This window comes from Zeus faber (assembly GCF_960531495.2).
Source record: "Zeus faber genome assembly, chromosome: 19".
NCBI classification, from domain to species: domain Eukaryota; kingdom Metazoa; phylum Chordata; class Actinopteri; order Zeiformes; family Zeidae; genus Zeus; species Zeus faber.
The window spans coordinates 15,742,915-15,813,260 of record NC_137206.1 but is presented as its reverse complement, the minus strand read 5'-3'; the positions used below and the strand labels follow the sequence as shown (position 1 = coordinate 15,813,260).

The 70,346-nt window shown below is 43.8% G+C and overlaps 4 protein-coding genes across 5 annotated transcripts in view; 2 read left to right on the top strand and 2 right to left on the bottom strand.

Moving 5' to 3' along the window:
- Positions 1–11,456: 11,456 nt before the first annotated feature.
- On the bottom strand, positions 11,457–38,021 carry mtrr (5-methyltetrahydrofolate-homocysteine methyltransferase reductase). Of its 2 annotated transcripts, XM_080020189.1 has the most exons (15): positions 37,959–38,021; positions 36,431–36,575; positions 35,486–35,639; positions 35,119–35,236; positions 34,484–34,967; positions 34,067–34,180; positions 33,398–33,554; positions 33,080–33,168; positions 32,387–32,567; positions 28,994–29,036; positions 27,878–28,061; positions 26,186–26,304; positions 21,731–21,823; positions 16,778–16,966; positions 11,457–15,180 (listed from the first exon to the last, which is right to left on the bottom strand). In XM_080020189.1, the coding sequence occupies exons 2-15, from the start codon at positions 36,572–36,574 to the stop codon at positions 15,036–15,038; spliced, it is 2,214 nt and encodes a 737-aa protein (XP_079876315.1). In that variant the 5' UTR covers position 36,575; positions 37,959–38,021; the 3' UTR covers positions 11,457–15,035. The 2 variants fall into 2 exon arrangements, with proteins under 2 accessions (XP_079876315.1, XP_079876316.1); XM_080020190.1 differs by lacking the exons at positions 11,457–15,180; positions 16,778–16,966; positions 21,731–21,823 and having other exon boundaries at positions 26,243–26,465.
- Positions 38,022–38,267: 246 nt separating this feature from the next.
- Positions 38,268–44,160, top strand: cct5 (chaperonin containing TCP1, subunit 5 (epsilon)). The gene is made up of 11 exons (XM_080020191.1): positions 38,268–38,507; positions 39,187–39,247; positions 39,535–39,699; positions 39,906–40,104; positions 40,663–40,855; positions 41,548–41,697; positions 41,905–42,024; positions 42,142–42,327; positions 43,325–43,462; positions 43,555–43,735; positions 43,832–44,160. The coding sequence occupies exons 1-11, from the start codon at positions 38,403–38,405 to the stop codon at positions 43,957–43,959; spliced, it is 1,626 nt and encodes a 541-aa protein (XP_079876317.1). The 5' UTR covers positions 38,268–38,402; the 3' UTR covers positions 43,960–44,160.
- A 51-nt stretch (positions 44,161–44,211) lies between these two features.
- cmbl (carboxymethylenebutenolidase homolog (Pseudomonas)) lies at positions 44,212–46,442 on the bottom strand. The gene is made up of 6 exons (XM_080020322.1): positions 46,335–46,442; positions 45,585–45,799; positions 45,355–45,462; positions 45,051–45,193; positions 44,874–44,965; positions 44,212–44,788 (listed from the first exon to the last, which is right to left on the bottom strand). Exons 2-6 carry the CDS (start codon positions 45,797–45,799, stop codon positions 44,609–44,611), a joined length of 738 nt encoding a protein of 245 aa, XP_079876448.1. The 5' UTR covers positions 46,335–46,442; the 3' UTR covers positions 44,212–44,608.
- A 2,286-nt stretch (positions 46,443–48,728) lies between these two features.
- LOC307245166 (E3 ubiquitin-protein ligase MARCHF6-like) overlaps positions 48,729–70,346 on the top strand; it is a 24,892-nt gene continuing 3,274 nt past the window's right edge. The window contains exons 1-23 of the mRNA XM_080020601.1: positions 48,729–48,998; positions 49,599–49,698; positions 52,063–52,136; positions 52,421–52,564; positions 53,168–53,240; positions 53,917–54,076; positions 56,909–57,095; positions 61,022–61,083; positions 61,202–61,234; positions 61,422–61,473; positions 61,645–61,703; positions 61,812–61,892; positions 62,154–62,222; positions 65,086–65,160; positions 65,589–65,723; positions 66,114–66,334; positions 66,979–67,116; positions 67,336–67,558; positions 68,365–68,434; positions 68,666–68,847; positions 69,627–69,761; positions 70,104–70,193; positions 70,317–70,346. The exon at positions 70,317–70,346 is cut by the window's right edge and continues 103 nt beyond it. Of these exons, the coding sequence (XP_079876727.1) occupies positions 48,980–48,998; positions 49,599–49,698; positions 52,063–52,136; positions 52,421–52,564; positions 53,168–53,240; positions 53,917–54,076; positions 56,909–57,095; positions 61,022–61,083; positions 61,202–61,234; positions 61,422–61,473; positions 61,645–61,703; positions 61,812–61,892; positions 62,154–62,222; positions 65,086–65,160; positions 65,589–65,723; positions 66,114–66,334; positions 66,979–67,116; positions 67,336–67,558; positions 68,365–68,434; positions 68,666–68,847; positions 69,627–69,761; positions 70,104–70,193; positions 70,317–70,346 (2,412 nt within the window). The 5' untranslated portion in view covers positions 48,729–48,979. The remainder of the gene's footprint in view (positions 48,999–49,598; positions 49,699–52,062; positions 52,137–52,420; positions 52,565–53,167; positions 53,241–53,916; positions 54,077–56,908; positions 57,096–61,021; positions 61,084–61,201; positions 61,235–61,421; positions 61,474–61,644; positions 61,704–61,811; positions 61,893–62,153; positions 62,223–65,085; positions 65,161–65,588; positions 65,724–66,113; positions 66,335–66,978; positions 67,117–67,335; positions 67,559–68,364; positions 68,435–68,665; positions 68,848–69,626; positions 69,762–70,103; positions 70,194–70,316) is intronic.

Below are 70,346 nucleotides of genomic sequence, written 5' to 3'. Positions count from 1 at the left end.
TCACACACATTTTACATTCTACCCCCTGACGAAAGCTCACATTTTTAGTTTTTTTTTATATATATATATATATATATTTTTTTTTTTCTTTTTTTTTTTTTTTTTTTATATACACTACTCACAAAAAGTTAGGGATATTTGGCTTTCGGGTGAAATTTATGGAAAATGTAAAAAGTTCACGCTACAGTGATATGTTATCATGAAAGTAGGGCATTTAAGTAGAAGCATGCAATGGTGATTTCCTCATCTCAAACAGTTTATTGAAACAAAAGCCAACAACAGTGGTGGGTTTACCACAACAAAAAATGTCAATGTCTCAATAACTTGTCATGTGCCCTTGAGCATCAATTACAGCTTGACAACCACGTCTCATGCTGTTCACAAGTCGACTTATTGTCTGCTGAGGCCTGGCCCCCCACTCTTCTTGAAGGGCGGCCCTCAGGTCATTGAGGTTCTGGGGCACAGAGTTACGAGCCTCTACACGGCGACTCAGCTGATCCCATAGGTTTTCTATGGGATCACCTGCCCACACTGTAACACCACCACCTCCAAAGGCTCGTCTGGTGACAACAGTGGCTGATGCATAGCGCTCTCCTTGACATCTCCAACATCTCCTCGACTTTCATCAGAGAACAGCACTGAGGCCACTGGTCCCTCGTCCACCGTAAATGCTCCCTGGCCCGTGCCAGACGATGATGCATGTGCCTGGTGGTGTGGTCAGGTACCCTTACAGGTCGTCTAGCACGCAGACCACGCTGATGGAAACGGTTTGGAATGGTCTGCCGTGACACTTGGGTGCCTCTCACCTCCCTTAAATGTGCCTGGAGTTGAGTGGCATCATCATCCGGTTCCACAGAACACTGTTCACAATGAAGCGCTCATCAGTGTGGGATGTGGCCAAAGGACGTCCACTTCTATGTCTTTCTGTGACTCTTCCAGTTTTTCTTTATCTCTGTCTCTGCTGATGACACTCTGTGACACTCTAAGCTCAGTGGCCACTTCCCTGAGTACATCCTGTTTGCAGCCTCACAATGGCGGGGGACTGTTGATCAATTGTTAGGTGTTGTCTTGGTCTCATGATGTCAAAATGTGAACAGCATGATGAAGAGGACTGTTTAAAAATACCAATTCTAATTGAACCAGGAAATGTATTGGTCGATTCATGGATCAAACGCCTTTTGTGAATTTTGCGGTTCAGCTCCTTGTGAGAGAACAGCAAGTTGTGCAAAAAGTACTGAAACATTGAACAGTTGGACATGTGCATTCAAAAGTTTAGAGAAGGTCAAATTAAGTTCACCTGTAAAGGTTATAGTGCATTTTAGGTTCATCCTGAAATTTCACCCGAAAGCCGAATATCAAAATGAAGTCACAAAAATCCGACAGTAAATACAGTACATATGACCGTAGTTGTCAGCGAGATCAGAATGTCATTTTGAGGTAGGTTTCTCACAGTATCGTCCAAATTTTTAAAAATAAGTAAAAGAAATGGACTAACAGCTCTGAATGTGCCACTGTACCCTGTTTCTGAAAAGTGTTTATGCAGATCCCGATTAGTTTAAAAAAGTGGTATAGGATGGATATATTTTTGATGTATAAATATAAATATATATATATATATATTTATATTTGTTTTATTTTTTATATAAATAAATGTATAATATATATTTATATATATATTTTTTTTTACAAACCTCAAAATTTACAAAAACAATAGTACAGCTGGCGTCATAGTCCAGGAATATGAACAATTCTGATAGATCCAGCACCCGATTTTTGCTTTATATAAGCATCAATTATTTATTCATGTAACGTGTGTTAGAAAAGTAAAAGCTATCAATATATATTTTTTTAAATGTAGTAAATGAAGTCAAAGTGAAGTAAAAGTATAAAGTCTCTGAAACCGAATACGCTTAGGTAAGTTCAGATACTTGAAGAATGCACTTAAGAACAGTAACCATAGTTACTTTCCACCATGGCATTTGCGCCCCAAGACACCCGCTTTTTATAGACGGGAGGTTCATACAGTACATATTTATATAGATTTAGTCTGTATAGTTTCCAGTGCCCGTGTTTTTGAACATTTTAAGATAAAGTCGTACATCTTTGTGCACATAACATGCCATCGTCACAGTGTCTAGTGTCTCGTGCAGTGTGGGGGTGGAGTGGTGTTATAGTGGATATCGGTGTTAACACAAGTGATTGCTTCCCTCCCCTGGTGCCGGCCGGTGTTAATCCCGTTTGACAAAGTTTGTTCTGCGGCGCGTGACTCACAGTGGATGGCGCCAGGAAAGGCGTCTTTTTTGGAATGAAGTGAGCGAGCCAAATATGAAGCGCACAAAAAAAATAAAAAATGAATAACTTCTGATCCCGCGAGAGAATTTTTTTTTCCTCCCAAGCCGTAGCCCAGCGGAGCTGGTTGCGTCGGACGACTTGACGGCGCCACGCGCACGTCCGCGCCCTCATGCTCCACCTGCGCCGCTGCATTCCCACCGCCTCCCCCTGCATCCACCTGTTATCCACTCCTCCACTCAGTGGCGGGGGGATTCGAGCTCATCACTCGTATATTTCTAGCTAATTAAGTATGATTATGTTTGCCGAATGCCTCGCCGGGAGTGACGAGTGACTCAGGACTACTATCCTCGCAACTCCGGGCGGAGGTCACCCCCGCCCGGAGTTGCGAATGTAGTAGTCGTGTTGAGTAGCCCCCCGAGTAACCGACACGAGACGTCATCCATGATGAAGAAGACTTGACGTCGGCCCTTCTCCCCCGGGGAAAAAGAAAAATGAAAAAGCACAGACAGATTTGCGTTGAGACAGTCCCATCCCTAAATTTTTAACGGCGATAGGTTTTGAGCGACCCACCGGGTGCGTTTGGCATTCCGTATCGCTCGCCGGAGATTCATTCTTGGCAAAGGGGAACGCGACAGAGAGGAGGAGAAGAGGGTGAAGGTGAGACAGATCCATCCCACTCCATCTGCGGCGGAAAGGTTGGCGGGCGACCGCTCCGGAGAAGGGTCTGTTTTTTTCGGGGCGAGGGCTCACGCCGATAAAAAGACGGAGCTGCGCCCCCGTCACGGCAGCGCGAGGGAGGAAGGCCTTTTTTTTTCCGCTCGCCGAGCGATTTGGGAATGTGATCAAACGTGGGACGCGGCTCGCCGGGAGGGGAGCCCTGGGGAGAACGGCTCGCTGTTGTTATTTGAACTGCTTCTCCATAACCGGTGTGGAAGCCAATCCTGGAGCGTCTGAAAGGGTCTGAGCGCTGGATAAGTGGAAGAAATGTGGCCGTGCAAGCTCATATGGAAATTGAGTTTTTGGGAGAGAATTATTTTAAATATATTATAATATCATATAATATTATTAAAATATAATTAATATTAATATAATATTGAATAATATTAGAATATAGAATATATTATATATACTGCACTGTAAAATATAATAGTATTATTCGATTATATTACTACATTAATATTATATTTTTATATAATACAATTGATGTGATATATACATATTTTATGCGCTATTAAAAATAACTTTGCATTAATAAATCAGTATTTTTATAATATTGCCTTAAGTTCTGTTTGAAATTCAAGAAGTACTATTTATTTTTATTTTTGTATGTATTTTTGTGCTCTCTTTTCCGGGTCTTAAGTTGTGATTTCTCGTTTTCGACTCCTTAACTATGATTTGCTATAACTTTTTAACTTTTTCTTTCTTGTCTAACTTTTGACGTTTCTGTTGTGGAAAGTGTTCTATAAATAACGTTTGTTATTACATAATTTATTGTAATAATATTCCTCAGAGTCTTGATCACAATCGCCGTTATCATAACAGTCATAGTCAAAATCATTACCAAGATAGATTACACTCCACCAGACCGAGGTCTGCGGGGCAGGAGGGGTTGGGTTTGACATGCCTGAAGGACTCGCACCCCCACACCCAGCAATTCAAACTGCAATTGCCAAGAGCACACATTGAGCACTGGGGTTTTCGGTGTGGGGGTGTTGTTGGCTGGGGGGTGGCCGGGTGGGCCCCCCTGCCGGCTGAGCTGGAGTCCTGGCGGCTAGCGCCTGGTGGCTAAGGTTTGCCTTCCAGAGCCACCGGTGGGGCTGCTTGCTGTTGTGGGTGTGGGTTGGGGTGCGGGGGGGGGGGCTTTGCTCCCGCTTCTCTGCGGCAGGTGCCCCAGGTGCCGGAGGGGGTGGAGGGCCCATATATCTGGCGGCCTGCCAGCGTCGGCGTTGGGGGGGGGGCTAACATCCGGATGCCCCGCGCTGAGCACACTCTGCAACGTGGATGGGCGCTCGGCGTTCGCAGCGGCTGCGGTGGGGCGGGCCTTGCCCCTGTGCGGAGAGTGGGCAAGGCCCGCCCCTCCTCATTTACTGTCATAACTATGACAGGAAGAGGCCACATGCACAATTGTTGTTCCAGTTTTCCTGGACCTTCTTAATAGTTTTTCAATACATGTTGTCGTCCAATGTTTATGTTTCTGCGTAAATGTCATTTGGTTCTATGTTTATTTGTCTCACCCGTGGTGAATCTCCCCCTTTTGGAGTAGTTATTAGTTGTTCATAGACCCAAACATGGTAAGATAGTTCTCCAAAGAGGGGAGTTGGTGTCGGTTCTCTATGACAACAAGCTGTGCTCTTGTCATTCTACAGGTCGTCCAGAGGACAGAGTTACTGCAGCAGTTATTGATGATTAAAGAATGAATAAAGAGTTGCATCCTGCATGTCCTGAATGCAATGGCACAAATATTCTGTGTTGTATGCCCGGCATGCTGACGGCACAGGTTAAAAAATAAATGAAATACAATTAAATTAGATTAAAAACAAAAATAAAGCGACTGCAAAACGGAATCCTATAAAATAGCACTTCGCTTGAACATGAATGTTCGTTTCGGGACTTTTCCATCCCAGCCCCTGATCTCGAGGTTGGCTCTCTTCACCCCGCAGGCGTTGGTGATATTGATATCATTTCGAGGGGGATATTGATGGACTTTCTGATGTGAGGGCTGATTAGTTTGGGTGCTTTTCCCATTTTCAGCTCTTTAGAAACCCCCCCCACCTACCCTCACCACCCTCACCCCCCAGATGATGATGTCTGGGCGTCTATTGTCTGCTTCTCCTGCGTCCAAGGCCCTGTGGAGAGGATGGTTTCTAACAATGGGCAGTTTAAAGTGGCTCATCTCGGCAGGAGATGGGATCAGGGACAGAAAGCAGCCCGGGGTCGCTCTATTACAGAGCATTAGATTGTAAAAAAAAGAAGAAGAAAAAAAAAAAAAGGAAACGTACGTGGTTAATAGTGAATCACAGGATGCAGAGGTGCTTTTTAAACAGCTGCTGTTAAAACCACAAAGGCAACGTTCTTCATGACGGTTACTCGTTTTTTCCTTAAGTACAATTTTTAAGATGTTCTTCCTTGACTCGAGTAGGTCCATTTTAAAAGACTTGGCGCTTTTATCCCGCTTCATTTTGAAACACATATCCTCCATTTTACTCCTCTGAGACTGTGACGTCTGAGCCGTCCAACCAAACGATGAAGCATTCAGCCTACCAGACAAAAGTGGACCACCGACATTTTAACTTTAACCAAGGGACGTCGACGCATGACCGACATGTGGCTCGTCACCAAAATATGAGGTCGAGATGTGTGAACAAGTGCTTTTAGTTTTGATGTTTGAGCACATTTGACATCATGTTCTTTAATATTTTAGTAGAAATGCCGTATAGACTGTTTTTACTCTCACCAGAGGACTGTTGTCTTCCCTAAATTCTAAAGTCAAAAGGTTTTATTTGACAAATGCGTAGCAGCACAGTGTGTGCGATTTAGCATCAAATTTACAAACAAATAACAAAATAAAAACACAGCTGTCATTTAAGTCACTGGAAGCTGTAATAAAGTTGCACTATGTAATATGTATACACAAAATATAAACAAAAATTGTAATATTTACAAAAAATACCTTTGTAAAAGACAGAGGTCTTCATATCAGAACATGTTTAATCACTCATCTATATATAATGCAAAACAATGCCTGTAAAAATGTATTTTTACTAAAGCCTTTTTAGCCCTGTTCCCTTAAAGACAGCACACAAAATACACAGAGACAAACCCACTGTGACGCCTCCACTCTGTGATTTCCAAATGCCCATTCTCACCAGTGTGTAATCAGTGGTTTGCTTCATTATCCGTTTAGCCTCCATCTGTGGCGCTCGCTATTATCCCATTAGGGATTTAGCCTCCACCCGACTCACCACCCACTACACCGTCACCCCATTTTCTCATTTGACTTATTATTATTATTATTATTATTATTATATATCTTATTGACATATGTATTGTTTATATTTATGTGTGAGTTTGGTATGTATTATTTCTCAATAATTATCCAGGTTATTCTTAAAGCCAAACAAATAACTATTTCCATTATTATTTCTTACTATAATTTGTTTGCCTGATTTGCTTAATAATGTCATAATAATAATAATAATAATAATAATAATAATAATAATAACAATAATAATAATAATAATAAGCATTATTAGTTTGGTTTTCTTCAATACTTTCCCATTCATACCACAATGACAATAAGTTAAAGCCAAAACAAATGACTATGTGTGTGTTAGAGTGTGTGTGTGCGTGTGTGTGTGTGTGTGTGTGTACTTTGGGATTCAACATTTTTTCTTATTTCCTCTTATTTACACTCTACACATTTACACATTGACACTGCCTGAATGCCCCTCAGTGGAAGCCACACTACGCCTCCACTGAGGACACTGAGAATACTAATACTTTTATTCAACAACTTTTGAAATTGTAGGGTACTTTGTGTCAGTTCAGAACATAACAAATCTGCCTCATTTATATTCCCTTTATATTCCCATTCAATTTTTCAAGAACTCCTTGAGCATTTTGGACTGCAAGCCTCCTCCGTGTTTTTTAGAGAGTACATTCTGGGCACCAACTGGCCCCGCTCTTTCTTTCCCTCGGCCTCAAGTTCACGAGTTCACACCGAACACTCAGCTACCTGTCCATGATTTATCACAGTGTGTGTGTGTGTGTGTGTGCGTGTGTGCGTGCGTGCGTGTGTGTGTTTGGGGGCAGCTTTGTGCCCGAACAGCCATACTCAAGTGCGTTTCAGACCCAGGGGGAAATCAGCCCCAGATGTACGGTATATGGTTTGAAGAGGACTTTTCATTACTGTGATTAGTTTTAGAAATGAGTGCAGATAGTCCAGCCATATCACTTTATTTGTTTTTGTGGCGTTTGTACAGCGATGGGAAACAGAAATGTGACCAGAGAGATAATGAACTGCATGACGTGAGAATCTAGCAGATGGAGCCGCCAATACGAGACGAGAGCAATAACAAAGCAAGTCAAACAGGACATTTTAATAGCATGCTGCTGCAGGATATAATAATAATAATAATAATAATAATAATAATAATAAAAACAATGATAATGATAATAATAATCATAATAATAATAATGATGATAATGGTGATAATAATAATGACAATAATAACATTTATTTGTAAAGCACCTTTCACACACAACATGCAACTTGTGGTTTTTATATGAATAGAAGGAAATAATCATAATAATGATAATTTTATTATTATTATTATTATTATTATTATTATTATTAATAATAATAATAATAATAGTAATAATAATAGTAATAATCATCATCATCATCATCATCATCATCATCATCATAAGCATCATCATAATAACGAAAAAAGCAAATAAGCATTTTATGCATTGAACAAAATGCACTGAATTCAATGTATTTAATACAAATATATTCAAATTTTCAGTTTTGGGTCATCAATTTAGATAAGGATCTCTTCCCTCTGACCCCCCATCATGCCTGGCAGGAAGAGTTGCCATTTTAATTGAATGTGTTATCAGATCATGTCTGTGGCAAATGTGTATGTTCTCCTCATGGTTATTTGGGATTCTAGCGGGTTCCTCGTACCACTTCAGACTTGCAGGCAACACAATTTGTAAACCTCCATTCGCCCCTAGGCATGACTGTAAGGGTGGGACCCTGTGATGGACCGGCTCTCCATCCTGCGGTGAGGAGGGGTAGGACCCGGTCCCTCACAACCCTTCACATGAAGAAGTGGGTCAAGAAGATGGATGGACCACTAAATGGATAATAATGTGCTCCTGTGCAAAGGCGTGCGTACCTTTCCGAATACATTTACGGGGATGTGTAATTGTTTTGCTATTACTCTGTGATACAATTAAGGATCTTGTCGCTGCGCTTTCGCTGATTTCTTTTCCTTTAATTTTTTCTTCCTCTAAGTTGTGGATTTTTCCAGTTTGATCGCATGTGACTGAAGTGGTAATCTGTAAGACTGTTTCCTTTAAAAATCCCATAGTGGATATTAATTCCATATTTATTCACCCGGCACTTTATAAGAAATGGCCATTCAAGGTATTTGGGTGATGTGTTCCTATGCGGTTTACGTTGATGGGGGCGGGGTCCGCCGTTTGAAATGGAATTCTGAGACTGGTAGTGTAATCCACCCAACACAGACGATCACCACTTTCATCCTTAATTCAAGAATATGTTAAAACACGTCCGAAATCGAGTTACGCTATCGAACATCAAATGTACTAAACTCCACCCATCTGGCAGCTTGGATACGTAAAACAAACTGTGGACAGATCAGGAGATGTCATTAACACAGCTATGTGGAAATGAAATTGTTTTTTGCAATCTTGCATATAAAGGTCGATCATTTTTTTTAAGCCTTCATCGCTGTTTATTTGCGTCAAACTTACACGCAAGTCAAACTTACACGCAAGTCAATTTGAGCGTGAGCTCTCAAAGGTGGCAAAAGAAAACACGATTACGGCGCAGTCGATGTAAAACCATGTGGGTTTATGACGCGACGCCGGGATTGATGCAGCGCACAACAAACCGCTGCTGCCATAACTTGTGTAATTGCTCTCCGTGCAAATAGATTTTCCAATAAAAGACTAATCACCGGGAGAAGTCCCAGGCGTCCCATTCCACACGGAGGCTGCCACTTTATAACACGATGATTAATCACGCAAAGAGTTTAGTCATTTTTAGACTGATCCTCCAAGCCTCCCTCGGCCAGGGCTGGCAATACATCACCTATTTCACTTTCCCGCGTCGGCTGATAATAGAACCTTACTTTGCAAAAAAAAAAGTAAAAAAATAATAATAATAATGAATGTTTGGTTGTATGCGCGTTACAAGCTTAGGATTTCTTAAGGCCGCCTCTGCGGGGGGTATAGCCCCCCCAAAAAAGGTTTTGAGTTGGAGCTGGAATTCACCAAGGGTTCACACCCCCCTCTCCCACTGTGCGCTACGAATATTAATAAATTCAGCGCGAGGGTTCTCTTATCTCTTTAACTTTCACAATTCAAACAACAACCTTGTCCTTTCTGTTTATTCCTCACTCCTAGAGAAATAAAACTTAAAAAAAATAAATAAATAAATAAAATAAATTTTTAAACAATTCTTAACAACCCGACTTTTTTTGCTCATCTCAACACCCTCCTCACTCTCTCCCCTCTTTTCTTTCTCCATCCTTCCCCTGGGGCGTGGCACATTGGGTAAAGCTGAGCGCTACAGTGAGCCTCCAGGGGGCGAGGGGCTCCTCGCTCCCTGGAGGCTCACGGCTGCTTATGTGGTCTCGCTTGAGGTTCGGGAAGTCCCCCCAACACCCATTCGGGACTAAGAGAATTTTCCTTTAAAAAAAAACAAAAAACGCCACACCCACCTTCGACATGTGTCTTCACGAGATAAAGCCGCGCGACACTGCATCATGAGTTCTGACGGACAACTCTTCGATTTAACTTGAGATGGATCTTTATTTATTGTGCATCGTTTGAGTCTGTTTACAGCACAAACATCCTCGGTCAGCCAGAAACAAAGGAGCGACGCGTGGCGCGGTCGAGTTGTCCGACATGAACGAGCCCCGTGTCAATTTTTTGGCTGTGAAGTCAGTGCGTTGATCAATTTCAAAACCGTCACCACCTCCCCAAAAAAAATAAAGATGAAAAATAAAAATAAAACGAAACAAACAGATGTTTCCACAGAGCGGTTTACTTTCACTAAGCACCCATAATCCGTACATCCATCTCTCCATCTCTCCATCTCTACACCCGCGTCCCTCATTTCCCACCAGACTCGTCTCATCTTTTAACTCCCCATTTGCATAAGCCATTACCCCCCCCCCCCCACCCCCCCCCCGATAGAGCTAAACAGAGCGGGAATATAAATCCTGGAAAGTATTTGCGCGCGGCGGCGAGTTTGGAAAACCCTTAAGCAACTTATACGTGGCTTTGTGTTTGACAAACGCCGACGGGGAACGACGACTTCCACCGCGGGGACAACGTCTTAGACAACATTTAATAAGTAAAGTGGATTCCTGCGGAGTCAGCGGTGGATGTAACAGGGACGCTGTATGTGTGGCCTGGTCCGTTACATACTAAAACAGAAGAGATATAATTTCCAAAATTTAACGGAACAACGCTGCCCCCCACCACCCAACCCCCGGCCCTTTCCGCCCGTTTCAATTGCAGCGAGAGCGCTCTGCGGACTCAGAGGCGAGGGCATCGCTTCCGCTTCATAAATAAACACAGCGCGAAACAACCCCTCGTTTCTCGCTGTGAAAAACAGCAAAACTCGATGGAGACACAACGGCCTTATTATGCTTGGCCAAAAAACATCGATTTTTTTCCTCCAACGGCTTCTGACAGGTCCTGAAGGGTAGTGTTTTTGCACAGCTGGGACTCTGTGGAGTCGGGCTACGACTCACAATGTGCGCGTGCATGTGCACGCATGCGTCTAGTTTTGATGGCGCATCAGACCGCTGAGTTGGCATCCCCAGGTCACAGACATCAGGGCGAAAACAACAAAGGCGGAGTAAAGAGTGGCCTCCCTCCTTCAACGATGAAGCCCGCGGGGTGTGGCCAGGCGGCAGAGCTCAAGCAGAGACCGATCGGCTTCCTGCCACTTGCACTAATGCAGCCCCCGACTACTTACACACAGACACAACTTTTGCAAACCCCGGTGAAAACTTTGAGGTCCCCCGCTCCGCCCCCGCCCATCCCACCCACCTCCCCCTCCAAGCCTGAGACATCCCTGGAAAAACACATTCCTGACACAAGAAGAATGAGGACATGTGAGGGGATAATGCGCACCCAGACGCCCCTCACGGCGAAATAACCCCCGACAGAGCAACATTTCAAGAGGTACTTAAGTGAAAACCAGGCCGAGAGGTGTGACAAACAGTAATCACCGTAATGACAGACAGTTATTATTCCAAAATAATGTTTTTTTTCACCCCCACATGCCAAAAAATGTATTGGCTCAGCAGACGAAAAATGACGATTTATCTCAACAAAAAAAAAAACCCCACCATAGCATAGTTTCTTTGAAAACTGTGTAATAAACACAAGGAGTGCACCGGTGTAACATAACATATTTATTGATTGTCAGACACTTAACCACCACAGCCGCTATTGCACCTCGCACCTCGACAACAAACCCGAGAGAAAGAAGCCTGTAAAGGAAGGCACCTTTAAGAAGAACACTGGTTTCGCCGGAAGGATCTTCCTCGAGGAGCTTCTCCCGCGGAGCTCTCGTCGCAGTCCCCGTGTAATGAGCGGCGCTCTCAGCGTTGTCAGTCCCACACGGCGCCTCTCGTCCCTCCAGGTGTTCTCCGCGGCGTGGAAAAAGAGCCCCACCGGGTAAAGCACACGGCGAACCGGCGGATTATTTTGAACGGAACTCCCCTGACAGATTGTGCCAGACGGGCATCGCGGGCTGGCGGCGGCCTCGACGGCGACGCACGGACTGATTGACAGACGAAAACAAAACGCGACATTTTGGTGTTTTACAGATGCTCACAGACGCCCGGCTCAAAACTGAGCGTTCGCGGAACGAAGCGGGGACGTCTGGTCACCGGAGGGGCCTCGCGTCACCGGCCCGGTTTCTCACAAGGTTCCAATCAATCTGGAGACGGGTTTGTTTTTTAGTTTTTTTACGCGAATGACGGGTCAAAGATTATCGGCTGAACCCCAGAATCCGCATCGCACAACACCGCGCGGGGGGGGACCTTGGTAAATGTCACGTCGGACAGATTTCTCTTTTCTTTCCGGGCCCTGTCAAGCGGCTCAAGCGGCACAAGTGACGAGGCGTTTGGGAAAGCTTACATCAAATTAAACAGGACCTTTTAAACCCCAACCTCAACTTGTGCGGAACTTGTGACGTGGGGGGTGGGGGCGCGCTTCACCGGGATTCTCGTCAAAGTCGAGGTTAAACGATTCGACCGACTTTATTTTATTCTTTTTATTATTATATATATATTTTTTTTTTTTTAATCGCTCGCTCCTTGTCACGCGAGAAAGGAGCCAGTTGGGCCAAAGTCCAAACCCAAATTGAGCTCTTAACCGTCGGGCCCGCGTCCGTAACTACCGCCTTCGTTTGGAAGCCGAAGGAAACGGCGTCGTCACCGGGCTAATGAAGGAGCACTTGCTGCCGCGCGCTGATGACGGGGAGGAGAGCAGGGAGACGGGCGAATTTACGGTCGTTATCGCCTCCTTTCCCCGCCGGCGCCCGAGAACTTCAATGTCTGGCGGGCTGGGGATTTTTTTAAGACCACATTGTAAAAAAAAAAAAAAAAAAAACTGATTGAAATAAACGCCGTCTCCCCGTTTTTGGACTTGCTCGACACTTGCATAATGACGGCCATTATCTCCGGCGCACATCTCTCTGCTTCATTTACGCCGCTCCCCTAACAAGGGGGATCCATCACCCGGGCACGAGTGGCCCTTTTTTGCAGAGGTTGCGCCAACCTTTTTTGCGCCACTCTGCTGATTTATTCCCGTCTTTCTCAACTCCCGCGTCGCTGCAGGATAAGAGGGCACCTTGAACCCTTTTTTTTTTTTTTTTTTAATTAAGGAGCCGTAATTTAAAACTTCATCAGTCCGAGGTGACTGCCAGCCACGGCGGGGTTTGCGCTGTGTCTTCAGGTGGAGGGAGCGGAGTGTCATTACTGAGATTGGTATGACGGCATGTCAGCGGGCTGGATAAATAAGGGCAGGTGGAGGGAAGATTCATTTGTTCCCCCCGTCAGTTGGGAAAAAAAGAGCCCTCCCGCATACGACTAGGCCCGGCGTTGGAGTTGTCGCGCCCTGAAGACAAGTGTACAACTTACTTTTCCTCGTTTATCTAGTCGACGCGTACAACACAGTAGAGTCCCGCGCTAAGTGGCGGCTATGCGTCTTTATGAGATGACAGATCTAACAACACCCACCAGTCTCCTCGTGCGCCGGCACGCCGCCTCATTATTTCTGCCGTCCTCCGACTCAGGGAAGCAGCAGGACACGGGAGATAAGGGCGAAGCCGAGGACAGCCGTGCGAGATCAACGGCGTTTTGGACAAGGCGGCAACGGCTCCGGCTTCATCGCCACGCTAATGGCCGACTGTTATCCACCGCTGGCGTTTGTTCGAGAACAATGAATGGTTTGTTTCACTGACACAACGATTTATCACGCGAGGTGTCGTCTACAGCACCGGCGGTGATTGCGGATGGTAAACATGTTTGTTTCCCTCCTCTGCGTACAAAAGCGCAAGAAGAAAAATAGATAATAGAATTGGTCCTAATTTTGAGACGCCTCTCCCACAGGGGCTCGTGGTACGCCGTGAAGCCCGTCACAAAACAGCCTTCAATTTGGCGGATTAAGCCCCTCCACCCGCCGCCGCCACCACCACACATCTCTTATGTCTGCTTACGCTCCGGATTCTCTGAGTGTGACCGATGCAACATGGAATGAAATAGTGACGAGAAAAAAACCTTTTCTCAGTATTTTTGTCCTGAACATTTTCTTTAATATCGTTTGAGGCAAGGCTCAGCTGCATTTTTTTTGTTTTGTTTTGCATGACCAAAAGCTATTATCGTCTTGCCATTTCCATAGTAACTAGGATGGGTTAGTGTTAACATAAAATAAGATGGAAAGTCTCTCACCTGGTTCTTAAACATATTACAGTGTTGATGTGAACTTAAAACCATTGTGATTTCTTTCAATTAAAACATAGAAATCTCATAAAAATCATTAATCCATTTTCTCCATTGAAATGGAGATCGAACTTGAATGTAGAAATTGGTCGACTTTTCCGTTCTCAAAAGAGCGGATTAATTCAGATGAGACCTCTCCATTCTTGAGCTGATTGACAGTTATTATGGATTCAACTATGGAAAAAAAGAATGTTTTATAATGCTGTGTGTGTGTCTGGTTTGCAGGCATGAAAGTTAAGACTGATTTATGATTTTGTTTCCATCTTCAGAAACTTCGGGGGGGGAGAAAAAAAAAAAAAGAAATAAAAATCAATTGAGATGTGGAGCGCGGTATAAATTAAGGAACTGGACTGTTCTACTTACTTAGTTATAGGGAAAATCCTGAGTTGATCAGTAAACCTGAGGTGTCTGCGGCTGGCAGTGGGGCAGTTATGCATACGCCACAATAAAAGCAGTCGGGGGTGTGAAAATATTGATTAACCGAAAATTGACAACCCGAAAAATATAAAAAACACATACAGTACGTGTGTTGCTGTGGCTGTCACAATACAGGGCGGACTGCTATCCCACTTTCAGTCTCGTCGCAATGCCGGCATCCCATCGGACTGAAGTAAATGCTTTTCCACCAGAAAGGAGAAAAGTACAGGGGCCTTGTCAACTAAAAGCTTTTTTTTTTTTTTTTTTTTGGTACACTGCAGGACCAATCTACAGCAGATTTGCCCTGGCCAAGGTCATTTATGCGCGAACAGCACACAGCGTGCTGGTGCAGTAAATAGATATCCCCGGGCCAGCATGAAACACTCTTCTTCAGTTTGATAGCATTATTCTGTGTATACCGCCTCTGGGGGCTTCAGCGTCCAACATTTTCTATGGTCCTAAACTTTGGCGCTGATTAGAAAAGCCTTTTTTTTGTTGGGTTTTTCCAACCCTCCCCAGGACACCCTAACCCATCCTTTGATCGGGTCATCCCCAAATGTCCTGTAGGTAGCGCTTCTCCTCTCTGAGCGCCGCCAGCTTCTTCATAGCGTCCAGCTGGTCCACGTGAAGCTCGGCTTTAATCATCTCGATCAGGGAGTCGTTCACGTCCTTCGCCATGTTCTTAGCATCCCTGGTAACAAAGGGAGTGCAAGGGACATCCTGGGTGAGGGGGATATGACAGTGTGGTGTGGGGATGGTGTGGTTTGAGCAGCCACACCTGACCCGGGGTCAAGGTAATTGGGGGGCCCGGGATCAGAGTGGCTGCATACCTGTTGCTCGTTGGTTGGTCTAATGAGCAGCAGGTAGAACCCCCATCCCCACACACACTCAGGAGAAGAGCCTGTGTCATGACACATGTCCATCTGCTCCTGGGCTTATTCCAACTAGCCCACCCTCTGCAAAAAACTGGTGTTCAGAAGGGGGGCGGCCGGACGTTCCTCGCCCTGGATCCAGCACTGGCCCTGCAGCAGCTCTGCGATTGCCTCCCGGTGCAGCGCCTGGTCCCTCGCCATTTCCTCAAACTGGGGAGCCTGTGCCGCACGCATGGTGGCGCTCCAGCGGGGACAGTGAGCTGCCTTCCCCACCGCCTCCCTCCATAGACACTGTTCAGGTGCCAGTGTGGCAGTTTTCGCCTACCACCTGCCACCCAAGTGGCGTTTCCAGGGACCTCCAGCACAGAGACACAGACAACAGGGGTTGTCCAGATAATCGTAGAGAGTGGGCCAGTAGGAATAAGCCCAGGAGCAGATGGACATGTGTCATGACAAGAGCTCCTCCCCTGAGTGTGTGTGGGGATGGAGGTTTTACCTGCTGCTCATTAGACCAAGCAACAGGTATGCAACAACTCTGATCCCGAGCCCCCAATTACCTAGACCCAGGTCAGGTGTGGCTGCTCAAACCACACCATCTCCACACCACACACAGCATGGTAAATACACCTACAATAATCACCTAAACTGATTGACCAAATAGCTTTGTAAGGCAGGGGAGTTAAATTCAATACTTTAAGACAAAGTTCAATAAGATTGAAGACAGGGCAGATGTAAGTATAAGGTAGAAATAGGGGAAAGTTAGGAACTTTATGATTCTAGAAACAGTTTTAACAATTTCATTTAGTCAAATAGCAAGGTAAGTGACTAGGAACTGGAATAAATCAGTAATGTTTTCCCCACAGAAATCCAGACAATACAATAATTGGGTGAGATGGGTTCATCAACATGTATTGAACACATTACAGACACTGGTATGGTCTTCAAATGCAGAGTACATAGATACCTCCCGACCACACCCCTCATTGATTGTTGAGCTGCAGTGTACCATATGATTTGCCAACTGGATATGATTACAGTATGTGACTTGGCAAGCAATAATAATAAAAAAAAGAATGGAGAACAGCTAACTATGAAATGAAGTATCAGGTTCAGAGGTAGACTTAGGGTTTTATAATATCAGAATCCTGTTTGAGATAATTTACTGTACATCAATTGTTTGAGGTTTTTGTGCCTTTTTTTTTTTTTTTTTTTTTTTTTAAACATCTCCCTCAAATTTGTAAATCAACACTTTCACTGTGGAATTCAGATTTGTGTGTGAAATTCAAAAACACTATATAGGATGTTTAAAAAAAAAAAAAAAAAAAAAGGTTCACAACACCACGTGTGGAAACCCTTTCTTCCAACATCCTCGCCATTCTCGCCATCCGCATTAGATCACCGTAGAACACGTCTCACCCGCAGACGTAGAGGCAGGCGCTCTGTTGGAGCAGCAGCTCGGCGATGCGTCGGCTGTGGAGGAGCAGGTTATGTTGGACGTATCTCGGGCCTGAGCGGTCGGTCGTCCCGTCGCCCCGGCCGTCTCTAGAGAAACACACCTCGAGGTGGGTCAGGCTCCCGCTGGACACAAAGCCCTCCAGCTCCTCTCTAGGGAAAAAGGAAGATTGTGGAAAGCGAAGAAGACACGGAGGGGTTCAGTGGCAATATCCACCTTCCTACAGAGCTTACGAGAGGGAACGTGTGCTGGCTGTCGCAGCTCGGTTGCCCACTACGCCATTTGGACCTAGGTTTATGGAGATTTAGGATGCGGGTGCTCTCCTTAAGCATAGGGAGAGTAACTTTGGACCTTCATGCGTGAATTACGGACCAACATTGTAAATACAATGAGATGATCTCTAATGATCATAATGTTGACTTCTGTTAAGTAGGATTGACTGTTAAAATGCTTTTCTATATCCAATGCTTGGTCTAGAAATACAAGATGAAATACAACGCTACTCCACAATGTTCTACACGCTCTGTAAAATCCGTCTCGATACAGTTCCAATACTTTTGGCTTTGGCAACATCCATGTAAAAAATGTTTTAAAGACAGCGCCCACCATCTCAGAAGGCACACAACGCCTGTCTGTCTTCCTTAGCAAGAAAAGTGTAAACAATCAAGCTAAACAAAAACTGCACTAGAGGCAAAAGAAAAAGGAGGGCTAAGCGAAGGTCCACCCTCCGAAAGATTGTCGTTAAACAAGACGGAGGTAGGCAAAAAAGATTCAGATTTTAAAAGACAAGGTTCAGCCACAGTTATAAGCATATTTTTGCTCTCAATTCTGCTGGCCTCGCAGCTGGCGGTGACCTCGCACCCCGACAGGAGTATTGCTTGCCAAGTTGGATCCGCCTACCTCCGAGTTTTAACAAGGCTCGGGGTGCTGCTAGGGAGGGAGGAGGGAGGGAGGTTTACCGTGGCAGTCAGTCTTGTTTAAAGATAAGCAGATGGGGGTGAGCTAAAAGCCTCACAGGAACACGAACACGCACACACGAACACACACACACACACATACACATACACACACACACACACACACACACACACACACACACACACACACACACACACACACACACACACACACACACACACACTCAAGAGATCAGGGGTGAAAGTCTTTGCCTGGGGAGTCTGTGTTTTGCAGTAACCCTTAGACTGAGGCTTGACTTTTTTTGTGTGATTATATAGAGACAGTGCTATGAATACTGAAGGGAGAGATGAGTATTGCTGCCTTCGCTCTTGGTCAGTTGTTTAGGTGAGAGGTCCGGAGCGTTTGTCGATTATAAAAATAAAATAAAAATAAATTAAAAAAAAAAAGACTGCTTACTGAATTCTACGATTACCAAGTCTGTTTGAGAATTGGAGCAACAAGAGCTGGGGGGGAAAAAAAAAAAAAAAAAAAAAAAAAAAAAGCAACAGCACAAGTGAACCTGATGCCTGCGTGCGCGAGAGACGTGAATCTTTAACACTCATGACCGCAGACTGACCACCCTGTGGACGACAGTTCAGACTGACAGTTTAGGTCTCAGAAGCAAAACAGTTTTGGAGGGGGGCTAGTTGGAGCCAAACACGCCAGGTAAATGTGTTTATACTAAAAAGTGCACATGGTGATATTTTTGCTCAGAGCCACATTTTCCCTGTGCAGCATGAAATCCCATTACATAAAGGAGGCTGGACGTCGGAAAAATCAGGGAGCGAGGATTGAATTTGCGGTCTGATGTGACTGAGATTGATGTCATCCCTCCTGCAAATGTTAATTACGGCGGCTGATTGGCCACGACGCCTTGTTTATTCTAGTGTGGAGCACATTCGGCGCACGACCGGAGGGCTGGTCACACCCTATCCTCAAAGCCTCGAATCATTTGTAAAGACCTGTTAGACTATATTTATACTGGTTCCTATCCCGTCACAACTGGGGCAACGAAGGAAAAAAATAAATAAATCTGAAAACAAAAACACGCTAATTAAATTCTGTTAGAGATTGGTGTGATTATTCTTGCGAAAAAAAAAAAAAAAAAGGAAAAAAACAACAACAAAAAAAAAAAGCTGTGAGATGAACCCAGGTGTGGAAGCGATGCTGCTGGAATTGGTTTAGCATGTGGGTTTAGTCTCCCTCTTTTATAGCTGGCACATAAAACACAAAGCTAATCTTCTTGGTCAACACTGAGGGGGTTGTGGGTGGGAGAAGCTCACACTGTGAACACACACGAGGCCCGGCTACCTGGCTGCCAGTCGCTATTTAACCAAGGGCCACTGGGAAAACAAAGAAAGACAAACAGGAAATTCTCTGATCTGTTATTCTGTGATTATGGACGATAATTCATTAACTTCCGTTTAATCCAGCAACCTGATTGGATTGCTTGCGGCGGAGGCGACTTAATGTTTTGGCGTGATAACCGGCCGGGGCCGATCAATCAGCAGCTATTCATCAGCAGGTTCGGGCCAAATGAACCTTTGGCTCGTACGCTCATCTAATCATGGTGAAGACACCGCCGGCCAATGGACAAACGCGGTAGAATTCAATACACATTGCAAAGCTGCGAAAATAAATGGAGGCAGCGTTTCCCCCTAGAATTTTTTTTCATGCCTGGTGGTATGCACCGAAAAAGCCCTAAACAGACAAGGTGCTGGGGATGGCATACTGGTGCGGTTACATATGGCGCAGGATCAGGTCTGCAATTTATATGTCTGTTCAAATTTTGTTCGCTCGGTATATTCAACACTTAAAACAAAGTGACCAGAAGGAGAGGATGACTTAATAAAAATAAGCTGTGTAACCAATGACCTTTGCAAAACATTAGCTCATCATGAACACAGTGCGCATGATTCATTGCGGCAATTTATCTTCCTTGGCTTGGAGAAAAACTTCACCATGGAATCGGGATATGGAAATTTAGCCACAGGACGTCCATTTATTGAAATCTTTATGCAGGCCCCCAAGTGCTCTCCTTGCAGCCTGTTCCTGAGGTCTGATTTCACATACCAAAAGGTGAAGATTTTCTTTATTTAGTAAATTAAAATAAATTAAAGTCACTCTAAGTAGGGATACCATGGTCACGTGACGTCACTGCGGTATTGAACTCATTACCGTCATCCCTGCAAAGAAAAATAAATATGCCAATGAAATAAATCCTAAAATAAATAAATGAGGCATTAAATAAATATATAAATAAACGTCAATATAAATATATAAATATAAAGTAAATATATGCAAGACGGACCAGCGGTGCGGCCGGGGCTCGAGCGCACCACTGCGCCATTGAACAGACCATTACAAAAAATGTATAAATAAAGATCTCAGATTTTACTGTTGACACAGAGAACATGAAGGGAGTCGGCCGTTCAGTCCGCAAATTTTAATATCCCTAATTTGTACATGTGTTTAAGTAACATAAATAAAAAATAAATGAATACAAATAAATAAAATAAATAAATACGGTGTCAATTCCAATAAAAAATAAAGACCGTAATACATTTTTTTATGGGGAGAGTGCTGTCATTTTTGGCGCTAAAAATATTTTGGGCCTGGCAGGGGTTCTCATTGGACTGGCAGCCCGCCAGGCCTATACAATTATAGGGGAATCACTGGGAGCGATATGTAAAACTAGGCGGAAACATCCACTTTACACACATAAAACTATTAAAAAAAAAAAAACTTCTTAATTATAGTTAGAACCGAAATTAGATATTTTTCACTTAACAAAAATCTGGTATCTTCTCTCCTGTTGTGAATAAGAAACGGTGATGACTTTAAATGTTCTCAAAAGGAAATGATCAATTTCTCAATCTTCTCTCTGGCAGTCTTGTTGAATCATTTATCTTTTAATGTGGATTTGGATTTACTGTGGCCAATAGGCTTGGGCGATTGTGCAAGATTCCAATCGGCAATCGCTGGGGGGCAGACGGTGATTTCAATCTGCGGGGGGTGGGAGGGTGATGTAATGTGGCAGATACGGTTTCCCCATTATAGAAGTGCAGAATTTGTTATTTACAAGTAAAGTATTGACACAAAAACATCTTGTTTTGACTAAATTATGTCCCATAGCAACAGGGAGACTTTTCTTTGGAGGCTTTTTGGAACGGGACGGAACGGGACAGTCCCTTTACTCAGTTGTCTTTCAAATTTTCATTTCATTCATGTAGGGAACAAACAAAAATAAATTGATCTAAAATAAAAACACAGGCACGGGAGCGGAGAACTGGGAGCCGCGCACACGGTTCACCGCTGTCTGGAAAGAAATTACATTATTATTATTATTATTATTTTTTTTTTAAAACTACCCTAAATAGAAATCTTTCTGTATGACATTATGTATATTGCTATATTATAATCACAAGATTTGCATATAGAGCGGAAGGCACGTGCGAGGGGGAGTGTGCCCAAGCACCTGCCCCTTTATGCCCTGAAGGCCCCAGTGTGCCCTTTTTATCAGGCGCGCTTATTTATTATTATTTATTTTTTCAAGCGTCAATGGGCATCGAGGTAGCGGATTGTCTGGGCAAGACATCCATATTCATGAGGAACGTGTCCTCGGCGCGTTGGCGTTGTGCGCACAGGCGGAGTGCAGATCACAGGCATCCCGATGCCCCCTCTCTACCTCCCTCTCTCCCCTCTCTCCCTCTCCACTGGTGAACTGCACTTACACCATTTACAATGTTCAGATGTTTCCCACATCATGACCAATGCACGACAGAATAAATATTGGTCGGGGTCAACAAATGCCACGAGTATATAAAATATGCAGCAGAGAAAGATGTGAGGAGAATTTGGAGGACAATGTGGGTTCGTAAAATAGCCTGTGTGACCCACAACAGATCAGAGAAAATGTGTTAACAATATGTGCACGGGGGAACACAATCAAAACATACCTGAACAAGTAGTCTCGGTCTTTGTGGCGGCAACCGAAGAACAGCCAGGTCTCGCCGAACACTTGGTCCGGGTTGTCCTGCTTCTCCTTCTCTCTAAAAAGACAAAAAAAAAAAAAGGAAGGAAATCCTTACAGACAACTAACGCTGACCATAAGAGTCCTTCCTTGTGGCAGTGGTTAAGGACCAGTGTTGACAATGTGCTGAGCGTGACAAGTGCCCGATGCATCAAAACCAGCGGGTGTCCTGCAATAGGGAATCTACGGAATGTTCCATTTGAACCTAAAACTCAAAAAAAATAATAAGTTCAAAAGGGAATCGCCAAACAGCTGCTGAAAGAGAAACCAGGGGTTCGGGCGTGGACTGCGTGCGCGCGCCTCACGGGAGAATGCACGGTCATTGTATGTCTCACTTTCCCTGTGTGAGAGGAAAAAAATAAAAAATAAAATAAAAAACAACCACGCAGCTGAAACTGTGATTCCCCTGCTGGCCTTCTGAGTTTGGAGGGGCTCCCAGAATCCTTTGCATGTAATGGATGCACGATAAGCCTGCGCTCCAAGGATGCTGCTATCTGCAGCACACACCTGTGGGGAAGGGTGACGGCGGCCTCGTCGATGACAACAGTTGACCCCCTCCCCCCAAACCTTTTATGATGCCATCAGTCAGGTGACCTTTTAATGGGGAGGGCTCCCCCTCATCATTTCATCCCCCTCTTGCCCCATCTGGCAAGAGGGGGATGAAAAAAAAATAAGGAGGATGAGAAGAGAGAGCGATGTTGCGAAGAGCAGCCAGGACAATAAGCCGGTGGATACCCCAGAGAGGCATGGAGATTAGGCTCCTTCATGCTGTGCTGCTGCACCTTGAGGATAAGATTCCCCGGTCCCTGTGCGGCCTGCGCCGATTCATCTACGAAATGAGCCACAATTTGTTGTTTTCTCCCCGAAGTGCGTTTTCTCAAAGTCGCACGCAATTAAAACCGCAGTCAACAACCATCAGAGATGGAGTCGTACGGTGCATTTAAAAACCTGCATTGTTAATAAACTGCTCAGGATTGCGTTTGACAAGGTGGAACCGAACAAATTGTGCCGAGTTCTAAACGCGGCTTCGTGCAGCTCATTAAAGTTGACTGTCCAATGGAAAGGTTTAGTCTGGGGGAAGTTTGTGCGCACTTAGCGTCGGCAGACGGTGCCGGGTTAAGATGGCCGTCTGACGGAGTAGCTCAGATCCCAGTCATTAGCATCCTGGCCGAGATTCTTCTGATCTGCAAACAGCCTCAAGTAAACTCATTTTAGTGGGCCCCGTCTCTCTTCTCTCCCCGCCTGCCCTGAAGGGATCAATACCAATATGAAAAACCTGGATCCCATTCTGAGCAGACCACACAGGCGCCTTTCCCTGAATACAAATCACATCGCATCCCCGCACTAAAACAGGCTGGAATACAATCCCGGGGGGAAAGCAAGCATCTGCAGCGCACTCCATTTGGGGTCAAAATCAGCGGCGGCTGCCTTTCTGATGAGCAACGGGGGGGGAGGGGCTGGGCATGCAAGCTGGGGTGAAGACTTGGCAAACATTGCAATTATTGCATATCTTGTGTCCACGTTGAGTGGTGAGGGTGTTATTTTGCGGCTCGGTGGGTGGGGGCTGCAAGACAAAGGCCAAACAAAACTAAATAGAGAGGAAGCTGCTTGGCGACACAATAACTCCGGCATTAATCACTGGCTTGACGCCACAAATTGATTACTTCCACATATAAGTTCTAATTCTCCCCATGCCGAATTCCAAATGAAGACAGGAACACGCACAGCGGGAAGCGCACTACAACTGTAATAAGCAGCCTTTGATTGATGCCGTCGCCGCGCTCCAATTGGTGAATGGAAACGAGGGCCGAGCGCTACGCCCGAGAATATGACGAACAGATGAAAACCTGAACCTGAAGAACAGTTATGAAGAACCCAATACCGTGTAGAAATTTGTCCTAATGTGATCTCAAACATCTAAACCAACAGCGCCGTCTTAATGGGGAGGTTTTCTAGGTCGGAAAATAAAAAAATGAACCCTCCATGCTCCATTACTCATCGAAACCTCCCCCTCCTTTTTTTTTTAGTTGACACCAAAGATACAAACTACTGTTGCGCACTTTGGAAATCAGACATCTATTAGCGGATGAGGGCGGAGTGTGGAAGTGGCGGGAGCGAACTGCGGCCGTGTTGTTTTCTTTCCAGCAGGAGCCTCCTTCAAGGCCCCCAGGCGGGTACGGCGTCCCGCTGACAGGCTGGTGATTTTATCTCTTATCAGAGTGCAGGATCGGTGCCGGAGGCTTTGTTTGCAATCCCACGTCAGATTCTTTGCAACGCCGCTCCCCGCGACAGCTTTTCACTATCTGCAGGTGCACAACCCAGCTGGCTGCCGAATAAGACGCGGAGCCAGGGAGAGAAGCGTAGAATACAGGTGACTTGGTAGGCTCTTTCGCAAGACTTCCCACTGCGAAAAGCTCTCTCAAAAAGGAAATGGGGGGGCGCGGAGGCTGAAATCGATGTGCCTATAAGTTGGTCGAACCAAGTGCGTTTATAATGAGATAATTTCAAGTCAAGTCACCTGCGTTTGAATATCTTCTCTACACTGATATGGAAAATCTTTTAATGGGAAATATGGTATCGCACATCTCGCCAGCGATATCGGGATACTAATGCAATGATCAAACCCCACTCGTAAACCCCATGTCACTGTCCTCTCCTACCAGGGGAGGAATCTAGTGGCACCGCTTTGATCGTTTTATCTGATCATTTGTGCTCACTTGGTAAGACCAGGTCACTTCCCGATGCTAGTTATTACCGGGGTTCCAGATATCAAAGCATCCACAATACCTCCTTAAAACACTGTGGCACAAAATCCACAGCCACCGCCATCACTTTCAGGTAGCATGTCACATCTAGGTATAGCAGTGTCATCAGCCCATATAACACACACCATTATAGCACGCCCGTTTTAGGGGTTACTAATGGGGCAAATAGGACAAAAACTCATATAGATGCCATGAAGAGTCAAACAAGAAAGATTTTCTTTCAAACATTTATCCAGCTGCACCCAATTACCACATGTGAGAATTAACTGTGGCGACTGCGGCAACCTTCCGGCGTGGCGATTCATGGTGTTTTCTACGTACTTAGATATACTGAATATAATAAATGTGTCCATCATCTAGCAGCGGGAACCCATATACTGACGTCTCAAAACTGAATGAACTGCTTGACCCGGAGTGCGAAACACACAACCCTGCTTGGGACTTGTACTTCGGGGTAGCAATAACCCTCAAAAAAGACAAGTTTGATTATTTTTTTGTCTGATTTTAAAAAGGAATAAAATCACTTTCCTCCTTTATGATTTAAACTCCATTTGAACTGCCTGTCACCAAGTCTGACATTTTCTTGCAAATCTGGAATAAGCTTCAAATGTGGTACTTTGTCAATTAAATTGCCATGTTCAATGTGTGAAACAGGGTCGATGTGCTGGCATGAACCAATTATTGAGACCTGCCTCCGGAATTTGACGAGTTGGACTGTGCTTAGGAAAACTCAGTAGTCAATATAGCAGTAGCAGTCAATATCCCCGCTCAATCTCTTCGGCAATTACAAGTAATGATTTATATTAACAACACAGCTGCTGCCCGGTGAACGCTTTACATTCAAATCAATAAGCCTTGTATGAATCATGGCTGTCCATTACAGGCCAGTGCTGGAATTTGGAGAGGGCTTGATTTATTCCCAATGAGACACATGAAGCGCTGCTCCAGATTAAAGAACATGCCTGTGCATGCGTGAGATAGACATTTACTCCGCATTAAGTAAGGCTCCCTTGTTACGGTCCACGACGATTATTTCCAATAGGCATCGATGATCTGCACTTATCACCTCAACATTACCTGATTTTGGATGTTCACAAAAAGCCGAAAAACTATTTTCTGGCCAATATGTTTTACATACTCCTCCACTCTCTGAACTTGAAACCTCTTACTTATCAAGGTAGACTCCAGTAGATTCCGTATAAAAGGAAGGTCTATGGTATACAACATCTGTGTAGCTGGAACTATGCTCACTTAATTTGGATGTGCAAGTTCGGATCAATTATTTTTATTTGGTGCCACTCTTTTTTCTTTTGTAAAATGTAATTTATTATATTTATGAATTTACATGAAGAAAGTCCTATTTTGATTTGTACATTTTAATTTATTTATTCAAAGGCTCATAAAATACATTATTATTGCTCAGGGATTTTTCTGTTGATTTAGAAAGGGCAATAAAAAGATTGCATTCCCCAAATTGGATAAATAATCCTGATTAATAATCGTGATCCCAATGTTGAGCAGAATAATCGTGATTATCATTTTAGCCATGATCGTGCAGCCCTACTTCAGAAACAAAAATGCATTAATATAGTGATGGACAATTCACTTGGCTGTACCTTTGCTGGAGGAAGCCTATGAAGGGTGCAACCCCCGTGCCTGGTCCCACCATTATGAAGGGCACCGCCGGGTCCGCTGGAGCGTGGAAGGAGCAGTTCGGCCGCATGTTTATAAAGATCTAGGATAAGTCAGAATAATCACATTGAGAAGTTATTACAATGACGATCAGAGGAGTCTGGATATCCTCCTGTGTATCAATTGGGATAATTCTTCTTCAAACTTAACTCTGGATGTTAAGTTAAGTCTAACTCTGGAGCTCTGGAATTCTTGACTGTATCCCTGTAGTTAAAGGAGCAAAATACATCTTTTACTTGTCATTATGAAGTTAATCACAGTATAACGGCTATAGAATAATGACACCATGGGCGTTTAGATCGGGTCCCTATGGGCCTCCACATCACTATGCAATTTGGACTGCCACCGGGTACGAATCCCCGGGAGAATGATCTATCTACGGGAGTGCGTCACAGAAAGCGAGAGAAGAGAGAAGAGAGAAGAAGAGAAGAGAAGAACGTAGAGAGCAGACACGGGCAAGGAGGGCGGAGAAGGAGAGACACTTGCAGCGTGTTGAAAAGTTTGACTCTTACGGCTCCCATTTCATTTCTCGGCATTTCATTAATCTATGAAATTGTATGAAATATTTTGTTTATATTTATTCCATCACAAAAAAAAACAACATTATTTATAATGATTTAACGTGACTCAAAACCGTGACACGATCCAAACCGTGAGTTTTGTTATCCGTTGCACCCCTAGTGCTTTTTAGCCTTAAAAAGTATTTGTATCCGTATTTGCTTAGAGGCCAGTCTTGCCCGTTCCAATATGGCAACGGCGCTGACGTTTTGCAGCAACAGGCCAAAGCCGTCGATGCAGCGTCTATGTTTACATGTCTGATTGCGCAACAAAAAGAAATCCAATTAAACTAAAATTGTGTAAAGTTCAATTTACCGCTTCAGTGAACACGATTCTTCCTTCTCTCCTATTTCCTTTATGGAAAGCCGGCATACAAAGGGCCTGTCCATAAAACGCAATATTTCATCCATAGCAAAATGCCATTTCATTATTGATCCATTTGGCTCACAAAACAAAAACAAAAACACAACAGCATCTTCATAACTTATTAAAAACTCAAAACCAACAACAGAGCCCTCTCTTCAAGGTTCTGTCAACAGGGCAGAGTGTAACAAGAGCCGCATTTGATGGGACATTAAGTTTAAGCATTAAGGGGATGAAGTAATCCATTGCAATCTACAATTTTTCCTGGCTATTTTTAAAACATGTAGTGCCTGATCACACCCCGCTTACTTTCGCTGCGAAGCCGAGGCTGAGTCTCCAATGCCTGGAATTGCTCTGCCTCTCCCACTTTGGGTCAACAATGCAACACTTTTGCAGGTTATTTTCCTCTGAATGGTCTGGACAAAACTCTATGTATTTTCTACTTCACTGAGACAGTTAAAGGGGCAGAGCCAGGAGGAAGCAGAGCATGGGAAAGAAGAGCAGCTCTGGCAAGATCTACCCCAAAACCAGCTCAAAACATTTTTATTTTTTTTTAAATACAAAACTCTGGGGTCCAAACCACTGGACACTCAATAATCGGACTACTTGGAAATACGTCTCGTGGGCGATTAGCATTCCGCTGGCGAGTGCGAACATTTGAGATTCAGCCTGGCACGCTCTGGTATACAGGTTACCTTTGGGAGAGCGTGTCCGCCGGAGGACACCGGAGTGTTCCCGGGATGCACCAAGACGGGGCCGACGAGGTCGGAGAGCCAGCCGGTGCACAATCCCTGCCTCCCCGCGGGTCGCCCTGAGCATGTTGGGAACTCCAGCACATTAAAGACGAAACGCAGCACCCCGGGATCGTTCAGACTGGAACTGGATAGAGAGATAGAGACAGAGAGACTTGACTTTTAAGAGAAACAGTGACTGTTTCTGTGTGTGTGTGTGTGCGCGCGCGCGCGCATAAATAGGAAATTAAAGGACCTTGGAAGGGAGGATAGACTAGTAACAAGACAATTGTGGAGGAAAGATGTCGGAGTCTGTAGAACTATGCAACTACAAAGACTCTAGTAAGACTTAAAAAAAAAAAAAAAAAGAATAATCAATAATAAATACTACTATCAAAGGCACATGTTTCCAAACCTATTTGAATGGGAAACTAGGATCAGTGTGAAACTTGACAAGCTACGCCACTAAATACACCACAAAAGGTTAACAGCGCCACTTCATACTAGATTACACTATCAAAACATTCGTTAAATGTGTTTTCTTCCCCCTCCGGAATCTGTCCAGCTTCTGCCTTTTCTCATAGAGTCTCCATCGGGAGGCAGAGCACTCTCCGGCCCCCTCTCCTCATCCCTCACTTTCCAGTTCCTGTGGGCCACTGGGGACCTCTATTGACCACAGCATCAATAATGCAGGCCTCTAATGTCTCAGCACCATCTGATAAACTACAGCCACCGTCCTTCCTCTTTACACACACACACACACACACACACACACACACACACACACACACACACACACACACACACACACACACACACACACACACACACACACACACACACACACACACACACACACACACACACACACCCCCTAAGGAGGAGTCGGGCAGTTTTGACATTGCCTTCAGATATTGTGATGCCAGGTTTTAAAAGTAAACTTAATGGGCACTAGCCAAAACAGGAAAAAGAAAAAAAATCGATGGCCGCCTAAGTGTAGCACAAAAGCAGAGGCAGTCTATTAATTTGCGCATTGTTTTATGTCACACAGAAACTGCACACACTCTTTGTAAAGCCTACCTTGCTGTAGAATATGGTCTGGTCTGCAGTTTCGGCAAATGCTCTGTTAAACATAAACAGTATGGAATGGTTAGTCCCCTGTACTGGCTGTTAATGAAAACGACAGGGAGGAGACGTGTTTCCCATGAATCCATCTTCAGTGACGCCAACCAGGTTAATTATGATTATGCTAATGATTAAGGTTAATAACTAATTGTAAACTACTCTGCTAAAATAAATAATAATTTGGATCTTTTGTTAAATGCCAAAAATGCAGTTTATTCTGTTTCATTCGCAAATATTATCTGAATAGTAAACAAACCTGGTAAAGTACAACTGCACCACATGCACCAGCCATTCCCTGACAAAACATTATTTTCAGCTACGTCTCCTGGAAAGACAAGCAGCTGGACTGAATCAGCGCTCCCCTTCTCCTTCTCTTTCTCTCAACAGTTCAGGGTGTGACATATGAAGCTTACATTCCATCACTTTGTGTGGTGAATTATCATAAACACATGAAGAAAAAAAAAAAAAAGTAAAAATGATGAACGAGACCACAGTTTGACCGGTGTGGCTTTGGCAGATAAAACATTTGGACACGCACTTCATCCGGGAGATTTTTCAGTTGAGCAGTCAAATTGTTTAGTTCTGTCTTAACTAGAAAAAAAAAAAAAAAGTGTGAGAGTTGCGTCAAAGTTCACAGGAAAGGTGTAAAAATCACATAAAAGTCACATATGTTTAAAAAAAAAAAAAAAAAGGGAAGAGTTTAAAATGCGGAGCTCTAAAAGAGTGGGAAACTAAAACGCGGGGAGCGGAGGAGCTTTCAAATTGAGTGCTTTGGCTCGAGCCCGCGAATTACTCCAAAATCAAACTCAAGTGAGCGTAATGAAAAAGGGCAGCCGCTCCAATAACCATGGCGCATCAAACTCAAACCCATTGACCTCTCCAAAACGGCGCGACGTCTCTTCGGACAGGGCTGCGCTTACACAAGACGTCAGATCAACATAGCGTTGACGGCTTCTCGGCAGCGGCCCCGGTGTGAAGAGACGTCGCCGGCAGCGGGCGGATCTTGCCTCTTCACACTCCCTGTCGCATGAGGCGGGCGTCCAAAAAAAAATATATACTAAAAACAAGAGGATCTATCCATCAGCGAACGTCGCTGCAGCACGAGGGATGTCGCCGACTGGCGCAAAGAACGGACCTCAATGTAATCCATTCGGCGTTCTGTCTGTGATGCTCTGTGTGCGATTTAAGGTGTAGTTTTAACGAATGAGGTCGTGAGCTACAAGCATTATTAACTTTTTTTTTTTTTTTGCTCGAATCGTTTCTTCCACAGACTGTCAGAACATACAACCTTTTTCATCTCGGTAATGTCTCTCCAAAACGCAATTGCAGAGGCACAATTTTTGGAGCGAAAAAGATGTGGTCATACATCAACTTTGTACGTATTTAATAGATTTGAGCTACATATGATACAGGGAAGGTTATTTGATTCAAAACACGGAGGGCAACGTTACCCTGGAAGAGATTAAAATAGAAGAATAACCAGAATGCAATTTTTTTTGGGGACATTTTGCCAAGGTCACCCATAGAGCTCAATGGCATCTTATTCATTATTCATTATTAAATAAGGAAGGTAAAAAGATTTGTAAGACATTGTGTCAACGACTTTTCCAGGTGGGAAACATTCCAATATCTTAGCATACTATTAATGCATTATTAAAAAAATATTTTTTATTAATGCTGCTGAATTGAATGCAATCGGCATGTAGTAAACACTGTGCAGCATGAAGTCTAAGTGGACTCCGGGAAGGGGATTTTTTCCTAATTTAACTGCCTCTTTCACACCTGACCAGCATTTGGTCGGAGACATCTGGATGTGAGCGCCTCCCTCCTCATTATTTACGGTTATGGTTCACCCGGATAAACAGCGGTCAGCAAATACCGTGCTTTCGGCCAAGCTAATGAAGCGTAAATGGTGTGGCGGTGCAGTAATGTACTATAATGGTGACACACAGAGACAGGATGACCTTTAACCTATGCTCCTGGACGACCCTGTGTGCTTGTGTCCTTGTGAAACTTCGCCGCTGACCAATGAACACCCCCCGCCCCACAACAGCTGTTGTCCTGAAGCGCCTCCAGCGGCGCATTTTTCACCCGGCAACGGATGTCCCGATTGCCAATTTCTATATCAGTTTGCAGTGGGAAAAAAAAAGGTGCCGCAGTCTGCAACTGGGACAGAAATAACTGACATTGGAAGGCCAAAAACTGTGACACAGCTTTTTGTAAAGGACAATTCCACTTGAATGTAAAGTGCTGGCCAACTAATTTCACTGTCTGGTAGTTCCCAGTCAAAGCATATTAGATCCAATGTTGAATGAGCCAACTACTTAATGAAGTGACGCAAAATGTTGTTTTTATCCCACCAACCGCTGGCTTTAGGGATCAAAACTGTGATCCTATAAATGGAACAATTACACAATGTTATTAGAATGAATATAATTTAAAAGAGGCAACAAATACAATCTCAACTTACACACTGGGAATAAAAAAATCATTGTTTTGTTTTTTTTTTACTCAAGAGCAAAATCTGACAGGAAACAGAATTGAAATCATAATGTAGCGGTAGAAAATAAAAAAAATAAAACAACGGCGCAGTAAGTGTCAACTCTTACCGAACCCTGGGATAAACATTGCCCATAGCTTCATTACAGCCCAGTGCCAAAACTATAAGTATAACTAAAGAAAACTGGAGCTAGACTGACCCCTACTGGACACCGGCAGCTTTATCTTTGGGGGGGGGAAAACGGAAAGTCAACGACCGTGCGAGTGATTTTAATTGACACATCCCGGGGGGGAGGAAGCGAGGCATGAGGTGATGTATAACTTATTCCATCCATCTCACACGGGTGTGATCTAACAGCCAAAAGGCACCATGAGGCACCTTCATCCCCCATGTCAGTCACAATTATCGGTACTGCGCCTCAGGTAGAGAGTATGAGGCCGCATCTGATTGGCTGACGCCGTGTAGCCTATATAAATATTATAAATAAGAAAATCACTGAAAAAAAAAATAGATTCAAGCAGGGCTGTGTGATCCACCTGCTGATCAGCAGACAACCAGCGCCGTGTTATCAGGGGCAGTTTTTTTGTTTTTTGTTTTTTTTCCCCCTTTTGCATCACCTTTCAGGGAAAGTCATGATGCTAAACTTCATTTTAGGTTGGATTTAAAAGTAGATGTAGAACCGTATGATTAGGAAACAACTGACAATAGCCCAACAAATAATAAAAAGCACAACACTCATCAATGGTATAAATCCACGGTGTAGTTTGTATGGATAGTATTCGCTCCGAGAACGATCCGTTGCTCTTTGACATGAGGACCGGCAGGCGGGTGGGCGGCGAATATCTCACCTACGAGGAGGCTCAGCGGAGGAGCGCAGGAGGGAAACGCCGACAGCAGGTCCAGCAGAGCGAGGGCAGGGTCCCTGATGTACAGGTTGTAGTCTGCCGCGCCCTGTTTGCTGCACAGCTCCTGCAGCCTTCTCTTGTGCGCGCCGTCCGAGGTGTATTCGACTAAAGCTCTGAGAAATGCCTATCGGAGGGCGGTCGAGATAAGAGAGAGAGGGGGCCGGTGGGGGCGGTGATAAGTCTTGAACGCAAGTTTGGAAATCTCCATCAAATCATCAGCAGCAAACCGGGTGCCAGAAAACGACGATTGGGAAAAAAAGAAAGACAGGCAAAGAGGCAAACAGGCAAGGTGGTGTTGCTGGTGCAGAAAAAGACAAGTATCAAGGCAGTATTAGATCTTTATTTAAAATTGTTTTAAATAAATAGCCCCCACAATTTATAAAAATGCTATTTTTCTTCAGAGAATGGTGCAGCTTTTTAAGTGTGGACCTGGTTGGGGGGCGGGGGGCATTGTTGCAATTAATATCATTGTTTCTAGTCCATAAAAAAAGGATTGAAGGCTGTTTATATTAAACTAATCAAATTTGAGAAGGGCAAGAGGGGGCAGAGTATATGAAAAAAAAATGGATCTCAGTTTAAAAAACACGAGCAGGAAACACTCGAAAACACTCAACACGGGGCAAGGCCGCAACAAACCTTCTTGGGAACGCTTCTGAGCTCCAGACCCCACGTGAGCAGGTATTGTAGAGTGATGTTCTCAGGGATGTACGATGGAAGCTGAGCACCTGTAGGCGGAAAGGATGAAAACAATGCTGCGTGAATACTTTCTACCGTGGCACCATGAATAATCAAACACAGTATTAACCCAAAAATGATAACGGTTTTGGAAAAAAAACACCAGGCAAAAATGACAATTATAAGCAGTGTGTTTCCACAAGCTGGTTGAAATCAACTCCCGTGCCACATTACAATGTTTCAATGTGTAGCCTGGATGGAACTCAAGGTTTCGTCGACCTTTCTTCCTGGTGTCCTTGCGCAGAGATATTTGAACTCGTTGGTTCCTCTGGTCCCAAAGGCCCAACCGGTGGAGAACGTCCTCCGCCTCCGAGGCTCTGTTGGGACAGAGGACGTCGAAGGAGTCCCCCGGCTCGTATGCCATCTCCGGATGGGCCTTGGGAAGAGGAAAAAAAACAAAACAAACAAACAAACAAACAAAAAAAAAAAAAACCTTTCCATTTTATTTGTGTAGAATTAGTTCTGCATCGAGAGGAGCATCAGGCATGACCACTTGTCTTTCTCACAACACAAAACCGATACACGATACAGTAAAATTGAATGCAGTGGCCTGTAATTGATGTGCAAGTCAGCTAGTTAAAATGCAGTAAAAGTGTTTCTCACATTGTAAAATGTGTCTTCTTTCAATTTTAACCAAAACCAGAGAAAAAAGGGCGAAAAAGAAAAGCAACTCTGTTGGTGGTAGTAATTAAACTCTTTGAATGACTTATTTATGAATAATCGAAAAAAGAAGCCCCGGGGGGATATTTTCCATTACAAACTAAAGTTTGGTTTGTTTGCTGTTAACAATCCAAAATCGAATATTGTGTCAATCCATTCATATTAGTATGACTGCACCCCTACAGCGTAGCCCTCATCGTCTAACAAGAACTTGATTATTGTACTCACGGTGATGTCCAGCTCTAGCAGCAGGGCCGTCTTAACCGAATCTCCCCTGGTCAGCTGCACCGCCCTGCTTATGGGCACCTCCTTGAATTTCTCTGTACTTAACGATGCATTCATCTGTGGAATTAAAGGAATCATTTAAAAAAAAAAAAAAAAAAAAAAAAAAAAAAAAGGCAGGAGCAGCAGAACGAGAGGACACCCCAGACTAGTGCAAACCAGGTTTCTTACGCACATTTTGGTATTTTTTTGTATTTTTAGACCTTATAGAGCTTATTGTGCGTAATCACCGGGTGTCATGACATTTCACTGCATATATATACGACCGTATGTATGCGTATGTGACAAATAATCTCTTGGACTTGAACTTAAAAAGACATGGAAAACATCAATCAGAATCGGACTCGAATGGCAGTTGTTCACCTTCTCTGACCCGTCTCCGTGAAGCGTGACATCCAGATAGAGAGGAGGCAGCGCCGGCACGTTGAGCGGGGACTCGGATAGAGGTGACGCGGAGCACGTGAGAGAAGCTTCCAACGCGGTGTTTTTATCTCCATCGCCACCGGCCCGCGCATCGGGCACGGATGTGAAAATGCCGGCGACGCCGCCGGATCGGGCGGTTAATCCGGTGCTCGGCACGGGAGACGGCGCCCTGGGATCGGAAGCCGAAGTCAAATCCGCCGCGGTGGATTTAAGAGCGGAGTTTGCGGACGCTCCGGTTGAATCAGAGGTCTGGCTGTCGGCGAGACTCAGGAGGTTCAGTTTAAGGTCTGGAGAGGGCAGGTCGGGGCTCCCCCTTGCCGGGTCACCGCGGTCCACGGCGTCCCCGTTGGAGGCCATGTTTGATATAGCTCCCTCGATTGCATGCCACAGCCCCTCCAGCCAGGGGTCCACGACAAGCTCCAGCCTGGAAACACAAACCCCTGACGTTACAAAATGATCAACACTCCCACTGCCCACTCAGCCGGCTGAGCTTTGAGACAACGTTAAAATATCAGATATTGGCGTCCCCTGGTCCGTGGTAGCTACCTTTACATTCTGCTTAGACCAAAACGTACCCTACACCATCGTCTGCGTGTCCAGTTGCATAGAAATGTTTGGCTCCAAGTTCTTGAAGGCGTTTGTCAATAGTCTTCCCACTGTTGCAGAAATTTGCGTAATTTGTGTCTCCTAAAGCTGAAGTATGCAGAGAATATCCATCAGCAAAATCATCGCATATATAGAGAGCTGGGTATCAAAAATGAATAATTGATAATTATAATCGACCAAAATTGCATCCATTTTATATGTATTTTATATGAGAATGTGTGGAATCCAATATCCAATTGTGATACCCAGGTAGTTCAACCTTCCAGCAACAGTGAGCCAAAAATAATACTATACAAGATAATATACACAAGACAAATAAAATGAGGCCTTGCTTACCTAGAAGTGCATAGTGAAGGTGTTTATAGTAGTCACTCGGAAGATTCTTCTTCTTGATCTTCCTCACAAAGTGAAGGGCATTGTCTGGCGGTTCCCCGTCTCCAGTCGTAGACACAACAAATACCACAGGGGTATTCCCCCGCTCCAGGTGATACTGTTAAAACATTAACGAATAATGAATAAATATGAACTTATTATGACAAATATCAACACAAAGTCAAGTTTTATTTAATGTTTGTTAATTTAGTATTTTAGTGAAAGATCTCCAGGACTCATTTGTCGTTTTCTATTGCATATGCCATGGTTTGCCAATCTATTTTGCAATTAATGCTCCCTTAGCTGTCTTGGAAGGCGATCCCACATTTAAGCCTCTTCTGAAGGTTTCCTCCTTTATCCCTTAGGTTTCATTGAGACTTTTCCCCTAGCCTGTCTGAGGGTCTAGTTCTATGGCAGTGTCTCCCAACCTGGGGTGTCAGACCCCCAAAGTGGGTCGCCAGAGATCACAGGGGTGGGGGGGAATCGTGAGGCCTTAAGATGATTTGAGACTTACTGTCTGTTTCCTAACGGTCAAAATTTGCTTCAAAAATCCAGAGTATCAGCTCAGATGTAAATTGTAACAAAATCCCTGACTATATGTTATAATGTATTGTATGCCCTAAAAATCAAAGCCACACTATCTAGAGTGCAAATATCAGATATACCAATTCAATGATACCAATTCAGACAAAAACGGCCACTAATAAATACATGAAAAAAATGTTGCGTCTTTCACATAGGGGGGTCTCAGATTGAACCTTGTTTGAATGTTGTCAAATTCTCCTGTAAATGTGGGCATGTAAAGCCCTTTGAGGCTATGACTATAAAAATCCAGTCCGTCAATGTTATTAAAAGACACTTCTAATACAACGGTGAAATCCGTGGGCGCCTTACTATACAGTGCCGTACCTTTTCTGCTTGGCTCAAGCAGCAGAGTTCAGCGACCAGTCCATGCTCCCCTGCCTCTTCAGCAACACCCTCTGCGATGGACTGGGCCTGGCCCTTCTGAGAACCATACAATATCAAGAACCGATGCCCCGCTTCACAGGGCATTCTAGAAAAGCACAGACACAAAATGTATATAATTAGCACATTCAAAATGTGTTTCCAAGACAGTCGGATGTGTCTGATGTGCTGGGGGACTTTGGCACCTTCGACTCAGTTGTCCGTTTTGCTTCCAGACAATTACCGTCATACAAAATGACGGTACCACGCTGTTAATGATGTCCAATAATGTCCAAACCAATCATGTGTGGTCGGACCGAGACACAAATCTGAACGCCGCGTTTCACCACATCTTCCGAAATAAGCTGCAGTGTTGCCCATGTATTTATTTATTTGTGGCGGCCCACCACAACATCAACAGTGACCGAATCTGTGATAGCGCCACTCATTCGCGTATAAGGAATGGAAATGTGGGAATTAAGAAATAAAAGCGCCCCAAAATGAATAAATGAGGCATTGGGAAATAAAAGTCCTGTGAAATCGATAAAAATAGTCTTTTGAAAAACGTCCTTCATTGAACTACATTTACTTACTTATATATTTACATCCATTTATTTATTTGAACTTGAGCTTAATGCCTCATTTTCTGATTTCATAGGCATATTCATCTATGTATATGTATTCATCTATCCATGGGTTATTGGTGCGTTCATGAAATATTTACACATATTGAGAAGTAAACATTAGTATTGTGGATATTTTATCAAGAAGGTAGAGGCATTGGACTGGAGAGCCAGAAGTCTATGAAGTTCATGAAGGACGTTACTGTAATGCTGCCTTAAAACCCACATCTGACCACGAAAACAATGTCGTCTAACACCGGCTCGACACGGGCCGATTTCCGAGTGCCCCGGTAACGAAGGACTTCCGACGAAGCGTCAAGGCGCCGCCCCCGAGTGCACGCTTACTTGTATAAGTCTAGTCACGAGAGACAATACATTACGGAAGTTATTCTCCGTATATGAAGCATAATACTTCCAGCAGTTTGAAGTACATTACTTCCAACAGTTAGAAGTACATTACTTCCAACAGTTTGAAGTACATTACTTCCAACAGTTAGAAGTACATTACTTCCAACAGTTTGAAGTACATTACTTCCAACAGTTAGAAGTACATTACTTCCAACAGTTTGAAGTACATTACTTCCAGCAGTTAGAAGTACATTACTTCCAGCAGTTAGAAGTACATTACTTCCAGCAGTTAGAAGTACATTACTTCCAGCTGTGCCCGCTGGGTTTGAAGACAGTATATAAAAGTGACAAGTTCACCTCACCCCGCCTCGCAATAGCAGCAGCAGGACCGGCACCTATCGACCGTGAACGCCTAGCCTGTCGCAGAAAATACCTTGAGAAAACGTCTACCACACGCGAATCCACATACTACCCCATCCCATTGTGTCACAGTACTAATCCCCATGATATAAATGCGTTACCTTTCAAATGCTCCGATCGCTCATGTGCGGCTAGTTCGTGTGGGGCTTCGTCGATCCCTATGTCCACGCGAGACCTCGATTGCGCCCGACGCGATTTCACGAGAGTGGACGGAGCCACTTTACGAGTGGGTCTTACTCTTACAATAAGCTCAAATACGGCTTCTATACCACTATTAGAAACACCGTGTGTATTTATCGTCGACAATACAACACCTTGGGTTTTTTTGTATTCATTTTATGTCGTAGTGAAAACTCGTTTTTAGTTCGTAGGAATAAGGTTCCCGCAAAGGATTTGGTTTCGCCCTCCCCACCCCGAGAGCCTTCCAGAAGTCGCCGGCGTCTCGCAGCGACTCGCAGCCAGTCGCGCTCCAAGTTCTCCGTCTCCAAAACCCTCGGTTCGCTTTTAAGGGACGCCAAGTAAGCGTCCGTCTCCCCCCGGATAAGATGTCTACGTTGGGTACTCTCGCGTTCGACGAGTATGGGAGGCCGTTCATCATCATTAAAGACCAGGACAAGAAGACTCGGCTATCGGGCCTGGACGCGTTGAAGGTACAATGGGCGAAGCTAATGTGGCGGTATCGGCACGATGCTGGCCTATCCTTCATTCCGTCTAAAGAGGGTTTGCGATCCGTGCGGGATTCATTGGGGGCGACACGATTTACACACAATTACATACCTACCAAGCTGTAGCCTGGGTTTAGGATTTAACGGTACGCGAATTTATCCGCCCATGTGCTCTTCTCTGTGTGCGAGGTTCCGCCGTGTCGCAGGGTATGTGCGTCACCAATAGACCTGTCACAATTGGTACATAATCGCGTGATAGCTGCGATTATTTCAGCTCAGATCGCGAGGATTTTTTGTTTAAATCGCGAGCTTCAATCCAAACGGAAGAGGACTTTTGAGACAATTGGAGAAATGTCGCACCAATAGTTAGGTGAAATTGATGTCCTTGCATAAGGAAAATGAACTGCCTTCCCAATGTTATGTTCCATTGTTAAATGCCAATAGCTCTTCTCCAATAGGTAATCATTGCAAAATCACTTATCCGGCGAAAATGACAACAATGTACTATTTCCATTTTGATTGCGAATGGAGAATTCAGACTAACAAACAATTGAAAGCATTCAAGCATTGTAAAGATACAAATGATTATTAACATTGGTTTCCATTTGTAATTGACATCTTTAACAGCATTGTGGGGCTGACACGTTGCCGTTATGTTTTGCAGTCTCACATCATGGCAGGCAAGGCCGTGGCTTCAACGCTCAAAACATCACTCGGACCCAATGGTGAGTACAAACAAGTGTGCCTCAGTAAATATATTGATTTTATGAATATTTCAGATCATGACACCTTTAGTGTGTATTTTGTGTGTCTCCTTTCTCTACTCTATTCTGCAGTCACTTAACACAGTTGTCATTGTACACTGATCTATTCAATAAAGCATTAAAAGTGTACTTCAGTAATGTCTCTGTTGTGGAATTATTGGTTGCAGCCTTTCACAAGTCGTGACTTAAGCATTGATTTACCAAGATAGCCAACCTTTCATGTAACTTATCTGCTATTTGCTTTCTAGGCCTCGACAAGATGATGGTCGACAGAGATGGAGAGGTGACCGTTACCAATGATGGAGCCACTATCCTCAGCATGATGGATGTCGACCACCAGATTGCCAAGTTAATGGTGGAGCTCTCCAAATCTCAGGATGATGAGATTGGTGATGGAACCACTGGAGTTGTTGGTAAGAACCATTGGATTACTACTGGTCATTTATATTGATGCTATACTAGAGTAATGTAGGGTATTTGTACCTGAAACTGCTGGCTGCGAAACATGGAGCAAGTCAAATATTTAAGTTTTTTTTACTTGAAACTTGGTAGTTTTAATAAGTGATTCTTCATTTCAACAGAATTTCTACATAGTTATCTTGTTTTCTATTCTTGTCAGTGCTGGCTGGGGCTCTTCTTGAGGAGGCCGAGCAGCTGCTGGACCGCGGGATCCACCCCATCCGCATCTCCGATGGTTATGATCAGGCGGCACGTGTCGCAATTGAGCAACTGGACAAGATTGGCGAGACCTTTCCGTTCGATCCCAACAACAGAGAGCCACTGATCCAGACTGCCATGACCACCCTGGGGTCCAAAGTGTGAGCTCCCTCTAACCTGTACATGGATTTTTGTGAACTGCTTGAGCTGAGACAACATTTTTACATTTCAGAATTGTTGCGGCATTCATGCTGGGACACTCGAGATTGTTAGTTGCCAGGGAATATTGTCTTTGTGGAATACCTTTTCTACTGTCATCCTCTTTCTGTGAATAAAGCCACGGTGGCTCAGTAGCACTAAGCACTTAGTAGCACTGTTACCTCACAGCAAGAAGGTCCTGGGTTTGAATCCCAGTCATCCCACGTCCTTTCTGTGTGCAGTTTGCATGTTCTCCCTGTGTCTTGTGTGTGTTTCTTCTGGGTGCTCCGGTTTCCTCCCACCATCAAAGACATATACGTTAGGGGTACTTCTGTCGGTGCCTGTCACTGGCAAAAGAGCTACAATTGGTCCCCGGGCGCTGCACTGCGCCTAGGTATAGGACAGTCAAATGCAGAGGACAAATTTTGTTGTAGCCTACTTGTACAATGAGAAATATTCTATTCTATTCTGAATATGAAGTAATCTAGAGTCGTCAATGTGTTTGTCGTGTTGCGCTCCAGGATCAACCGGTGTCACAGACAGATGGCCGAGATTGCGGTGAATGCCGTCCTCACTGTGGCCGACATGGACAGGAAGGATGTGGACTTTGAGCTCATCAAGATGGAGGGTAAAGTGGGAGGCAAGCTGGAGGACACGCAGCTCATCAAGGGAGTGATCGTGGACAAGGAGTTCAGCCACCCACAGATGCCCAAGGTAGGCTCGGGCGATCGTGCAAAATTCCAATCGACGATCACTGGGGGGGGCAGCGATTGCCAATTTACGATTCTGTCAGGAGGGGGGTGGGGGGCTGTATAGAATGTAATGTAATGCGGTATGGTCTCCCTGTTACAGAAGTGCAGGAAATATTATTTAGAAGCAAAGTATTTACACAAAAACATCTAGTTTTTATGTCCCGTAGCAAACGGAAAAAAACTCCACTCTAAGAGGGGGGGGGGGAGCGGCTCTCCCCCCTCTTTCGCTCTCCGCTCCCACTCTGAGGGGTCAGTTTCAGAGCACGGTAAACTGCACTTACAGGTTTCAATGCTTGGATTTCTCCTGGCAGATTAAAAAAAAAAGGTCTCATTAATGTCAATTGGCGATTGATGGAGTCAATCACCGATTGACATTAATGACGATTTGATGATTTAATTGTCAATTTACCCAAGCCTAGCCCAAGGTACACGGGTTGAAATGCACAAGTAAACCTCCTAGAACTAGTAAATTACATCATGTTGTCATTATTTGACTGTTTGGTTGCTGTTTAGTACATTCATTTGTACAACAGTATGTACTTTCAATAGCCAATGATTGTAAGTCTATAAAATGTTACTTTATTGGGACCAAAACTTCATCTTTTCCCTAGATGAAATAACAGTGAATTTTTTTCACTCTTTATCTGTGCACAGGTTTTGAAAGACACAAAGATCGCCATACTCACCTGCCCGTTTGAGCCTCCCAAGCCCAAGACGAAGCACAAGCTGGATGTGACCTCCGTGGAGGACTACAAAGCTCTGCAGAAATACGAGAAGGATAAATTCCAAGAGATGATACAGCAGGTTGGTGTGACACCATCAACTACCTGTGCGATATGGCCGTCAATGGAAGGAACCGCAGTTATGTTTTAACTCAGTGAAGCGCGTCATCGCCGATTGGCTTTCCCCTTTAAATGAATTCCCTGCAGAAACATTGCAAATGTGGCACGACTTAAAAGCCTCTTAAACACAGTCCCAGTCAAATCAATTGTGTGTTTTTTCTAATTGCAGGTCAAAGAAAATGGAGCTAACTTGGCTATTTGTCAGTGGGGCTTCGATGATGAGGCCAACCACCTGCTGCTGCAGAACGAGCTCCCTGCCGTGCGCTGGGTGGGAGGACCTGAGATCGAGGTGGGAGGGAAAGATTTAATTTTTGTTTTCGTAAACCGAAAGAATACTGCAAGATTGTGAAAATGTGATTCTAAAATGCAACAAAAGCAAACGGTCTTGGCTTCGTTCGTTCTGCAGCTGATTGCCATAGCGACAGGAGGACGCATCGTTCCGCGTTTCTCCGAGCTGACGCCAGAAAAGCTGGGAACAGCCGGCTTGGTGAAAGAGATCTGCTTCGGCACCACCAAGGACCGCATGCTGGTCATCCAGGAGTGCAAGAACTCACGGGCAGTGACCATTTTCATCCGTGGAGGCAACAAAATGGTAGGATGTTATTGTAATTTGGTGTTGTATTTTCATGCGTCAACCGTTCTTGATGTGTACATGATGTTTAAGGATGATGTCCTCCCCTCCCCTCCATTTTCCATACAAGTAAGAAACTTAGGACACTAAATAAATCGAAATCCCTGTCCAGCCCAAACCAGTCTCAACATGCCGCTCAGAGCTTCACCTGATGATGCTAGTGTAACATTCCAGAAATTCAACGCAGTCACGCAGTTGTTATCACACACTGAGGTTTATTGTTACTTTCCAGGCTACTGTTTTGGCTCTAAGCTACGCCGTTGAACCTGACAATCGAACAGCCGAACACTTCTCTTTTAGCACTCTCTCTGACACACACACACTCAGCACACACACACCCTCACCAGATTGTGCGCACATTCCCTCTCGCAAGACACCCGCAGTAACGCATAACTGCCGCATTCAGGGTCATGACAATATTATACTGTATATTACTATATATTTACTAATGTGTGTTTACTATAATACATAACTATAATGTATTAATATAATGTAATATTAATGTAATTTATTAATAATTAATAATGTAATATTATAAACTATAATTATATGTACTATAATACTGTACTATAATGTAAAACATTTCACTGCATATATGTATGTGCCAAATAAACCTCTTGAATCTCTATATCAGAATCACAATATGTTAGATATTATTATATGTAAATACCATAAAGTTACATAAATGCTTGGAATTCTCTGGGCTTTTATGAAATATATCTATTTGAAGGTGAGTAATGCCACTTTTATAGAATTGGCTTTATAAAATTTATAATGGAAAACAAATGTACATTAAACTAATGTTAAGAATTGCATCAGATTGCATCGCACTGAATGGCTCCATATTAAAATCTATCGTCCCTGTATCAGATCGTCTTATAAGAGAGAGATGCACACCCCTAATAATGTTGATTGGGGTTGTTTTTTTTTTTTTAACCCCCGTTTGTGTTCCGATTAGATCATTGAGGAAGCCAAACGTGCCCTCCATGATGCTCTGTGTGTGATCCGCAATCTGGTCAGAGACAACCGTGTGGTCTACGGAGGAGGAGCCTCTGAGATTTCCTGCGCCCTGGCTGTTAACGCCGCTGCAGATAAGGTATTTAAAAAAAAACAAAAAACGTCGTCTTTTAAGTAACTTAAAAAACGCCGTTATGTTACAAAGCTTAACTACATCCCTCTGTTCTTCAGTGTCCATCATTGGAGCAGTACGCCATGAGGGCCTTCGCTGACGCCCTCGAGGTGATCCCAATGGCCCTGGCCGAGAACAGCGGGCTGAACCCCATCCAGACCATGACTGAGGTCAGAGCCAAACAGGTGACGGACAACAACCCCTTCCTGGGCATCGACTGCCTGCACCTCAACACCAACGGTAAGGAACGAGACGCGTGCCGTGGTTGTTATTTATCTTTTAATTTGCACGAATGCTGACCAAACGCACACACACACACACACTGCTCCTTCACAGACATGAAGCAGCAGCACGTCATCGAGACCCTGATCGGCAAGAAGCAGCAGATCTCCCTGGCCACCCAGGTGGTCAAGATGATCCTGAAGATCGATGACATCAGAGGCCCCGGGGAGCCGGAAGATTAAGCCCCCCCGCCCGCCACGTGCAGAAAAGCTGGGAAGGCTGTGGAATGTTGCCGGCCCCGAAATGCTCTAGAACGGTCTGAGGCACTTCCCGAGTGCTATGTTAAAAACCGTACTGCATACTGTTATTTATCGTTTGATATGATATGCCCTGTCGAAGCTGTTGTAGTGCCGAGGTCATCATTAAATTGTTCAGTCTCTGAAGCCTCCTGACTTTGTGATTCATGATTCGTGACACTGTTCAGTTGTCGTATTTTTATTTGCATATAGCAAGAATCAAAGTACAAAAATGAAATAACAAAAATAAGCGTTCACGAGGCCCCCATCCACTACATTTTTAAAGTACTATATGAATTAGTGTGTGGAATCCAAGGCAGCGAACACTTGTATCTGCAGGATTTGCTTTAAGGGCTTATATGACATCAAAGTCACTCATTTACCAGCAGCCCTCCATTAGATTCATTAGTCAGCAACAACTATAATCTCTCAGAAATCCACTTTTACAAATATTTTTTCCTGATAGCAACCACAGTAAATGAATTAATACAATGCATTAACTCCTAAAGAAATGACATTTGATTGTGCTGTGGCATGTATTCTGGAACCTGATGGTCCCCGCTGACGTTGCGACCCAACTGTTGGCGATATGTGTCTACATGTATTTGTTGAGCCAGTTGAGCAGGTCTGATCGCGCCTCCTGAATACAAGGGTTGTCGTCTGGGTTAATGTCTTCTCTCTTGCGGTGGACGAACCCGTGGGTTTGGCCGGGGAAGATCTTCACCCGGTAATCCACCGTGCACTTCTCCTTCAGTTTCGCCTCGAGGACGCCGACCTGAGAAGACCCGAGGCAGTGAACACGCCGTTCTTATGTTGTTTGTCGGGGCTTTGGTCGTCGGCCTTTGCCGCCGCATACTCACCTGGTCCAGGGGAATAACCTCATCCTTCTCCCCAAAGATAAACAGGGTTGGACTCTTCAACTCGTACCGGTCCTCCCGTTCTCGGACTATACCTGTGATCATTGGCACATAAACCTTTATACCATTGCGGAGTGCATATTCGGGACTTCCAAGACGCTCAGCTCTTGGTTACATTACCGTAGACCGAAACGCCGGCTTTAATTTCGGGATACTGCAGGGCCAGGTAGTGTGTGGCGACCCCTCCCCAGCAGAAGCCCACCGCCCCGATGCGTTTGGCCCCGCACTGCTCCTTCAGGAACTTCAGCGTCGCGTCCACCTCTCTTGAGCGGTCGCGAGGGGGGAAAGACAGAACCTCAGAAGAAATCGAATGACGTTCGGTCAGTTTTCCTGATTTTCATCAAACCTCATCCTGCGTCTACAATCGCACACCCTCAGGTTCCAACGGCAGTTAAACTGCCAATGTGAAATGGCTAAAAGTTACCGATTTATGTTGGTAGGACTTCTGTCCTCGAGCCATTCCTGGAATTTGGACCAGTCGTCCGTTGGGCCCCACGGCTTCTTCCCGAGATAGAAATCTGGACAAACGGCGCTAAACAGCCAGACAACAGAGCATGGCAGCAGCTCTTCAATGTGTACCATAAGACGTAGCAAATCTGTTCCGCGGCACAATGACATAAACACAATGACGCGCCGTTACATGTATTTACGCACATGTATCCGTTGGCGGCCAGCATGTCTGCGATGTATCTGGTGTTGGGGAGCTGCCAGCCGTAAATGTCCTGTATGACCACGACCGCCTTATCCGAGGGGGTGGACGGCTTCACCACGTAGCTCGTGACGTGCCCCGTTTGGACCTCCTGACCGAGGCCCCCGTACTCCATCCTGTCTCCAATGTCACACGGGCACGGCCTCGCCTCGTTCGCCATCTGAAAACACACACAATACAGAGGTTGTTTTTTGGTTTTTTTTTCCTCTTTACGAATTTGAATCTGCGCCACTTAAGGAGATTCCGTTTCTGAGACGTTTTTTTTAATTTTTTTATTTGTGTGTCAAAAGTAAACCAACGACCAGATGAGAAATCAGGGACCGGATGCGTCAAGCTGCTGAGGTAGGATTGCAGATTCACCAGTGGTTGATTCATGGGCCATGACAGCACCTCTTATCTTTTGTAAATTGTAATCACAACATGCATGTGCACTCAAGGTACAGGAGTGGCTTTGTGAAATAGTATAGTCTGTTATATCAGGGCACTGGATATGACAAGCATTTATATTTTGAACACTTAAAGTACATTCAAGAGCAAGGCAATGTCTTGATGAGAAACTTTATGTCGGGGTACTTTAGGGAGTGAAAAAAAAAAAAGTGCAAGAGAAAGAGATCAGAGACCAAAAAAAAAAAAAGGAATTGAACAGATGCATTGGCTGCGTTTGATGCAAATATTTGTTTCGGTCGCGGTCTCACCTTAATGTTTTCAGGGGTGTCAAAGGCGGAGGTGTTTTTTTTTTGTAAAGCCACTGGAAACAAGCAGTGGAGGAAACAAGCAGTGGAGGAAACAAGCAGTGGAGGAAACAAGCAGTGGAGGAAACAAGCAGTGGAGGAAACCCTGCGCGCAGAGCAATGGCGAAAGGGCAGGGTTGCCAGGTATATGTGACAAAACCAGCATAACGGCCAATATAAATCCGGGGAAAGCCCAATGTTTTGTGATTTTTTTTTTTTAACACATATTATTTTAAGTAATTTGCGCGCGAAATAGGTCTACCAAAGTCGCGGACGGCAAATTCAGCCCGCAGCGACACTTCAAAGGTAGGCCGATTCCGCGGGGAAAACTGCGGACCTGGCAACTCCGGGTAGGCCCACGCTGGTGGCTGGTTTTAGTGAACGCCCCCTTTCCACAAATCGGATCTTCTGGGTATTTTTTTTTTATTCTAATGATGATGATGATGATTATTATTATAATTATTATTATTATAATTATTATTATTAGTAGTAGTAGTAGTAGTCGTAGTAGTAGTAGTAGTAGTAGTAGTATATTTATGATATGATACTTAAAAACGTTTCACAATAATAAATAAATAATAAATAAAAAGATCTGTCTCTAAAACTTGAGCCGTCAAAAAAAAAAAAGAACGGCTCGCCACGCAGCGCGACTCGGTTCCCTTCGCTCCTAAAAAAAAAAAATAATAAAAATAAAATAAATCAATAAAAGAAAGAGCCGCTCAAAAAGAATCGCAAGAAGCGTGAAAGTGAACCTGACGCGGACAGTTGCGTGCGCGCCTTTTCCGGCCAGCAGAGGCCAGCTCCCGAATGGAAGGGGAGGCATTTACCGCGGGGCGGGAGACGGCAACCTCAACAAACGGCGCGACATATCTGTCCGTAAAACTTGGCAACAAAAAAAAAAAATAATAATAATAATAATAATAATAAAGAAAAACTAAAAGAACGGCTCGTCACCCCGCGTTCAAAAGGGTCAGATCGCTCGTACGTTCCGAGCGGCGGCTCCACGCCCAGGCTCCGCTGGGATTCGAACCCAGGATCTCCTGTTTACTAGACAGGCGCTTTAACCAACTAAGCCACGGCGCCGACGGTTGTGCTGTTTAACGGCGTTAACCGCGTCCGAGCGGTGTGTGGTCTCTCACACACACACACACACACACACGCACGCACACACGCACGCACGCACGCACGCACACACACACACACACACACACACACACACACACACACACACACACCTACACCTTTTTTTTTTTACGTTGACGTTCGCCGACTGTGGTTGACGCTATAAAAACGTAAACAAATGTCTTTTTTGTTTTTAATTCTTGCACTGATAGGACAGGTATCACTCACTTGAAAGCGTCGATTAAAGCGTGTGTGCACAGGCTTATTTTTTAAGTCCTTTGTGTGCGTTTTAGTACGGGTTGTTTTTTCAAGATTCAAGATTCAAGATTTTTTTTATTTGTCACATACATATACATACTTCCATACATGTATGCAGTGAAATGGAATGCAACGCACCCGGTGATAGCACACAATATGTCCTCGGGGAAAAAAAGAAAGAAAAGTAAAGAATTCCTTTCTGATTTTTTTTTTTTTTATTATTATATAGTTTAATGCATATAAACAGGCAAGTCTTACATATTTTCTCCAGTGTTGCATTTCACCTGGGAACATAACTTTTATAGTCATGTAAATAATACAGTTTATGTGTTTTTTTAACGATATAAGCAGAAATTCGATCCAATAAAGAAGCGTTGATCCCTTTACCAGCCATCCACACTCGCATGCAAGAGTCTGGTTGAATGTAAATGTTGTTATTTTCGTAATAAAACTCATGCTCGTGATTTTCCGAGAGATTCTTTCCACCCGATGTCGCTCTTCGGCGCCCACGCCGCGTTCCACCGGGCTCCGTAACTCGGAAAAATCCCAGACCCGTAACATGGGAAAAAACGTAAAAAGAATCGTATTACGCCGCAACTCGCTCGGGCCCTACAACAGATTGTCAACGGCGAACGGGGTTTTCATTAGCGTTGTTGTTGCTTTCTCACTCTCTTTTTTTATTTATTTATTTATTTTTTTAGCTTTTTCAGCCAAACAAACCAATGTACTGCGGGCGCTAACGTTTCCCCCGACGGGCGACAATGGAACGCGTTCAGCTGAGGGATGGGCGTCACCGACCCGAAGTTACCGAGTCAGCCGGAACGCAGCATGGGGCGCAAGCGTTCATGCCGTAAATCTCGAAGCCCTGTCGTAAAATGCCGTTAGACCAACTGTGTTGTGACAGGAGCTAGCAGCGCCTCGGCGAAAATAAGCTAGCGAGGTGAGCGTAGTATCTCGCGTCCTATTTCACCAAAACGGGGACGATGTTTAGATCGACATTCGCCATAAAATAAAAGCTAATCACCCCCCCCCCGCCCCCGTTTCTATTTCATACAGCGTCGGCGATCCGATGTCACGAAACCACCACTTGCGTTTAAACTGACGTGGACACCATTTTAGCCGAGGTAGCTCAGTGAGCTAAGCTAGCCGAACGCTGCTTTCCACTGTCGATGGCTTCGACATAGAAGATACTCCTGGAATAAAGTTTTGACCCGTGGATTTGGGATAAAATGGACACCGCCGAGGAAGGTAACTTAAGAACCCAGTAACTGTTAGCCAGCCGAACGCTGTGTATGTGCAGCCGAATGCCTTCCACTGGGCAGCGTTCAGTCCTGGAGTTCGATAATCCAATGGAAAGTAAATATTTAATGAATTGTATTTTAATTACACATTGGTTAAAACAGAACGTTGTGGGAATGATTGTACGTACATGTTGACACAGAGCTTTATGGGTAATATTTAGGGTTGTAGTATATTGACAAATCAGTAAATATCCTTGTTAATGTTTATGTTTGCTGCAATTTTTTCTTCAATTTCCAATTGTTAGTGATATGTTGTATTGTCTATTTATTTTTGGAGCTCCTGTAACACTACAATGCCCTCAGGGATGAAATCTATCTATCTATCTATCTGTCTATCTGTCTGTCTGTCTGTCTGTCTGTCTGTCTGTCTGTTGTCCCCCATTGCATGGCCTGGTGTGAGCCAGTTTTTATTACAACTACTTTCCCACTGCGAGCAATAGAATGTTTACCGAGTTGATTTTTCAACAGGCCTTGTTTAAACTGTCTGTTTTGCATTCCCATCCGTCTTTTTCCTTTTCTCTGTCTTTCTTCGCTTGCCAACTTGCAGCGGATATTTGTCGCGTGTGTCGCTCTGAAGGGACTCCGGACAAACCCCTGTACCACCCCTGTGTCTGCACTGGCAGTATTAAGTTCATACACCAGGAATGGTGAGTTTCGATGGTACTCTTTAACTCTGAATTCCTCCAGTTAAAAATGTCCCATTTTACATTACAAAAAATAATAAAGTGTAAATCAGTCATGTTCCATATACATCACGCCAAATGCCTGGACCTTTTTTTTTGCCTTGGACTTTAACTTTGTCAGAATGACTCTCTGTTGTTGTGACTGATGCTCCTTTGTTCATGTGTCTTTGTTCATGTGTCTTTCATCACTACTGCTGATGAAGTTGAATTACAAAGGACAGACAAGCTGTTACACAGTCAGTACAGGGTTATTATAACTTTTAATGTTGCATAATAGAAGATGGCATGGTTGGTAGAATGGAATATCGGTTGGACTCTTTTGTGAGTTTTTTTTGGAGGCGTACCGCTGCCGGGGGCACAATACCAGCTGCAGATGGTTCTTTTGTGACTGTCCTGTTCTCATTCTATACTGTGGTTGTCCCTGACTGAGTTACAAGAGCGTCAGATGGATGGAAACAGCCAATGGCAAAGCAGAGGCCAAGCCTGGATTGTTCTGTAATAGTTGCCAAACTGCATTATGTGTCTATTTGTTTTAACCCCCCCCTTCAGAGCACGCACACACGCACGCACGCACGCACGCACACACATACACACACACACACACACACACACACACACACCAGAAATTTTAGAATAACAGGTCTTGGCTCGTTGCTATTTTGTTTGCGTGGTAGTGTTGCAGTATTCATCACTCTAATGCAAATTAATATGACCCTCACATTTTCCATATGTACCTTTGACTATTACTACCAGACCTGTCAATGCAGTGGGATGTGATTGGTAGATAAAAGATTTATTGAGATATGTTTTTACACCTTGTCTTTAGTTCATAATGCACATCTAAATAATGCCCAGTCAGTGTATGAAAGTAGCATGTGTATCACTGCCTTTATATAAGCAAACTGTTAATCCCATGGCCTTCCCTATGTTACGAAATACTGGCTTGCTGTCTTTTGAAATATATGGAAACAGAGAGCTTGTCACTGATTAGCTCATTTTACTTGCTGATCGCTACCCCAGGTTTGTATGTTTCATTGTGATTGAAATATCATAAGCAGCAGGCAGTATCCAGAGAGAGTTGGAGAGCTCTAAGTCAGTATCACCCCTCATGGAAGAGGAATTGTTGTAGTGTTGGCTTAAGCCCCTTTCACACACAGTTCCTGGTAAATTGCTGGGATAACCTTAGTAACCTAGTGAATTTCACTATTCACACATGCAGCTACATATCAGAACATTTCCGTCTTGCACCTTTTCACAAATGCCACAATAGATGGGGCAGGGGGACAGTCCGTTCCGGTATAGATGCGATCATTTGGACAATCTGTCGGCAATAGACGTACAATCTGAATTGGTTTGTTTTTTTTTCCTCGCTCTCAGAGCGATTTGGTTTCCACCTCCCCAACTCCCTGCCCCTCCCGGGCTGGCTTGTTCCCTCCACTGACGGAGTCAGGACAGAGCCCGCGTCCTCTGACACAATAAACCTAACCCAATGTTATTAAATCAGTGTGATCATTTTCAACCTGTCCTACACACTGCCTTCGGAGAAGGAACGTTCTCCACCCGTTCTACCTCTCCCCGTCTGCTCATGCCCTCTTCGGCTCCGCGGTCCAATGCAGCCAGCAGGCAAGCGACACACTTGTGCCCAATGTCCCCACACTCCCAAGAACTCCTATTTCCTGAACTGACATACACCATGTAGTGCGATCGCTATCATCCATCCCTAACACTAAAAGACCTGTCTAGGGTCTGAGTGCCATTTTTAAGAAACATAAAGACCTGTCTCCGTATTCGGCTCAACCCCTACTTTATTAGCTTGTCTCGACAATGTTACTGCATCCATTCATAACACAGCCGTACCGGCATTTTCCCGGAAATGTTACTAGGTCTTGAGGTGGGAAATTGCCGGAACATTTCAGGGATAGATTGCCTGTGTGAAAGGGGCTTTAGTTTCGGTATGGGTTCGTTTGGTAAGAAAGAATGAACATTGGGCTATTGGTTCAGATATATTCTGTCTCGGAAAAGTGCTGCTGTCATAATATTTCACAATCTCCGATTTTCTGACATAGGACTTGCAATGAAAAGGTGCATGTAAACACGGCTCCAAATCATTACATTTTCACAGTTTGCTAAAGCGTTTCATTATTTGTTGGCTGTAAAGGATATAAAAAAAAAAAGTTTAAAGGTCCAGGTCTAAAACGGTGAGATCGTCTCTATCTTTGCTATACAAGTGATCCTCTTCATGCGGTGGAACTTCTATTTCGACAAAAAAAGAAAACAAGAGGTTTTTCAATGTGCTCTCCTTTTTAACTTCTTCGTCTTCCATTGCAGTCTGGTCCAGTGGCTGAAGCACAGTAGGAAGGAGTATTGTGAATTATGCAAGCACAGATTTGCTTTCACACCAAGTAAGTACCTTTAGCATTGGTGGTAAAAAATACTTACTTAAATATCATAATCTGCATCGGGTCTCCTTAATGGATGGAGTTGTATGGCACCTACACGACCAGCTAATATTTTGTCATTTAAAAATTTGAACTCAAATTGTCTTATTCTCAGCCTTTTGCGAATTGCTCTGTTTTATCAAAAGTGTAATTGGTGTTGAATCAATAATTGTAAGCTGATTTGTGATGCGTGGAACTTTGATGTGATTATTTCTATCTCCTCCACTCCCCCCATCCCTTCCCCCCAGTTTATTCCCCAGACATGCCCTCTCGTCTGCCCATCCAGGACATATGCGCAGGCCTCCTGACGAGTGTGGGCACGGCCATACGCTACTGGTTCCATTATACGCTGGTGGCCTTCGCATGGCTCGGGGTGGTTCCTCTCACCGCATGTGAGTAGAGCATGCATACACACAAGCACATCCCGAAAGTGTGTTCAGAGGCATATTATTACTGTGATTTTAAGGAATAAATAAATAAGGTTTAGATGTTTGTCTAACCCACTGCTTGGAATTCTTTGTCAGTTACGATGGACAAGTGTCAGGCTATTTCAATAACGAGGGCACCAAACAACATTTATGTTAAACCTATTGTTTTCCCTTGTTGCACCCTAACCTTGTGTTCTAGCGCTCCGTCACACTCGTTGAACTTTTACACACTTTTTTGGAAATGGTAACACATTAATGTGATGCGCATGACATGAGCTGCACACATTAGCTCATGTTCATGATTTAACAGGATCAAGAGAATTAAGCGTGTTGTACCGTTACATAACATCCAGTGTTTATGCCTTCCCAGATTTGTAAATCTGCATTAGCGCTAAATGCGAAAGTCACTCGCAAATGAGTCATATATCAAATTGACCCCATTTCACAGCCATGTAAATAATTCAGTTTTCTGTAGAGCTTGTCAAGGTACCCTCTTAGATTGATTTTAACAGTATTCAAAGCGATCATAAAAAATGAATTTCTTGTTTATTTTTCCTTTTCGGGTAGGTCGCATTTACAAGTGTCTGTTTACCGGTTCTGTGAGCTCACTTTTGACACTTCCGCTGGACATGCTCTCGACGTAAGTGATGAGGACAACGACGTAGGATTGGGGGGGGGGGGGTGATCCATAAAAGTTAACAAAAATTCATATCATGGATTTGTTTTTTGTTTGTTTGTTTATTGTAACTCATTGTGAAAATAACTTTCAAAAAATGAATGCACTCGCTCCATCAGTTTGAGTAGTTTCACTGCGTCCCGGTTTTATTTATTAAGTATAAAACCATTTATAATACATATTTATTAGTACAGGCATGCATACCTCCTACTCCCTACTCACTAGTCCTAGTCCCAAAGGACTAGGACTAGTTTTCAACAATGATATTGATGCGTTGACTCCAACACGGTTCATGACGCATGCTTTCTTTTTTTATATTGAAAATACTGGTTAAAGGTTATACAGTATACTGATTTTTTATTTTTATTTTTTTAACAATACATCTGCCATGCTTTGAAAAAAATGAAAACATGTACCTTTATCGTCTTGAAAACCTTCAGCTTTGTTTTGACTCACTGATCTTGAAGAGATGAACTACTAATGTAGTTGTGATTAAATGCCATAGAATATTTCAATATAATCAATATACTTCCATTAATATCATGAAATGGTTGAATTGTGATGCCTGTCCCTCCACTATAGTATTCTGTACATGCCTGTATGCATTTGTGTTATTGAATTTGTTTCGGTGTCCCTACAGAGAGAACCTGCTGGCTGACTGCCTGCAGGGCTGCTTCGTGGTCACGTGCACGCTGTGTGCGTTCATCAGCCTGGTGTGGCTCCGGGAACAGATTGTCCACGGCGGCGCCCCTCAGTGGTTGGAGCAGCATCTGCCGCCCCCGCCCAACGTAGCCAATGAGGTAGGAGGACTGTCGGAGTTCCTTTTGTCAAAGGACAGACGGGACAGGGTGTGTTAAGATGACAGGGGCATTCTCCTGTGGCTGTGGTTTTCTTACCTTCCTCTGATTTAACATTTGACCAGGTAGGAAGAATGTGAGGAGCTCTGCCCCGTGTGTGTCCTCCCTCACTTCTGTCTGCCTACTCCTAACTCAGTGTCTGTCTGTGAGTCTGAGTCTAGGATGGTTGCTGTCAAGGAGCAGCAGTAACAATAATATCCCAATCACCTTTGTGAGTCTGCGCCACGACATGTCCGGTCTCTACTACTATTGTGCCAATGTGCTTAACCAGTGACGTGAAGTCTGTGGCGCTCTGCGCCTTTAAGGACGCAGTCCCCTACGTCACAAAGAACGCCCCTATGTGGAAGTACGGGATGTTCAAATGGTCGGATGGTGCGAGCTGTCAGGGGGGACAGACACGCCCGGCAGAGGAGCCGTCTGGGGAGTCCACCGCTGCCTTCCAATCCCTAGCAGCGTGTGACGGTCTGTGGGAATAGTTCATCTTCCCTCCGTCACCATCCACCCAATTCCCCTCATCCCTCGCCCGGGCCATCCACTCCTGGAGTCATCGCCCCGGGCACCACTTGTTAGTTCGTTTATGTTTAATTGTGTGGCACTGCTAGTTAAGGGCCTGGTTGCAATAACAGGTCCTTTGTAGGGTTCTGCTGGCGGTCCTTATGAATTATAATTGTCAGACCAAGACTCTATACTATATAACACTATCGAGGTACTCCTCAATTAACAACCTAACTGTTTAACCACCGTTCGGACTCGCCACTGACCAGTGGCTGTAATGACCAATCTGTAATGTGTTCAGCATAGAATACCACGGCGTGCGTGCTATGTGCGCACCCTCTCAGCGTCAAGCATCTCATTGCGCATCGCCCTTTATATACTATATACACTATATACACTATATATACCATATACACAATATATACTATATTCACTGTATACACTATATACGCTGTACATACTATATATACTATATACTCTGTATACACTTTATATACTATATACACTGTCTACATTATATATACTATATACACGATATACACTATATATACTATAAACGCTGTATATACTATATATACTATATACACTCTATACACTGTATATACTATATACACTATATACGCTATACAGTATATACTGTATACACTATATACTATATACACTGTATACATCTCATCACCGTTCTCAGTCTCGTTCCCGCAGTCTGTCAGTATTCCCTACACTAGCGTTCACAATGGCCACGCCCCCTTACCGTGAAATAACACGGTATCGACCAATTCACTTAATGACCTGCTCCTAGGAATAGAACTCGGGTCGTTAAGTGATGAGTACCTGTATAACAAAATGGATAGATCGATATTGCCTTGCAATTAGAAAATAACATAATGAACAAAGATATAACCAACAGCCTATATTGCCATGAATAAAAACAAATCAAACTGTAGAGGCAACAACGAGCAAACAGTTTTTTGAAAGCGGGGAGCTTCCAAAGCATTAAGTTTCCAATGCGCAAAGCACTTTTTGCAAGGAAGACTCACAGGTCCACTTTCTCAGGTTTCAGGAGGAACATCAGCAGAATTACAATGTTCAATTGATCACCTCTGCTGAGAGGCCTTTCGAGCGCTCATAGCTCAACGTCGCAGGTACTGCTTGGCCACTGTTGACATCAGCCGATTGTCCTCTCTCTCAAAGACTAGCTCTTGTAGTCTGCCAGCTCCGCCTCAGCCCTCTCCTCCAACCTCTGAATACTGATCTGCACCCATTTCAGTGTGTGTTAGCTACAATATCTGCACTTGCAGTCGTAGAATTTGACACTTGCATGAAACAAAAGGCCTGTCTCAGTCTTAGCGACCATTTATGTCTTTCTTTTTCTTTTTTTTTTTGCAGAATTGAAGTAAATGGGCTGAGACATTCCAGTTACTTTATCTAATTTAGGAATTTGTCCCTTTGCACTCTGAACATTTGTATTTCCATTCTTTGAAGGCCAGCGACTCCTTTCCAAGCAGCGATTACATTTCTCCGGGTTGAATTGAAGGCCACTCAACAATTTGCTGTCAGTAAAACCACACACATTGTATCTGAATGGAACCCCAAAGAACACCCCCTCCTCCTGTTTGAGCTGCAGGCGCAACAGGATCACCTTTTATTTGCCCTTTTTAATTTCTTCGCTCTTCAAGTCTCTTTAAATTGTGCCTTATTTTTCTTATCCGTAGGCGGGCGGTTTTAAGTTTTTAGGCGTTTTTTACTACTCCTGTGATTGTGAAGAGGAATATTTTGCACAGAAAGGCTTAAAAATAATCATTTTGGCTTGGAACACGAACATAAAATAACATTAATTCCTTTCCCGTACCAAACGTCTCACATTATATAAGCAGACATACTTAAAGGTATGAAACGTTTTCCTTGATTCACTCTCTATTTTGATGCATCGACTGTGTATATAACCACGTTACAATAACAATGTTGGCCATAAGAGAAGATATTGGGCATTAACATTATGTGTTAATGCCCAATATCACTACTCACTACTCACTACTATGCAACTTACAAACAGCTATTTCATATCTCACTGTTTTCTCCAATACAAACTGAAAATCCAATTGACTTGAGAGCAAATTGAGCTTGGAAACGCTCTGCCCACCGCAGCTGCTAATGTCGCCGCAAATCCAGAACTGCTTGTCCCACCTCACATTTACATGACCCTCAGAGACTAGACAACAGATCCCGCTTTCTTAAGTCTCCTTGGAAACCCACTTTCGCCACCTTCTCCCCACCCTGCAGGCGCAGGGCGCAGAGCAGGGAGCCGGCGAACCTCCCGCTGCCCAGCCAGCCCCTGCCGAGCCCCCGGCCCATAATAACGCGGAGCCGGAGCCCCCCGACGTCCCCCCGGAACAGGGCGACGACCCCGAGCTGGAGGAAGAGGAAGGGGCCGCCGCCGAGGATGCGGACGCCAACAACGGAGCGCAGGGTAGGAGTTTTGCGTTTGCATTTTTTCTTATTTTATTTTTTTTTCTATTTGCATGTGTTTTCTTAAATCGCAGTGTGTTGAGCTCTCAGGGCCACCGTACTTCTGACGTACTTTCTGCACAAAAACCATCCCTAATTTAACCTAATCACATGACGAGATAATTCTATCATCTGTCAGCTAAAATAAGCTCATCCTTGGTTATGAAAGCGGGGATATGCAGGTTCCCTCCTCGTGGTTGGTGATGATCCTCCAAGTTTCTCATATATAATTCATTTATAATAGGAAGTGTGATAATTGTATCGAGCAATAAGTCAAATAGCTCTGTGGTGAACTGTGTCTCGTGGCTTCAGGGTTGAGCTGTCACAGTTATTGCATAATTGCCCTGTCGCAATTTAACTTATCCTTAGATTCTACAGTCACATGTAGGGCATGGGTGTCGTTAAGATTTCAACAATACTACTGATACTGCTTATCCATCCGGTACTTTAACGGTACTATTATCGGTTCTTTTTTTTCTTAAGAGCAAAAACAAACAAATTAAGAACAGAATTTACACTGTTTTGTCTTTTCTCGTATAAATTACTCACTTTATTCACATGCACTTGACTGCTCATATCTGTATATACAAATGGCCTATCCTATATACATAACTCTGTATACATAACTCTATTCCCTTCCCATTGTGCATAATCTCCGGGTGCGTTTCAATGACATTTCACTGCATATATGTATGAACGTATGTATATGTATGTGACAAATAAAGCTCTTGAATCATTTGAGTGGAAGCATATGACTAGGGACAGGTACCAGCCCCGTTTCTGACTTGCAATAACATGAAGGTATTTGTCTAGGAAGCATTTTCGCTATGCCTTTCTCAGAAGAGACATATATTGCTGTGGCGGTTGCTATTTAACACGTATGTGACTAATAAACCTCTTGAATCTTAACTTTCTTGAGAAGTTCAAGTTCAAGAGATTATTTGTCACATACACATACATACGGTCATACATATATGCAGTGAAATGTCATGACACCCGGTAATTACGCACAATAAGCTCTAAAAATACTAGTATGAACGTAATCGGCACGAGGTGCTCGCGCAGTCGGCCCCAAGGGGCGGCGCCACAATCGCGATTCTGGGTTCTATAATTATATAATAGTATTCATTGACTGTGTTCAATATACTATATTCAATATACATTTAAAACCTCCTCAATGAAACTTACCTTAACTTCCCTCCAGTACTTACCTCACAGAGTAGAAGTCCTGGCCTGTCACAGAGCTTCACATGGCTCAGATTGTGCTTTGGGTCCGTTGTCTGTTCAACGTAGTGCTGTGTAACCGCTGTGATTTGCTGGCACTGCTTCAGGACACACCTGTAGAGGTGTCTCATGGTGTTCAATGTGCTTTAAATGAAACATAAAAAGCATTAAGAGAAAGTGAAAAGAAACACATTATAAAAGGACATAGAATGCATAAAGTTAAAAATATATATAATACAGAGAATGCATGAAAGTTGCAGTGCAAGAAATTAATCAAAGAAACCTTGTTTTACTCTTTGTTGTTGTTTGTTAACAATTATTTTGCCCATTCCCCTGAATAGTGTTTTACATTGTCAAGGCGATATCCTAGCCCTGGAGAACCGGTCTGGGGGTCTTTGGGTTATCTGAAATGGCTGTTTCAGATCAGCCAAGGCTGTGACAATACAGTGCGCTCGAAGCTGCTAGTATTCACATTTCAACAACAGGGATTTTCAAAGTGCTTGAAATAAAACATCAGAAGGATCGAGACAAAGTGCAAAATAAAGTGACTAGGGAAAATAATAATAAAAATAGTATTATAATGCGCAAAATTAACACATTGTAAAAGGAAGTACAGTGGGTGGAGCTGGCCTGCAGAACGCACCTGCCTAAGAAATGATCGTCCCAACTGCCATGAGAGGGCAAAATAATTAGTTCAATACATAATAACACATTTATGATTGATAGGAGGAAGTTACACTGTAGGTGATGGGAAGTTAGGCTACAAACGTGGGCCATCTCATAAAGTGTTACCGTGGACTTTACTCGGGGCTAAACAAAAACACTTTTGAATATTTTTATTATTTTTATTATTTTTATTTTAAGCTTACGAGTGGTCTGAGAACAAAGTTAAGTCTGCCTTTATGGTCAGAATTCTGCATTGCAGCCTGGACCCGCGGCCAAGCACATTGCTATTTCTGAGGAAATTTGGGATCAGAATCAGTTTATTCTGCCATATTTACAAAGGAATTTGTTCTGTTGAGGTTTAATGAATTACACTGCAGACCATTAATGCATTAAAAAATAATAAAGCTTAACAGTCTAAAAAAATGATTAATAATTGTAAAAATAATAAAATAGAATAAATTTTTAAAAAAGTTAAGTAAAAAAAAAAAATGGCATAAAAAATAATAAACAAATAATAAAAATAACAAATAAAGTGTTAAATAGCAACTGCAACACTAATGAAAAGAAGAAGAAAAGAAGAAACAGTCTTTAATCGTCACACGACACTCCACAACACATGCTTGCACACACACACACACATGCACATGCTTGATGGTGGCCGGTGAAATGGCTCCTCTGCTTTTGACCCATCCTGGCTTGTCCTTCCTCCGGGGGCACAGCCAGGAGCAGTGGGCAGCATACGTGGACGCGCCCGGGGACCAGGTGATAAGTGTCCATCGCTGGTCAGACGATGATGGGTGCATGTTTTTGGTGGGGGTCCTTACTGACGTGAGGTGGAGGAAACCCCATGTGAACACGGGGAGAACATGCAAACTCCACACAGAAAGGCTCCTGTTTGGGAGATAACCCGCCGGAGCACGGTGCCAACAGCGCCCCAGGCGGGAATCGAACCCAGGACCTTCTTGCTGTGAGGCAGCAGTGCAATGCACTGCGCCACCAATGTATGTCTCTTCTGATAAAGGCATAGCGAAAATGCTTCCTAGACAAATACCTTCATGTTATTGCAAGTCAGAAACGGGGCCGGAGAGATAAAAGGTGAAAAAAAATCTATTTCTGAGTTTCTCTAATAACGTTAACAGAACCGGGGACGTCCGGGCGTATCGATAGTAGTAGACGGTAGTCTTTCATAATTTAGCTCCGGGGCCCGTTTAAGTCCGGGTCTTGGTACCCGTCCCTAGTCATATGCTTCCATCCAAACGATTCAAGATTCAAGAGGTTTATTAGTCACATACATATACATACGTTCATACATATGTGCAGTGCAACGCACCCGGAGATTATGCACAATAGTTACCAAACCGGACTTAATAACTAACTGAAATGAACTGACTCCTAAAACGTAATGCAGTTAGTGAATAGAATAATATAAATTAAAATAAAAATCAAATGAGACGCAAAAAGATAATACAAAGTGGGGGTACAAAATAGAAGTGAAGGGAATCGAGTTATGTGTATGGGATTGGCTATTTGTATGTACAGATATGTGCAGTAAAGTGCATGTGAATAAAGTGAGTATGGAGATAAATGTCAAGGGCATTTTAAACTTATGTCTAACATGTTGCAATAATTTCAATTCAAATTAGGTGTGTTGAAATTAACCAAATAACTACAGGATAATAATAATAAATAATATACAGGACTATACATACAGGCATAACAGTGCATTGCATGAGGATATACGACCCAGTACTAAATACTTTTTGTTGAGGTGAAGGGTGAGGTTGACCCATCCAATTCCTCGTAGCATATTATATTTGGTAAAAACATTTGAGTGATATTTGGCGGCGGCGGGATCTTTTGAACCCCAATCGTTGCTAATGGAGTCGTACGCCCGAGGGCAGTATTATATGTGCAATAATGATACTATAATTTTTAATAATACTAATCGCGGAAAAGCGACAGCCTCAGGTTTCCTAAAGCGTGTCTCTCTCCTGGTAGATGACATGAACTGGAACGCTCTGGAGTGGGACAGAGCCGCCGAGGAGCTGACTTGGGAGCGGGTGAGTCTCCAGGCAAACACGCACGAACATAATTCCACTCACAGCTCCGTGCGTAAACATTACTCCACCGTGACGTGTCAATTCATATTTAATATGCTTTCGCTTGTTTGCGTCACAGATGCTGGGTCTTGATGGTTCCCTTGTTTTCTTGGTAAGTTTGGAACGTCGTCTCAATAACAGTGATTTCGTTTTCGTGAATTATTATTATTATTAAATATATATATTTTTTTCTGGTTTTGGACATAACACTCTTCCTTAAAATGTCCTTAAATAAGAAGTTTGTTTTTAAAAGTGTGCGACCTCATGGTGTTTTTTTTTGTTTTTTTTCTTGTTTCCAGGAGCATGTATTTTGGGTGGTGTCCTTGAACACTCTCTTCATCCTGGTGTTTGGTTAGTGGAATAAAACGCTATAGCAACATTAAACTACGATGCCTTTATTGGGGTTGAACTGTTAGCTGATCCCGTACTTGATTTCTTTCTGTCATAATGCAGTGTCATTCTGTGCGGCTGCAGTAGATTCCTAAGTCCATTTCTGAAAAATGTGTATTTTCCCCTCTTCAGCATTCTGTCCTTACCACATCGGGCACTTCTCTGTGGTCGGCCTTGGCTTTGAGGAATATGTAAGACACTCGCATCATCATATCACTGTTGGAGTGGATTCTGATTCCTTCTTGCCGATAGTCAAACGTTTTTTTTTTTTTTTTTTTGTTTGTTTTTATATTCTTCAGGTCCAGGCCTCCCACTTTGACGGTCTGATCACGACCATTGTGGGCTACATATTGCTGGCCATGACGCTGATCCTCTGCCATGTATCCTTCAGCACACAGAGAGAGAGAGAGAGAGAGAGAGAGAGAGAGAGAGAGAGAGAGAGAGAGAGAGAGAGAGAGAGAGAGAGAGAGAGAGAGAGAGAGAGAGAGAGAGAGAGAGAGAGAGAGAGAGAGAGAGAGAGAGAGAGAGAGAGAGAGAATTATATATATACACACACAATTGGATTTTTTAAATTTATTACCTAGGGGTGTGTGAGTGTGCGTGCGCGTCTCTCTCATCGTTCCTTAACTCCAACGTCTCAGGGATTCGCCGCTCTGGTCCGGTTCCAGCGCTCCCGACGCCTCCTGGGAGTCTGTTACATCGTTGTCAAGGTAACACCTCGCAGTTCATTCCTACTTCCCACGTTATTCACAAAAGCGGCGTTCATCAAGCGCCCCCCCCACCTGCGCCTGCTAAAATATGGTCCGACCGCAAGCGGACATTCATTAACCTGTCAGTTCCAGCCACTGAGACATGGTGTGATATTTTTCAAAAACTTTAAAGACCAATTTCACAGTGAAGGGCGGCAAAGAAAAACGAACTGTAGTTGTCTTGTTATTGTCTTGAATAGTTAAAAACACGAGTGGACCTGTATAGTTCCTGTGTTCCATTCAAATTAAAATCCAGCACAAGTGAACAAATATTGATTTGGAGCTCTGACGGCTTTCACAGATCTCTAGCCAAATCTCAGTGTGTGCAGATATAACTCTGTGCTGATATGCTTGGTGACGTATCGATATTGTGATGAGACTAGATAGCATGTGGTATATTTATCATCATAACATCATGATCGGGAAGGCTTTATTACAGTGATGCCATTTTCCGTACTTCTTAGACTGTTCTAGTTGCTCAAACCAGTGCCTCCACCTGCTGTGTCATAATATCCTTTTTGATAATGATTTCTCTGATTATGTTGATTTTCTCATTTTTATTTTGTGTTTTAATACATTATCAACGCACCAATTTATTTTTATTTTGTTTTAATATATACCTTCATTAGTCCAACAACAGGGAAATTTGCAATTTCTCTGCATTTACCCACCCTAGTAACTGCGTATCTCGGAGCAGTGGGCTGCCATATCGCAGCACCCGGGTAAGGTTAGGGGGTTAAACGTCTTGCTCAAGGACACATCAGCACGCTACCAGGAGGAGCCGGGAATCGAACCGGCAACCTTCCAATCAATTGTATGGGCAGAAATGTGTCACTAGAAACAGATTCTAAACGGATTTCAACTTAAATAACCATTTAAAAAAAAAAAAAAATCATAATAAAATTAAAAAAAAAAAAGAATTTGAATCACATAGTTTGAATTTGTATTGTTTAACTTGAATAATTGCATTGAAAAGCTGAATCTGAATAGTGTGATTTGAAATTGAATTTATTCGTTTGGAACTGAATTCCAATCAACTTGAAACTGAACGTAATATTCTGAAATTTAATTCATTTGCTCTGAAACTGTATCTGATACTCACTGAAAATTCAATTTCAGTTCTCGTAATATTAATTCATTTTTGCCGAGACACACATCGGGGTCGTTGAGGAAGAGCAATCGCGTGCAGATGCGCACACTTTCAGAACGGCCCCGTTTCCGAAAAAAGGGAATTTCCCCGTTCACTCACTCCGTTGACGTTTTAGAAAATCCTTATATAAAGAGTTTCAAGCCTTGACCCAAGCCAACCAACTCCCAGATGAATCCTGACCCTAAATCATTTGATTCCAAAGCAAAAAAGAAAATTGGAAAAAGAAAACGACTGTGTACATAATTATTTTAAGAGCGAAGAAACTACTCATCCCATAAACCATTGTGAATAATACTTTTCCAACAACTTCCAACCTAACGATAGTTCAGTGCACTTCATCTTGAATTTAACCTTTTGCCATTATTATAATGTTAATAATAGTGTTGAAATCATGGTTGCTCTGGCGGATGCGGTGAACAATTCCACGGTAAATCGCCGTTACACTGTGGGATTGTGGGTAGTGAAGTACTTGTCCATGACATCGCAAATAAACTTTTTTTTTTCTTAAAACAAGGTCGATATCATGCAGACTTTTGGCTTCTACAAGATGGTTTTACAATCCCACCGCTCGTGGTCAGTCCACCTTGGATGGTTAGCACATTGTGGCTAATAATCCAAAAATAACTGAATTTGAAGTACGAGAACTGAGCGGGTTTTCAGTGAGGATCGGATACAGTTTCAGAGCAGATGAATGCAATTTCGTAATATTGCAATCAGTTTCAAGTTCACTGGAGTTCCGTTCCAAACTAACAAATTATATTCAGTGCTTCGGTGCTATTCATATTCAGTTTTTCGTTGCAGTTATTCAAGTTAAACGCTACAAATTCAAACAACGTGATTTAAAATTCTGGGTTTTTTTTATGCTTTTCCTGCTCTGTCATACATATGTTACAACATTGGATTTTCATATTAGACGTGGCCAAAGTGTCAAATAATGCGGTACGCTAATGACAAAGTTATAAAGAGCACGGCAACCAAAGTCGGCGCAAACTTGTAAATGAGGCCTTGTAGATCTAATCTGAGTGAAGATTCAGCAACTGGATTGCTAATTTCTCTCCTTAAATTTGTACGGCAACAGTTTCGAGAGGACTGACAAGGTGATAACAGTGAAAGTTTGCAGAGTTAATAAAACAGAGTAAAGCTCAAAAGCGATCGGCCTACAGCTCCCGGACCTCGTGCTCAAACCCCATCGGCTCGGAAATAGAGGCTGTTTATTCGTAATTAAAGCTACACACACTGAAACAGCCCGTTTTGGGAGCGCTCCGCGTTTAGAGGCATGTCACAATTGCTCAAGTGCATAAAAAGAAGAAATTCAAAAACATGTTTTGGAGACCTCAGAGACCTAAATTGACAGGCGTTAAAATGACCATAACAGATCCCCCTTTAATGCAATTATTCAAGTTGAGCAATTCAAATATAAATGATTCAAATTCAGTTTCTAGTGACACATAATTCTGCCCATACAATTGTCCCTCCATTTTTGTGACATTTCCTTTTTCAATACCGCCCAGCCCTGACATAAGGCCTAAATACTTCAGACTATAATAATATTGAGATTATGGGAATTAGTTGTACTTAAAGTGTAGCAGGGAGTTTATCTGCAGTTAATTTTTCATTGTTTACAATTGAAGCCTTTCACTCAGGAGCACTTCCTGCTCTGCCTCCTTCTCGCAGGTCTCTCTGCTGGTCGTCGTGGAGATTGGAGTGTTCCCGCTGATCTGCGGCTGGTGGCTCGACATCTGCTCCTTGGTAAGGCTGTTTCCCCAACCGCACGCTCGGAGTTGCTTTCCGAAAGTCGTGCCTGGCCAGTGTTTTGCTCGTGTGATAGAAGGTCGAGTCGAACCTCGGACCGGGGTCCAAAAAAAAAGGATTATTGGGTGACTTTTCATAGGAATCCCAAAACGGTGAGATATGTTTATGTAAAGCTAAGCAGGGTTATAATGGTTTTACTCCTAATATGACTGTCGCCCCTTTTCAGTATCAGCGTTATCTATAGCATTTCAAGGCAAGGTTTTAAAACAATTTAAAAATTCTATTTATGCGATAAATACTTAACCTATTCACCGTAGGAGGTTGTGATCTTATCCAGGGGAAAAGGCTATCCAAGAAGTGTTCTGGAACTGGAGTGGAATTTCTAACCGAATTTGAACTTGTTTCCGTCTTCCTCATTCCCGCAGGAGATGTTCGACGCCTCGCTCAAGGACAGGGAGCTGAGTTTTAAATCGGCTCCCGGCACCACCATGTTCCTCCACTGGCTCGTGGGAATGGTCTACGTCTTCTACTTTGCTTCCTTCATCCTCTTACTGAGAGAGGTAACAGCCGTCTCCCGTAGATGTTGTAGAACTCACTATTGTTTTTATTGTATTTAAAGGAATGGGACGGGCAAAGAACTGAGGGGGACTTTTTTAAATTATTTGTTTTTATTTTTTATTAAATTTTTTATTTTTTTCTGGTGAAACGGATAAAATTGAATTTCACTTAAAACGTACCAACCAAAAAAAAACAGTCAAGATTGAAGTCTAGATATAAGTTCATCACCCTCTCGAGTTGAAGCTCTTGATGTTTGAAAACAACATTTTTGACACGGCTAACATCGCTCGATCACCTGTAGCCAACGGGAGCGTCCCTGTGGCAAATCGCTTGTGTTGTTTTTTTGGGATAAATAACTCAGACGAACTCTCCTCCCCCGCTCGCTTCGCCAGGTGCTGAGGCCCGGAGTGCTTTGGTTCCTGCGAAACCTCAACGACCCCGACTTCAACCCGGTGCAGGAGATGATCCACCTGCCCATCTACCGGCACCTGCGGAGGTTCATCCTCTCCGTGGTGGTGTTCGGCTCCATCGTGCTGCTCATGCTGTGGCTGCCCATCCGGCTGATCAAGCTGCTGCTGCCGAGCTTCCTCCCCTACAACGTCATGCTGTACAGGTACTGTGTTACGACGTGGTTCGTCCCAAAATCCTTTCGAAACCATCGTTCTTTTTAGCCACCATTTTTTTTAAGAGAGCTTTTCACCTTTTGTCAGTAAGATCTGAATCTGAATATTTGTGTAGCCTGTAGAAGGTCCCTAGTCAGACCTTTGACCACCAAGAGGGACAAATCAACTTTAAAAAGCTCATATACATGAGTACATAGGACCAAAAATGCCCCTACACATAGTACATACTACATGTGTGTAGCAATTCCATGCGTGAGCAAAAAAAAATAATGGGGAAAAACCTTGCCTCAGAGAACTAAAATGAATCAAATAAGAAAAAAATAAAATAATTAAAAATAAATCAAATAAATATAAAAGGGGGTGGAAGCATTGCAAAACTGACCACAAGTTATTATTATTTTAACAGATTATTATTATTTTTTTAATTTATTCATCTATTGATGATTTTTTTTTAATCATCTCACTCTAGTTATCTAGGAATGATTCCAGTGTCGTTACTCTCGCACTTGGCAGAGTCATGCGCCATTAAAATACATCAATAGAACCCTTTTCTTCATTTGTTCAGTGAGGCACCAAGTAGCTTCATGTTTTTTCCTCTCTCCCTCTCTGTCTCTTCTCCCTCTCTCCTCCCTAGTGACGCTCCGGTCAGCGAGCTCTCTCTGGAGCTGCTGCTGCTCCAGGTGGTTCTGCCGGCGCTGCTGGAGCAGGGCCACACTCGCCAGTGGCTCAAGGGCCTGGTCAGGGCCTGGACAGTCAGCGCCGGATATTTACTGTTAGTCGGCAACCCCAGTGCACTTTCTTCAAGAATTCAAAATGTTCCATGTTCCGTGTAAAGCTCATTTTCCCCTTTAAGTTTGACTCTCCAGTGCTATATCATCAGAATATTCTAGGAGTCATCAACTAGGCGTCGATGGCTTTCCAATTGACCATCCCAGAATGCTCCTTGAGACGCGTCGCTAACTGAGTGACTCCACCCTCCTCACCCTCACAGAGACCTCCACTCCTACCTTCTCGGCGAGCAGGAGGACAACGAAGGAAACCAGCCGGTCAACAACAACAACAACAACAACCCCCCTGCCGGCCACCACCACAACAACAACAACCCGGCTCCGGCCGTGGGGGAGGGTCTGCACGCCGCCCACCAGGCCATCCTGCAGCAAGGGGGGCCGGTGGGCTTCCAACCCTACCACCGGCCCCTCCGCTTCCCATTCAGGGTGAGTTCCCTGCCGCCTGACCGAGATAGAGCTTCCAATGGAAGCGGACAAACAGCCCCGGGGGCTCACCGCACCTTGGCTTTAAAACCCACACCCTGTTTTGGTGCTATCTAAGATCTGAAGCACAGCCTCGGCTGCAAATGTTTTACAGGAACCTCGCCGTCCGCTCATATCTTCGACGACTCATATCTGATAGAGTTTTGCTGTTTTGAGTTGAGCAATTTTTATGTGAAATCCTTGCTCAGGCCAAATGTGACTTCCAATAGCGCGAATGACAACGGGACTTGGCGGAACCTGCTTGTTTTCCGCCGCCCCTCAGGGTTTTAAATGACTTTGGGAGTCCTCAGGGTCATCACGCTTAACAAAGTAAAGAAACAAAGCAAATTTCCGTGTGAAAAGGACAACGCCTTAACTCATTTGAATAATGTATTGAACTTACACCGGCTCCAACAACGCAGCAGCTGTTAACGTGGTTACCCTTTGAGCAAACAATAACAACCAGCTCAAGATAAACATGGATGCATCTTTTAAGAGGCTGACGTTCAAAATGGATCTTTTTTGGGGGTTTTTTGGTGAAGAATACCACGAACGAGGAGTAACCAGACCTTCACTTTCATTTCCATCCAGACGTGAAGCTGCAAGCTTTTCTCTTCTCTTCTCTTGACTCTTTGAGTCAAGTTTATTTATAGAGCCCTTGTACTACTCCCAACCTACAATTGTAACTCCCATCGCAACAAAAATCCCCTTTAATTTAACTCCTTCTGATCCCGTTGCATTGTGGTTAACTGTTCCTCTCTCCCCCTAAGATCGTGCTGCTGATTGCGTTCATGTGCATCACTCTGCTGGTGGCCAGCTTGGTCTGCCTGACCCTACCAGGTGAGACGTGCAACCAACCAACCACAACCGGCGGCACGGCCCACTACACACCCAAAGCTAAATGGAAGGCCGCACGGCTCATATGTGTTTAGGAAGATTGTGTTTTCACATGCCAGAAGTTAAAAAGGGATCTATTTAAAGTGCAAGTCCAAAAAAAAGGATCCTCCGCCCAGATCGGCCTCGTGACTCTGACATATTTCGACTCGTCGCCGTCCTGGTTTTTTTTTCCAGTGTTCACCGGGCGCTGGCTGATGTCCTTCTGGACGGGGAGCTCCAAGATCCACGAGCTGTACACGGCGGCGTGTGGCCTGTACGTCTGCTGGCTGTCCATCCGTGGGATCACCGTGCTGCTGGCCTGGATGCCCCAGGGACGCACCATCATCATGCTCAAAGTCCAGGAGTGGACGTTCATGGTAGTTAAAACAAAAAAAAAAACACCAATCGGCCATGCTCGATTAATTCCCGAAATTGACACGTCACTCTTTGAAGTGTAAACCCTAATATTGTATTGCTACAGATTGTTGATACTCGCGTAGGTATTTAGACCCCACTTTTTAAGAAACAGCCATCCAGTGTATTTGCGTTATCCATGTGCTCCTACATGCTGTTTCCATAGTTGGTGGCAGGTTCCGCCATCCCTAGAAAAAATGTACCGATCAGGCAAGAAGAGGGGGGGGAAGCAAAGGCAGCTGCGGGTATGACAATTTTTATTTTTTAATTTTTTTAATCAGAAGAAGGCAAACTTTCGAGAAAAGAAAGTGACCGTTTTACAGCAAAGATGAGGGTAAACCTAGATGTTGGGAGAAAAATAACTTTGTTTTCAAATGGAATTCTGGGGCTTGTAATGTAACCCGACCCAACACAGACAGTCCGATGGATTTCCACTTCGAGCAGTAGCCTTTTATTTCCTTTCTGTTTTGACGGCGCAGGGCCGCGAGATTATTGTTTGTTTCTACAGTAGATAAGGTTACCAGCCTCCGCCTATATTTACCAGCATGTGGGGTGTACTGGTAATTCTTTCTTGAAGCCGGCAGGTACTATTTGACAATACTAGGCTGGCTGGTTTTAGCCCTGTACCTGTTCTTCCATAGAGAAGTGGAATGTGGACACTAGAGTTACTTCTCTTGTGTGTGTGTGTGTGTGTGTGTGTGTGTGTGTGTGTGTGCGCGTGCGCGTGCGTGTGTGTGTGTAGATTTTGAAGACCCTGGTGGTGGCTCTGCTTGTGGCCGGTGTCATCCCCCTACTGCTCGGCCTGCTGTTCGAACTGGTCATCGTGGCTCCTCTGAGAGTTCCTCTGGACCAGACGCCGCTCTTCTACCCCTGGCAGGTGTGTATGTGTGTGTGTGTGTGTGTATAAATGTGTCATCTGCATCCGTAGATTGTCACACTTGACTCCTCTGCCCCTTATTCATTTTTGTGTTAGATACCAATTCAAAACTCTTTCATTCAGAGACCAAGGGTTGTTTTGGATATGGGCGATGGGGATTCATTTTACCCTGTGCTCTCATTCACCCTGGGCTTTCTTTTTAATTTTTTTTATTAGTTTTTATTTATTTATTTATCTTTTTCTATTACCCTGGGCTTTCACTGATGCCCCTTTATAGTGGTGTGTTTTTCAGGCATGAATACATGAATTAGTGCAGACCCTGCGTTCTCCTCCTCTCTCTAGGACTGGGCGCTCGGGGTGCTCCACGCCAAAATCATTGCTGCCATCACCCTCATGGGCCCTCAGTGGTGGCTGAAGACCGTCATTGAGCAGGTGGATTTTTACACGACCTTTTCCATGTCTTTCCCGCTCCCTAAATATTCCGTCGATTCATTCATTCTTTGAAGAGTTTTTCAGCTTGTTGTTTATTTGTTCACCGACTCCCCTCGGCGCCAGGTGTATGCAAACGGGATCCGCAACATCGAT

Coding starts and splice junctions, on each gene's coding strand:
- mtrr (XM_080020189.1), bottom strand. CDS start 36,574: ATGCCCTGTGAAGCGGGGCATCGGTTCTTGATATTGTATGGTTCTCAG. Junction 34,968..35,118: donor CACGCAGACGATGGTGTAGG/GTACGTTTTGGT, acceptor TTGTGTTTCCAG/GCTGGAGCTTGTCGTGGACC. Junction 32,568..33,079: donor TCAGAAGCGTTCCCAAGAAG/GTTTGTTGCGGC, acceptor GCCCTCCGATAG/GCATTTCTCAGAGCTTTAGT.
- cct5 (XM_080020191.1), top strand. CDS start 38,403: ATGTCTACGTTGGGTACTCTCGCGTTCGACGAGTATGGGAGGCCGTTC. Junction 38,508..39,186: donor CGGGCCTGGACGCGTTGAAG/GTACAATGGGCG, acceptor TATGTTTTGCAG/TCTCACATCATGGCAGGCAA. Junction 42,025..42,141: donor TGGGAGGACCTGAGATCGAG/GTGGGAGGGAAA, acceptor TTCGTTCTGCAG/CTGATTGCCATAGCGACAGG.
- cmbl (XM_080020322.1), bottom strand. CDS start 45,799: ATGGCGAACGAGGCGAGGCCGTGCCCGTGTGACATTGGAGACAGGATG. Junction 45,463..45,584: donor CTGGCCGCCAACGGATACAT/GTGCGTAAATAC, acceptor CTGGCTGTTTAG/CGCCGTTTGTCCAGATTTCT. Junction 44,789..44,873: donor AGGTTATTCCCCTGGACCAG/GTGAGTATGCGG, acceptor GGGTCTTCTCAG/GTCGGCGTCCTCGAGGCGAA.